The sequence below is a fragment of the Ambystoma mexicanum genome, chromosome 10 (assembly GCF_040938575.1).
Source record: "Ambystoma mexicanum isolate Mex_15411 chromosome 10, UKY_AmexF1_1, whole genome shotgun sequence".
Lineage (NCBI taxonomy): Eukaryota > Metazoa > Chordata > Amphibia > Caudata > Ambystomatidae > Ambystoma > Ambystoma mexicanum.
This window is the reverse complement of record NC_090932.1, coordinates 1,617,871,105-1,617,943,193: the sequence shown is the minus strand read 5'-3', so window position 1 is coordinate 1,617,943,193 and position 72,089 is coordinate 1,617,871,105.

Below are 72,089 nucleotides of genomic sequence, written 5' to 3'. Positions count from 1 at the left end.
TAGAACAGATGAGTATGTGGAGCAGATGAGTAAGTAGAGCCAACGAGTCTGGATAGCTGATGAATGCGGAAGTGCGGAGAGTGTGTCTATCGCCTGAGCGGACGATTGTACAGACCTGGCGAATGTACGGAGGGAATGAGTGTAGGAAGCGGATGAGGGTATGGACCGGATGAGGGTACTGACCGGAAGAGTGTAGGGAGTGGATGAGTGTAGGGAGTGGATGAGTGTAGGGAGTAGATGAGTGTAGGGAGTGGATGAGTGTAGGGAGTGGATGAGTGTAGGGAGTAGATGAGTGTAGGAAATGGATGAGTGTATGGTGCGGATGAGTGTATGAGCGGACGAGTGTTTGGAACGGACGGTGGAATGGAACACATGGGTGTATAGAACACATGGGTGTATAGAGCGCATGAGTGTGTGAGGCGCATGGGTGTATGGGGCGCATGGGTGTATGCAGAAGATGGGTGTATGCAGCAGATGGGTGTATGGAGAGGTTGAGTGTATGAAGCTGATGGGAGTATGGAGCGGATAGGCGTATGGAACGGATGAATATATGAAGTGGATGTATATTCAGAGTAAATGAAGGTATAGGACAGGTGACTAGAGATAAATATATAGAACAACATATTTCTGCTGGATGCATGAAAATCGCAAGTGATTTGAATGGATGAGTGCAGAGAGGATGAGTGTGTGGAACGGTTAAGTGCGTGAAGCGGATGAATGCATAGAGAGGATGAGTATGCAGAGAGGCTGAGTATGCAGAGGGGGTGAGTGCGTAGATGGGGTGAGTGCGTAGAGGGGTGAGTGCGTAGAGGGGGTGAGTGCGTAGAGGGGGTGAGTGCGTAGAGGGGGTGAGTGCGTAGAGGGGTGAGTGCGTAGAGTGGGTAAGTGCGTAAAACAGGTAAACGCATAGCACGTGTGAGGGCATAAAGCAGATGAGTTCTTGGAGCGAATGAGTGCCTGGAGCAATTGAGTGCCCAGATTCTAGAATGAATGAGTACGTTGAGCTACGTTGAGAATGGATAAGTGTCCACGGTACGGACTGGAACGCATTGAATTGCGCGACGTATATAGTATGGTTTAGAATGCAAAGAACGTTTGAAAGAGCGTATAACTCATCATATCACACCGCCACGCCTACTCTCTCCTTTACACCACCACTCAACTGGAACACAGAGATACTATGACACCATTCGGTATAACTGTTCTCATACCAACATCCGCCGCTCACTCCACATCACTGCTGGTCTCACACCCCGCAGCCAGGCGTTCTCCTCAGGCCTAACGCAGCCGCAGCCGTTCTGGATAAAACCTGCCTGAACTAACACATTCTCCTGATCTCTCAACCACCACACCTACCGCTAAGAAGCAGCTACTACACGGATATCGCACAAGCTGCACACATACCCGGTGCTCACATGCACCTTTTGTCTCTCTCTACCCCCTCTACTGATCTGAACTTCGGTTTCCCAGGGGCGTTCAACCTACCAGTGCCTTCCGACCATACCAATGGTATATAAGGCGCTATATAAATGCAAAATAACATAACATAACATATAATCCAAAACTATTGCATGAGCATACAGAGAAGGGGGAGAACGGATGTTAGTATGGACACACAGCTTGTGGATGTTGCTTGTTTATTATACCACCCATGCCATGCTCAATTCTATGACCATTCTTATCCACTAACTGCCCCTCCCTGCCAAAACACATCCTTCTGGAATCTCTCTGAGGTAGCTCAATCAAGCAGTAACATAAAACGATGTGATGTATAGTGCCCACCACTGTTATTTCTAAGTAGTCTTCTCAGAGATACTGGTTTGATTGCAGCTGTAATTGTGCTACTGACGAAATACAAACGTCTCAACCAAGTGTTATTTCAATGAGTTTACTTATGAGCAGTATGTGTTTTTCTGGCATCTGTTTCTTATACTGAAGTGCTTTTTTAAAACAGGAATTGGAAAGAAAATCCACATGTTTAGCTTGTCTACAGGTATTAGATAGTCATTTTCCATTCACTATCATATGCCCATGTACACCACTTTCCAGCTCTTGCCATGTTCCAGGTAATGCCATAATGGCAGTGTCTGGCAAATGCCCATGCCCTGCCTACACAAACTACACCACGGTTGGCTTTGCCAATGCTTGTTTTGAATGGGTTAACTGCACTTGAAGGTTCTGAGGTGAAGCACAGACGTATACTCCATGTTTGTCCAAGCCAGGCCTTTATCGCTGGCGTATGCATGGCCTTGCATGGCCTCTCTTTGCTGCAGCTCAGTGGGCGTGTCTGCGGTTGCAGGGGGCTTTGGTGCAATCCTGTTGACGGATGGCTTGCCACCGGAGCTGTTAACACAGCAATATCCTGGCACCACTTACAGACAACTCTGTAAATTTACTTTGCCGTGAGTAAACTCCGAGCACAGCAATAAAACGGAATAATGCCTTCTTCAGCACAAAGCCAGCAATCACTGTCGGCTTAGTTTACAAATGGCTAAGTCTGGGGTTAATTTTCAACTCTGGTGGGTGCCAGCCTCACGCAGGGCTGCTCAGACTGTGTTTCCCCTGCATCGCATCACGTACACCCCAACATAATGACAGTGCGTATCTCCATGCGCTGCTGAGTGTCTCAGCAGCAGTGTGACGGACGGTGAAGCAGTGGAAGCTGGGCACCGCGGTGCAAAGCAAGCCCTTGCAGAGAAAGCACTGCCTTCAGGAGCATGTCTTGGCAGAAAAGTGATGCATGACTTTGGCAGGGCCCCAGCAAGCCTCTCCAGAAGGTGAACTGCTTATTATGTAGAATTATCGGCGCTTTTAATGGACTCCAACTGCCATTCCCTCATTAACCACATTTCTCTTTTCTTCTTTTTTTTTTTTTTTTTTTTTTAACAACCAGTTTTCAAGAGGATTTGCGTTCTGGAAAAGATGATGTCGATTGTGGAAGCACGATAGAGGAGTGAGGCAGCTTCAAATCTCGGCTTCAGCTCTTCACCAAATTGTATGATCCTCGCCAAATTGGGGCCGCCTCTGAGGTGCATGCAAAAATAGGAAAGTGTTCATCTATGACGGATGAACATTTTCCTTAAAAGCACCAATATATGATGAAGGTGTGATGTGGCTGTCTGCCAGCAAAGCATGACTTTAGCATGTGCCTGATTTACTGCTTGACAACGGACTCAACAACCATGAGAAATGCAACCTAACCACATCACTTCATGAGCTACAACCATTTAAGAGACCTCATATGCTAAAGACCTTGGTCTCAAAAGAGATCTAATTTACCGTCCCATCAAAGGTGCTATAGAGAGCATTGTTGTGGGGCCCGGTGGTCCTGGGCCCCGGTGGTAGTGAGCCGTGATGTGCAGGCCCACTGCTTGGTGCACAGTGCTGGCGGCACGCATAAATGAGGCACTGACATCTGGAGTTGCAGTGGTGATTGCCGAGCAGCTGGCTTGCTTCTTCTTGCTGTTATATTTAACCCATCAGCTGTGATTTTTGGATACGGAGGCTTGAGCCTCATTACTCCATCTTCTTGGGTTGAGTGTGACATCGTGGGTTGGGTTTCTTCATGGTCTGTGGGGACTTGTCCCAGTAGGGCTGGTTTCACAGGGTCCTCTCCCCTCTGTCTGTCTTCTTCTTGCTGATAGATTATATCCATCACCTGTCGGTAATTATTGGATGCAGAGGGTTGAGTGTGTCGTCGTTGGTTTGGTTTCTTCATGGTCTGTGTTGGCTCATCACAGTAGGGCTGGTTTCACAGGGTCTTCTCCCCTCTTTCTGTCTTCTCCTTGCTGATAGAGACGTTTATCCATCATCTGTGATTATTGGATACACAGGCTTGAGCTTCATTACTCCATCCTCTCTGGTTGAGTATATAGTCATGGGTTAGGGTTCTTCTTGGTCTGTGTGGCCTTGGCACAGTAGTGTTGGTTTCACAGGCTCTTCGCAGTGATGGGTCGCAGGAAGCCGCTTAGCCTTTTTATTAGACCTGTGACACATCTCCCACGTGTCACAGACCACGTGTGCGCTGCTCGAGCCCAGCAGGGGCTTTGGGCATAACATCCCATGCCAAGGGTATAACATAACCAACAATACCAACACTTAACTTTATGCCATCAACAACATGTTACTGGATCAGCTTTAAACATACAGGATATGCAGGACAAGAATGTAGCCCAACTGTGGAACACCGGCATAGTGAACAACTATCAACTAATAAACAGCCCCCTTGGGCAAACTTTATTAGTACTTGAGGGTGGGGGTTGGAAGGAAAAGCCGCAGCTGGGTACACACTGGCACGCCTGCACTTTGGTCCTTGGGGTAGCTGGGGCCGGGCTGAGGGCAGCAGCAGGATTGCTGAGTCCGGATGAAGCTGCAGTGTCATGGGCCACATCTCTCATGCTCCTGCATTCCAGGGCACTTCTTGTGGGAAGGGGAGGGGACGTCTGTCACCTAGTTCAGGTCTCTCCTGACTACCCCAAGCGGGAGCCGACTACCTGTCAGCTGTGGGTCACAAGTGAAAGGGGGGGGGGCACCCGGCAGCACAAGCACCTTCCTCTGGGAAAGCCGCGGCCCGGTGTGGGCAACTGGTGGCTGTGGTTGGTGGGCTCCCCTGCTGCGGGCCCTTCTGCACTCCCCCGGTGGGAGCCCTTGTTCCATCGGAGCGGCACACCCATTTCTTTGGCGGCGGTCTTTGCCGCGCAGATAGCACCCTCCCAAAGGCGGGAGATTCAAACTGATGGGCAAGTACTGCACTTCCTCCCTCTCCCAACGGGGAACCATTTATTTCGCTGCAGCTACACTCTGCTTCCATTCCCCTAAGGCGGGAGCACGTTACTTTGCTGCAGCGGCGTATGCATAGCGTGGGCACCCCAGTGCCTCATCCTCCCCCCTCCTCCATGACCTGGGCCCATGGCCCCTCTCCTCCCCACCCCCACGCAAACCGGCATATGTCATACATTACATGTTATAAAAGAAACAACACAGACACCTTGTAAAGTTGGAAGAGTGAAATGCCTCAGCAGCTTTATTTTGCATAAAGTCTTGGAGTTATCTTACAGACGGTCCGTAATTCACCACCAAAGGTATTCTACTCTGTGTGCGGCTACCTAGGTATCCCTTGCCCTCCCCCCCTCTCCCTTACCGTCCTCGTCCGGTGGACGCCTCAGGTTGAGCCCGGCCCTTGCTATTCACCCCTCTCTACCCCTGGCCGTTTGTAGATTTCCCATGACCGACATTTTTTGCCCCTGGCCCCCCCTTTTGCTCTAGGTCTTTATTGGGAATCCACTGCCCCCCCTCCCCTGACACTTGCACCGTGTCCTGGTTTTGGGTCTAGGTAAAAACTGGCAGCCACGCGGTGCCTCGCTAGTGTTCAGGTTCCTATACCGGCACCACCACAAGTGCCCCAACGCTACACATCCCACAACCGTACATTTAAGGCCGACACCGCCCTCCGGTGCCGGCCCCCAACTTTCTGCCTGCCTATATGGTCATCGCTTTGCGATGCCCATCTAGTTTGAGTCTTTCTACTCTACTCTGTCCCCCCCTCCGTCCCCCAAGTGCCGCTTGTACCGGAAGCCCTATCCTATCTATGCCGCCCCCCAGGTCTCCCTTCCGTCTTGCCGAGCCCCTAAATCCTCCCAGTTCCCTCTTCCCCCCAGGCCTCCCTGTGGAGTCTGGCCCGGTGCCCCCCTGCCAGCGTGTACCCTCTCCCTTCTCCTTCCTTCCTTCCCTCGCTTGCTCCCCCACTCACCAGGTACCTCGTTTTCCGGGTCCCACCAGACCTCCCCTCCCTGCCGTTTCTGCCCCTCCCTATCCTAGCTCCATTTCCCCCCAGGGGCAGACTTCCCAGCCCTATTCTTCCATACCCCGTCTCCTGTCCCCCAGCTTTTGGTCCTTGCCCCCCCCCCCCCTTATTCCTTGGGGCTGGCTTCCTCCCCCCGGTTCCCTCTATTCCCTTGCCGCCCTATCTTGCATCCCCCACCTCCCTCCCCTCATGCCCCCCTCCTTCCGTGAAGACTTCCCCTTGCTGTTATTTTGTCAATGTTACCTGAGCCCCCCGTATTCTCCTCTTGCTCCCCCCCGACCGAGTTCCCTTGATGGTTTTGTTTGTGGGTTTGTTATTCGTTTCCCCCCCCCCCCCCGCAATTTTGGGCTTGGAATTGGCTCCCAAGTCCCCTGCATCCCTCCCCTTTTTCCCAGGGCCTCCCCCGAGCCTAGTACTCCTGGGGCGCCGTAAATCTAATCTTGTTGGCTGATCATTCCCCTATGGGTCTGCCAGTGGTTCGTTAAAGGGATCGCCATGTAACTCCGCAGGGCGACCTGGAAAACAAAAGACAAATTATTACAAACATTTCGTTTTTTTAAACGAAATCCGGAATCCACGAACAGGCGAGGCAGGAAACCGAGGGAGAATGTGCTGGTACTTGTAACCTGTCCCTTTATGGGGCCGGTCCCTCCCTCGGCATCCTTCCCCGCCCCCCACGTTTCGCGGGCTCTCGTCCGCTTCCGGGGGCGGGTTCTCGTGTTCCCTCCCCATCCCTGCCCCCCTTGACCCATATGAGGAGGTCGGCTGGGCAACCCCCACTAAGGGCGGCGCCCCCATGCCACCTTCGCTGGCGCGTTCCCCAGCCATAGCGTGGGCACCCCAGTGCCTCGTCCTCCCCCCTCCTCCATGACCTGGGCCCATGGCCCCTCTCTCCTCCACCCCCACGCAAACCGGCATATGTCATACATTACATGTTGAAAAAGAAACAACACAGACACCTTGTAAAGTTGGAAGAGTGAAATGCCTCAGCAGCTTTATTTTGCATAATGTCTTGGAGTTATCTTACAGACGATCCGTAATTCACCACCACAGGTATTCTACTCTGTGTGCGGCTACCTAGGTATCCCTTGCCCTCCCCCCCTCTCCCTTACCGTCCTCGTCCGGTGGACGCCTCAGGTTGAGCCCGGCCCTTGCTATTCACCCCTCTCTACCCCTGGCCGTTTGTAGATTTCCCATGACCGACATTTTTTGCCCCAGGCCCCCCCTTTTGCTCTAGGTCTTTGTTGGGAATCCCCTGCCCCCCCTTCCCCTGACACTTGCACCGTGTCCTGGTTTTGGGTCTAGGTAAAAACCGGCAGCCACGCGGTGCCTCGCTAGTGTTCAGGTTCCTATACCGGCACCAACACAAGTGCCCCAACGCTACACATCCCACATCCGTACATTTAAGGCCGACACCGTCCTCCGGTGCCGGCCCACAACTTTCTGCCTGCCTATATGGTCATCGCTTTGCGATGCCCGTCTAGTTTGAGTCCTTTCTACTCTACTCTGTCCCCCCCCAGTCCCCCAAGTGCCGCTTGTACCGGAAGCCCTATCCTATCTATGCCGCCCCCCAGGTCCCCCTTCCGTCTTGCCGAGCCCCTAAATCCTCCCATTTCCCTCTCCCCCCAGGCCTCCCTGTGGAGTCTGGCCCGGTGCCCCCTGCCAGCGTGTACCCTCTCCCTTCTCCTTCCTTCCTTCCCTCGCTTGCTCCTCGACTCACCAGGTACCCCGTTTTCCGGGTCCCGCCAGACCTCCCATCCCTGCATTTCTGCCCCTCCCTATCATAGCTCCATTTCCCCCCAGGGGCAGACTTCCCAGCCCTATTCTTCCATACCCCGTCTCCTGTCCCCCAGCTTTTGGTCCTTGCCCCCCCCTTATTCCTTGGGGCTGGCTTCCTCCCCCCTGTTCCCTCTATTCCCTTGCCGCCCTATCTTGGATCCCCCACCTCCCTCCCCTCATGCCCCCCTCCTTCCGTGAAGACTTCCCCTTGCTGTTATTTTGTCACTGTTACCTGAGCCCCCCGTATTCTCCTCTTGCTCCCCCCCGACCGACTTCCCTTGATGGTTTTGTTTGTGGGTTTGTTATTCGTTTACCCCCCCCCTGCAATTTTGGGCTTGGAATTGGCTCCCAAGTCCCCTGCATCCCTCCCCTTTTTCCCAGGGCCTCCCCCGAGCCTAGTACTCCTGGGGCGCCGTAAATCTAATCTTGTTGGCTGATCATTGCCCTATGGGTCTGCCAGTGCTTCGCTAAAGGGATTGACCTGTGACACCTCCAAGACTCTCTGCTGGCTGCCGGCGGCGGAGAGTTCCCCCCAGCCTGCACAGGGCACTCCACTCTTAGTATTCGTTTTGCTCTAGCATGCCAAAACCTCCCTTGGTGCTCCAACTGATCTGTGTATTCCGGGGGCCCAAGTTACTGTACCAAAACGCCGTCCATGCTCTGGCAGCTGCCCTGACCACGAAGGAGTGACCCCCGACCCATACCCTGGCGACTTTGGCTGGCATCGTGCCATATTTCCTGGATCAGCACTTTGTGCCTGCAGCAGCAGTACCTTTTGATACTTAACTTGTAGTTTTATTAGCTATTGAACCGCACTTCCACGTGCGATAGCGTTGCTTTGTGATAAGTAATTAATTTGTTGGTGTATTCGAACAGCGTGTGCCATACGGACACACCTTATCTGTGCCCTGACCCTTGCAACCCCAATTTGTGGTGCCCAGTTCTGTACCCTTTAATATTATACCTCACTTCGCCCCCCCGCTGCAACAGACAGAGAACCCCACTCCCCAGCACTCTCTGCTTGGGGTGAGGGGGCTCGAGACAAATGTGTGGTGCTCCGTGTGGTCTAGCTTCCGGCAATGATGTTTACCCCCTTTAAGTCCCCTTACCCCCTTCACTCGTGCACCAATCAGGATGATAAACACGTACCCTTTGAAGGCCCACATTATCCTTCTCGAAGAGCTTACATCTGTTCTAGCATAGATTCGGGAGACCTTTTATAATGGAATCCAGGAAGGTATGTGACCTGGAGTATTAATGCAGGGCTGTATGTAACAGCTACATGTAGCCCAGACTAGACACGGAACTCACGTTTGCTGTCTCACAGAATGCAGACATGTTTAAGCATGGATAGAGGAGACCGATTGGTAGGAAGGAGAAAGCTACACATACCCTAGCGTGGATAGTGGATGTAGGTTAGAAGCTACCATGCAGGTATCTGTATCCAGACAGTCTAAGATTGTAACTGTGACATGGTTTTCCAATAGTGTTGTCATTAGAGATCAAAAGATTAAAGTGCTTGTGGTGTGGAATAGATCAATGCTCATTAATATAGTGGAAGCAGCTCAATAACTAGTGAAACCATGAGTCAGGCTGTTTTGAATGTCATACCATGAGAGGGAGATCTTTCAGAAGGGCTGCTAATTTTTGAAAGGGTTAGGGACAGGCAATTTCGAGATGCCAGGCAATACAAGATTAAATTCGATGCTCAGCCTTACCACACTGGTTAAGGGGTGCATCTCGGATGTGTGCCCACTGTGTAATTTCTGCACTTGCTCACATTCATCCCCGTTCTTACCATGAACTAACTTAATCCAATTTAACAAACTGGCTTGGAAAGTACGCCACCTTACCCAACATGACCATTTTTTAAAACAAAATGTTATAGCAGGGTGTAACGGAATGAATCTGGCTACATTCTCTCCATCAGCACGCACGTATATAAGTACCAGCATACCAATCAGTGTGATTTAACAGAATGGATCCAGGTTGGTCTTAGGTGTTTTGAAACTTTACGTAATTACAAAGCACTGGCTTGTGAAATTGTCATTTACAGCGTGTATAAAACCCACTGAGACACTCAATTTGCCGAAATATTTCACATTTGGCTATTGGCCATGAAGAACATAGTTGCCACAGGAAGGAAAGAATGCTCCCGGAGTTGGGCTGCAGGCAACGCACAACTATATATACCGCAGTGAACGCCGAAAGCATTAAATGATTAATTGATCCGGGCAGAATGTACTTGCTAAAACTGAAACGCAGCTCTTTGTTCGGAGCGCTGTTAACCATAATATGATGCGTTGTTGTATAGGGCCTTAAAACCTAGGCGCTTTACAGAGCATGTGTTGCCTGCACTTCTCTTATCCCCTCTTCTACTCCTGGTGATGCATCCCTCCCGCCCCTGCCCCCACCTCGTTATGTTATTCACTGAAGATAAGGGGGCGGGGGGACAAGCCGAAATGCCCGTATTTATACGTGTATGCGTGAGCAGGTCTCATCGCACCTCCAGCGTCATAGCGCTAGCACCCGCATGACAGTCTTCTACCCTTATGTACGGGCGCGTGGCCCCGAGTTAGCAGGACCCTGTTTGCTACACCGTTTCCCGTATGACCCAGCCGCACTGTCTTCTGCAACCCCCCGTATGCTACGGATGATGCCACTTTTCTGATGCATCCCTAAAAGATCCTTGCACGCACACCATCCCCCCCTGCACCTCGCCCCTTGTTTGCGGCCGCCATTAGCCACGAGGCCAAGAATGGACTGGGTCAGCGCTCCCCCACCCTACTAATTGGGGTGCCCTGCAATGGCTACCTTCCTGAGGCCGCTGGGCACCACTCACTGAACTAGCCCATTGTCCCTAACTCCACCGGGCTGATGCAACACGCACCTATAACGAAACACGGCCGCCCAAACCTGTTGAAGTTACGCACCCCATACCCTGTATCTGATTCAAGCTTGGCCTCTTTTGCTGTGATTCCCCTTGCCCGCCCCCGAGTTTTCACCGGTGCACCTTCAACGGCCCATTCATGCTGCTTGCCAAGCCCCCTTCCCTTTACTCATCCATGCGGTGTGGATCCTTACAGAGGGGTGGCAATCCCGCAACTGGTGATCCCCGCATACCGGCACACCTCTGGTTGTACTCCCATCACCCACGAATACCCGAACACTCCTTGACCGACAGGAACCGCAGCCCCCCTTGCTGTAACACTGGAGCCTCCTCCCAATCTCCCGCCAGCAGAGCCCCCAGGATGAACGGCGGCGCAGATGTGAGGACAAAGGGGGCACATTGTGCTTCCCAAAATTGCCCGACCCTTCCAACCTCCTTACGCCCCGCACCCTTTGCCCGCCGCGACCCTGGGTAACCGTGGCCCCACTGCAACCCAAATGCCGTATTCGGTGTTCTCCCCGCAATCGTACCCTCTTCTGAACTCCGTTACCGTGACCCGACGCTATCAGCAAATGCCATGCCCACCAAATTCCCCACCCGTCCAGCCATACAATTCCAAACCACTAATACCCAGAAAACCCCCCGCGCACCTCTCCCTCTGATGATTTGACTACCACTATCAAGAACGCACCTCTACCGCACTCCGACCCCCACCCCCAGGCGAGGTAAGCAGCGAGAAGGTGGGAGTTAAACAAGGCCATATGGGCGCTACCCCACAAAGAACAGCCTTGTTCCTTCCCCCACACTTACCTCCGACCGCGCATTTCTTCCTGCCCTTTATGCTCCTTCCTCCTGGAACCCCGTATGAGGAGTGGGAGGAGGAGGTCGGCTGGGCAACCCCCACTAAGGGGCAGCGCCCGCCATGCCACCTTCGCTGGTGCGTTCGCCCGCCTAAATGCATTGCCATTCAATGCCCATGCAGGGCTGAGGTCCCGCCACAAGTATCACGCAACCTTTGGCCCAAACAGCTGCCCGACAAATTTCTGCCCATCCTGCCGATCCCCAAATGGCGAACCACTGCCGCCTGGGGACCGCCCCGGACACAAAGGAAAACCAGGCCGTCAACAAACCAGTGATCCCACCCCAACATGCCCGCCAGCGCTGTGTGTTGCCAGTGGGGCCCTTCCCCCAACAACAGACCCACGTGTTCAACCCACGCACCAACAGGCCAAACAACTGGCTGACAAATAGCGGCCCATCCCGCTGTTCCCAAAATCGCGAACCACCACACTGCGGAGCCCAATCAAAGGCCACTGCGAAACCTGCACGAGACACCCTGGCGAAATTCCCCAAGTGCCCCCGAAACTCTGGCCTCGATGCCCCACACGCTTCACCAGACGACATCAACCTGGACGGCCACCACCCCTGCAAATCACCATTGCAATAATCTCCCTCATCATCAACGTGGTCACCAGCCACGTGGTTGGCCATGCCGGCCAGACAACAGCACCCCCAGCTCGGCTACATCAATGTTGCCGTGGTGGCTCTGGCCTTGTGCGCCGCCTGCTCCCCCCCACAATCGCGGCCCGTGCATGTGTCACTTCGCCTTAAGGGACTCTGCATGCAAGATGCCTGCCCAACTAAGCGCACCGCGCAGCAGCTGCACCAGTTTGAAAAACCCAGCCCTCTCCACAGACAACACCCCAATTGCGCTGTGCGGGATTGAACCGTAACTAATGGGCCCAACAAACGTTTGTGGTAGAGGCAGAATGGTCCACCCAGCCCTCGCGCCAAGACACTGGTCCCCTTAAAAACGGGGCAACAACACTATCAGAATGGATTATACAATTCAACAAGATAAAACAACGGATAAAACAAACCTGTGGCAGCAGGATTGATGCCCCCCCTTTATGGCAAAACGAGATAACCCCCCCCCAAAAATGGCAGAATCGCTGCTGCGTGCGAACTGCCCGGGAAACAAAGGAACACGCCAAGCGCGCTTAAACCCCGACAAGCCTATCATTGACCTTTACACGTTTTTCAAAGCAAGCAAGTCATACCATCAAGTGTCCAACCCGCCTTTGTTATAAATCAACCCAGTGAGCGCGAACTGCCATGCCCCGAATGCTTTGCGGCCCGTGGCCCTTCGACCCTTACCCGCGCCCCAATGTTACCCGCCTGTGTCCGGCGCCTCAATGCCTCCCTGACCAAAATACCCCCCTCCCTTCCTATGCACGCCCTGCTTGTTTGCCTTGAAGTGGGGTTGACATCCCCACCGCATAATCTTGTTCCCATGTGCGTGCCATTCTATCTACCGTTAGGCGCGTTTGCCTGCCTTCTCCCCGCAACTCCGATCTAAATCTCCCCACGCCATTCACTGTATGTCCCATCGCCGCCACCCCGTCCTGGAGTCCCTGCACAACCCCGCACCCCCAAACACCTTTGGTCCCGCCTGCCCATGCTCCCATTGCCAACATCACGCAGCAGCCCAACTGGTGAGTATTACTGCCGTTCCTCCCCGTGGCATGGACCTGTGACGCATCTTCCTTCTTAGCGCTTTCCCCCGCGGCTGTTCCCTATGGACCTTGTGCCATTCCGCCCTTAACATTCGACCCAGCGCCAACATCTAACCGCCCGGCGACCCATAAAAGCCTGCCGCACTACCCCGCTCCCCCCGAACGTGACTCATGCAAACCCAGCCCGTACCTTTTACTGCCACTCTCCAAGGACCCGAACACTTCCAATTGGAATGGATACTCCTTCTGGAACAAGAGGCTTCAGTGACTCGAACTCTGGAAACTTCTCCGCCTCTCTGGAACGATCGCACCTGGATCTCGAAGCAATTCTGATCCTATCTCCCGTAAATCCGGAATCCACGAACAAACGAAATCCGGAATCCACGAACAGGCGAGGCAGGAAACCGAGGGAGAATGTGCTGGTACTTGTAACCCGTCCCATTATGGGGCCGGTCCCTCCCTCGGCTTCCTGCCCCGCCCCCCACGTTTCGCGGGCTCTCGTCCGCTTCCGGGGGCTGGTTCTCGTGTTCCCTCCCCATCCCTGCCCCCTTTGACCCGAATGAGGAGTGGGGGGAGGAGGTCGGCTGGGCAACCCCCACTAAGGGGCGGCGCCTGCCATGCCACCTTCGCTGGCGCGTTCGCCCGCCATTCCGCTCGGTCACACAGGTTCTGTGGGGCTCGATGGGGGTTCGGAAGTGATCAAGTGTTCATTGCTGCGTCGAGTTCACACAGAAGGCAGCCCCCTAAAGGTTTCTTGATGGCAGCACCCCCAGGTTGCCGGGTCATAAGAGCGGATTTCCCGCCAAGTCTTATCAGGGCTCCCCCAGGCAAGAGTGTTTGTCGGCAGGCAGAGGCGTTGCTAGGGGGAGGGGGGCTGAGGGGGTTTTTGGTTGTGGCCCGGATAGATGCTCGGGGGGGGGGTACAACCAAAAGGCTATATCTAGCCCCGAGTCCCACCAAACCCGACATTAGCTTAGCCCCTGATCTTCAGACCTAACATCACCCCTGTCAGCAGGGTCCAGAGCGTTCCATGACGCATTCCGCCAGGCTGGAGTATTGAGTGTTCCTTTCTTTCTTTTTCCTTTGAATGCCAGGGAGGCCATCAGACCTTTAGTGCACCAGGGAGGCCAGCAGGTCTGATACCTGTTGGGGGCTTTGGGGAGCCCGCGCCCCTTGTTTTGGTCCCCGTTCTGGCCATGTTCATGGCAGGGCTGTGGGGAGGCTGCACCCCTTGTTGTGGCCACCATTCTGGCCTTGTTCATGGAGGGCTGTGGGGAGGCTGCAACCTTGTTGTGGCCACCATTCTGGCCTTGTTCATGGCGGGGCTGTGGGGAGGCCGCACCCCTTGTTGTGGCCACCATTCTGGCCTTGTTCATGGTGGGGCTGTGGGGAGGCCGCACCCCTTGTTGTGACCAACATTCTGGCCTTGCTCATGGCGGGGCTGTGGGGAGGCCGCTCCCCTTGTTGTGGCCACCATTCTGGCCATGTCCATGGCGGGGCTGTGGGGAGGCCGCACACCTTGTTGTGGCCACCATTCTGGCCTTGTTCATGGCGGGGCTGTGGGGAGGCAGCACCCCTTGTTGTGGCCACCATTCTGGCCTTGTTCATGGCGGGCCTTTGAAGAGGCCGCACCCCTTGTTGTGGCCACCACTCTGGCCTTTGGTGCCCGGCCAGCCACAGCTTCACCAACACCGTTGACCAACTTTGGCACACTGCACATGTGGCAGGGATATGCTATGTCCCATCGTCTTAAGGACCAGCAGGGGGGCCGCATCCCATCCTGGAAACCATATGTTGTGGAGCCCGGTGGTCCTGAGCCCCGGTGGTAGTGGGCCATGATGCGCAGGCCCACTGCTTCGCAAGCAGTGCTGGCGTCGCACATAAATGAGGCACTGACACCGGGAGTTGCAGTGGTGATTAACTGGTGAGCGGGAAACCACTGGGCCCTTTTATTAGACCTGTGACACGTCTCCCGCGTGTCACAGACCACGTGTGTGCCGCCCGAGCCCAGGGCATAATAAGCATTAGGAGGGAATCGACCACATTGTCTCAACAATTTGTCAGGTGGTATATGAAACAGACATCATCTCCCTCCATGTACATTTGCCATACTATGTTCATGTCACTTTGCAGATCAGCTACAATTGCTAAAAGTGGATTTCTTCCCCAGATATCCAGTGCTTCACAATTCAGCAATATATGCTTTAAGTTTTCCCTAGATAAGTCTCCACATAATCTGCATTGGGCAGTGACCAGGCTAATGCACTTGCTGCTATAAAGAGCATTTCCGCAGAATGAATGTAATGCGTATATAAATTGCAGCTATGCGATTATAGGGATAAGCTGTTAGATCATTATTGCCTTCTGAGGCTAACAGTAAACAGGCTATATCATCTTCTGCAGAGGGTTTGGTGGCTAAGTTGATCAACGACTGTTCAACATCAAAAGCCAGCAGTTCCTTTTTGACAGTGAACAGTAGCCTCCCTCAGTAGGGATTAAAAGGAGACTTCCCCTTACTATTGATCCAAGTTTTATTTGATAGAATGGTAACCTTGTACATTCTAAGATGTCACTGTTAGTAAGCAAGAAAAAAGGCTTAGGCTATCTAGCCATCGGTGTGGGCAGCACACCCTTAGATCCTAGAGGGACTTATTCGCTCAATCAGCACAGTTCTCTGTAAATGCGGCTATATGCTCCGCCATATTTGGACCGAACCATTATTCCCCTGTGTGTGCAGCAAGCACCTCCTTACTCACGTGAGTAGAGTAATGAAATAGCGTGAGTGCAGTCTGCAATAATGCTATTGGGTGTACGAGTTTGCCCATGCTTTCCTGTCACCATAAGGCATCAATGGGAGAGGTTGAAGATCCCCTTCTCATCCATAACTGTTTTTCTGACAGAGCTCTCCCTTGAAGTAACATTATTTGTGTAGCTGCTACTGTGTTGTATCCTTCCTTTAAATTCATGTTGCACACACAAATGTGTGCGTTCAATGGTGTATCAAAGTTTGTGATTTCTGAAAAAAATATGCTGCACGCTTTGCTAATGTGTCTGCTTCTGCGTTGCCCTAGGAGACTGGGTCCTCCCCCATTGTGTGGGTGACCACTGGGAACTGAAGTGCCACTATCAGTCTACCCAATAGGGGCACGTGATGCACTGGTGTGTAGTCAGCATGTCGGAAGCCCCTCCTCAGGCATCATAACAGTCCAGAGTATACTGTAGACGTCACATATGATGAGTTGAATACACTCTGGTTTCCTGGCCCTTGCATGCTTCTAATGCCATTATGAGTGCTACTAATTCTGCAGCCTGTGCTGAAAAATGTGAAGACAATCCCGCGCTTACTATAATTTCTGCTGTACTGTTGGTTTCTAATGTCACCACTGCTGTCCCTGTATGTCTTTCCCCCATTGTCTGGTCTATTTTTGATGACCCATCAATATAAAGTACTTTCCCCCCCTCAAGAGGCTTCTCCCCCACCTTGGGAATGTCAACATACTGTTCCATATATGTAGTGCAGTCGTGTACATAGTCTCCTTCCTCCACTGGTTCTGCTACAAATATCGCTGGATTTACAATCCGAAATCTTGCTATCTTGATTGCTGGATTCAAGATAATCACCTCATATCCAGAGGCTCTTTGTGTAGTATATGTGCTCTTCGGCTTTTCGAGAATGGCGAAGAGAGTGTGCTCCACATTAAGCAGTACTGCACCACATATTGATATTTGATTACTTTTCTACCGCAAATGCAGCAACAGCCAAAGCTTGCTCACACGGGTAATGTCCCTTCGTTACTGGGTCTAAACGTCTGCTATAATAAGCTAAGGGTTTGTGTCCTAAGGTAATCTTCTGTGTGAGTACTGCAGTCATCACTACTTCATTGGAGTGTGAGAATAGGAAGAATTTGTCATGATAGTCTGAAATTCCTAACACTGGAGTCGTGTATATTGCATTCTTCAGCTCTTCAAAGGCATCAGTCATTTTGTGTGTCCATGACAGCTTACCATTCCCTTTCTGTGCTTCCTTGAGCCCGCTCAACAAAGGTCTTGTATATGTACTATTGTCAAATACCCATGCTCTGTAATAATTACAGAGGCCTAGAAACCGCTGCATCTCCCTTACTGTCTTAGGTGTCGGCATTCTGCGGATTGCCTCTGCCCTTCTGTAGTCACTGTTCATACTTTCATCCGTCCAGGGACATCAACTACCCTATGTATAGCACTTCATTTGGACAATGGTACAATTTTGATATGTCCACCTTGTTTCCTTCTCTGCTAGTTCTGTCAATAGACAAACTGAGTCATTTCGACACTGGCCTTCTGTCTTACTGCAAATCAAAATGTCATTTATGTACTGTATGACAGTGCTCTGTATCTGTAGGTTGCCCAGATCCATTTGAAAGACCCTTTTAAAGATAGATGGTGACTCACAGTACCCCTGAGATAATCTTGTGTGTTTCCACTTCCATTTTCTATTTAGAAAGGAAGTGAGGTCTTGTGACTCTTCATGGAGTGGTATAGAAAAGAAGGCCTTCTTCAAATCTATTACTGTGAAGTGTGTGGCTTCCATCAGGATGCTGCACAGAATCGTTGCAGGATTTGGAACTAATGGGAATTCTGCCTCTACTATCTGGTTCAGAGGGTGCAAACCCTGGATAAAACGGCAAGAACCACCTCGTCACCTTTTTCACAGGGTACACAGCCGTGTTGCACTGCAATTCTGATGGAATGCAGCAATTGTTTCATAAAGGCCCTCATCTGCTTCCCTTGATATGGGATACTGGCTTGCCCTTGGTAGGATAGCTCGTGGTTTGAGCTTTATTTAACTGCTCCAATTCCTTTTAAAAAACCCATTTCATAAGGACTAGTGCTCCACAAGACACTGGGTACCCGCCTTAGGTCTTTTTCGAGGAATGGTGGAGGCTGCTTCCACAATATTGCCATCCTCTGTGGCACTTCTCTATAATGTATTCCAACCCAATGTGTTATACTCATATCGAATACTACTTCGTTGTTTGATCGATCGTCTTGGATAAGTTCCTCATCTGTCATGTCAGTCAGTCTTTATCCTTCCCCTACTGCAATAACTGTCCTCCACGATCTCTCTGTGTCATCTGTCCCATGTACTATTATTGCCTCATCTCTCACTATGGCAGCCCCGAGTTCTATTGGGATCACCTTCCCATCCTTCTCGTCCAAGGGGATCTCTGGTCTAAATACGAATTTGTTGGGTATCCATAATAGTCTCCCCCGTATCCCTGGAAGCCTTGCGATAAATACTTCTGCCTCATATGAAAACAGTTTGAGGTCCACTGGCACCCCCTCAGTACCGTCCGCACACAATAAACTTGTATGAGTTCCCTCCCGGTCATGTAATGAATTCCTAGGGCTGAGAACACTATCCCTTTGTTGGTGAATGAAATGGTCATGTTCAGTCTACTCATGGTCATGTCGTGCTCTCCAACAGAAAGTGATAATTCGTCAGTTAAAGGAACCAAATCTGACTCCGCAGAGAATCCCTGCGCATTCATGGCAATGCCTGACATTGGGTACCTTCGCTCCCTGGTACAGTATCTAGTCGCCCCTGTATTTAACAGAAAGTAAAATGTCTTGTCACCAATGATCACCCCTATCCGTGGTTCCTCTGCCGGATTAGGTGTAATGGATAGGATCAAACACATCAGGTCGGTCTGTGGGTTGTCCTATTGTGGGTATAGTGACATCCCCACCCCTATGAACGGGCGCCGCCTATGATGGTCACTTCCCAGTTCCCGCACAGAAGTTTGCATCTGCATTGTGGAGTCTGTGTGTGTAGTTGCTATGGTGTTCTGCTGGGTTGGTGCTTGCTTCAGTGAGTGCAATTCATAGGCTGATATTGTTGTGGTTGCATGTCCTGGGCATGTAGCTGCTGTCGTGCATCGGCGTGTGTGTGCATGTCTTGCATGTGCATCGGTTGGGGTGCATATGTTTGCGCTGACACGTAGTCTTGAGTGTGTGGTCTGTCCTGCTCAGTCTGATGCATGGGTTGTTGTTGCATTCCCCCATTTGGTATATCGATCCCCTATCCCTACACACGCGGGCTATGTGTCCTGGCCATCTAGAGAACAAACATACTATAGGACCGCCCATTGCCCTTTGTGGTCCCCCTTGAAACCCTCCTGTGTTCTGGTGCACTAGCTGTCCGAACCCTCTTCCCTGAGACATCCCTCCTGGTCCACTTTTCCAGTGGTTTATGTCTCCTCATCCTGTAAAACCTCCCCCTGCCATCTGTGGCCTGTTCTCTCACTCTCATCGAAGGCACCTGTCCTGGACCTGTCCAGGGTCATCCAAACGCCAACGCCACAAACCCCTGCCAATGTTTCCAGCCACGTCGCTTTATTTTTAACCACCTGTGCTACGCAGCCACTGCCAACTGGCATCTACCCCCGCCGTACCCCTGGAATGCTGAACTATTGCCTACACCCACGCGCTGCAGTGTCGGCTGAAGAAGAGCATTACAACTCCTGGCATTATGGACGGGACCAACCAGAGGTTATCATGAAGATGCCGTACATGAGATCTTGCCCTTGGGTGAATTTCGACAGAGCTGCATCAATCATACCGCAGTTCCCACGCTTTATGCATTACCTCCGGCCAGCAGCCATGAACAAGTCATTCCTTGAGTACTAAACAGCGGGTCTCCCAGAGGCAGTTGAAAACACCACCTGCCACGATTTTTTATCTGGGACAAGTCATATCCCACAGGCACTGCTTTCAGCAGTCAACTCCAGAAACTACTGCAACCTATGTTCAAAATAAGAACAGTGCTCAGCACGGCCATACCACAGGAAGTCTGAGATTCCAATACTAAGAATACAACTCAAAAATACCACTGGTCATTAATTCAGGGAGACTAAGGACCCAGTTCTTGCCCCGAAGAAGGCTGTAACCTCTTGATGCCGCCAATCCCGGCCAGCCGAAACGTGCTACGGAGCTTTATTTAACCACACCAATCCCTTTTTGTTTTTTCTGTTTACTATACTGTGGTTAACCAATTCAGGAAGCTCTCTTTCGACTGCTTTGCAACACAGGCAAACACGTTGGCAGATTTGGCAAAGTTTTGTACAATCAGATATGATCAGAACTTGATCATATGCACACATTTTCATTTACCCTTCTATGTAACCATCTATAGGACTCAATCCTAACCTACGGGGGGAACTGTTGGTACATGCCAGGGATAGACAAAAATATCTAATTGTGTTTTGATTTATTTCTATATTGCTCTTACCACACTCACCAGTTTATGTAATTTCCCTAATGTGGATTTTGTCCAAAAATGTTTTTACTTTTAACATTTACTCTAATTATTTTTTTCTTTTTTACAAATCCACAAATGTTTGAAGTAATCTTCATGTTGAAAATAAATTCTCATAATTTTGAAGACATATCTTCATTTCCTTTATTCTCCCTCTCTCTTTATGACTCAACTTTTGAGCATTTCTATTGGTCTCCTCTAAATACTTATGATTAGCACGTCCAAATAACTTAGTGTATACATGTGGATTTTTCCTTTCCTATGTTTGATACTGTTTATTGTCCCCCATAAATCCACAATAGCAAATCGGGATATCCCTACTTTTCCGTGCACCATCTGTGGCCTGTTCTGCACAGAGAACCACTGTTCTGTGCTGAGAACCACTCTTCGCCGCTCGTTAACACTGTCCCTTCCATTGCATATTTGGATCATTATTTCTGCACTAACTTTGCTTCCTTATGCTTCTTCTCTTCCTGATTTTCTCTTGCATTCTCTTGTATTAGTCTGCAATAGTGCACTATAGTTAGTTGAATTTCTGACCATAGTTTAGCCTCCAACCCCACTGGGTTTGTGAGCTGTTTCTGCACTAGGTCTTGAGATAATATATGATAACATAACCCCGCTGTTTTGTCCCATGGATCCCTCGTCTCAAGGCACCATTTCTCTTGAACCTGTTGAATATATTGAAGCGGGTATTCGTTGTCACACATTTTACGTGCTATAATCATGCTTATGTCTAACGTATCTGGGTACTGTACTCTAATTGAACGTTGCACGATCATGTGCCATGTTCTGTGCTGTCACACCGGGATACCCTGCTCTTTTCCATATGTCGTCAGCTACCTCCCCAAGAATGGCTGAGAGAGCCTTTTCATGTCCCCTACTGCTAATGTTGTTCCTGCTGTCAGCATCTCTAACTCATAGATCCACTTGCCCGCTCCTGCCATCAACAAAGGGAGCTTGCATCTTAAATTGTCTTTGTCTATTAGTTGCCATAATATATATTGGAGTCGCCTACCTCCACTCTCCAATAGTGGTAATTATGTCAGACTCCCTTCTCCATCATGTCCTCCCAGAGCTTTAATGGCGGCGAACACCCTGGCCATCCCTGTGCTTCTCTGTTGCAGTCGGGCCCTAAGCCTATGTGCACACAGAGTGACATTGTCCACGTCTCGCTGTCCCTCCCTGGAATCCAGCAATTGTCCTTTGAGGTCTCCCCCTTCTCTGCCCAAGCCTTCCTCGTCTCCCCATGCTGTGCCTCGGTCTAGGCTTGCTCCTCTGGAGGGGCAAAAGTGTTTTCCCTCCTCATCATGCCCACTCCTCTGTGAGTCTTCGTCTGACCCCATGGTTCTTATGCTACTGTCGCTGTCTCCCTTACAATTATGTTGTCCCATGATTTCCCTTTAGTTCGGTCTGTAACCTCACGTTCCCACTCCACCAAGAGTTCAGCGCTTCTGTCTGTTTGTGAGGCAGCCGTCCTGCTCCTCCTGCTCCTATATCGCTCCCTTACACTTCTCCGTATACCCTCCCCATCGTCATCTTTTAAATGTGTCAGATCCGTCTTATTCCCCACTACCTTAGTAGAGTGCCTACTCTCGTCTCTGTTTCTTTCGTTTCTATGCTTTTCCTCTTGCTTGGGTTGGTTTTTTTTAACGATCCGCTCAACCTCTAACCTCCTTTTCTCTTTTTGTAACTGTACTTCTACCTTTTTCCTTGCTATGTCTTCTAGCTCCCTCTGTTTCCTTCACTCTTTCTCTTCCCTTTCTCACTCTTCTGCTTGTTCTCTTTCCTTTAGTTACATCTCCTGTTCCTTCCTTTCCTCCCTCTGTCTCCTATGTACTTCCTCCATTATCTCTGCCAATTCATTTGCTTCGTCCTCCTTGCCTTTACTAGGCGCTATTCCCTTATCCACGTCCCCTGTTTCACTTGCTGGCTTCCCATACAATTTGAGTAATATCTGTACACCTATCCATTTGGTTGGTGTTACTAACTCCTGGCCTATAGAAAGCCCTTACTTTCCTGTATCATTCTCCTGTAGTTTTGCTCGCATCTCCCTGCACTCCTTGCGTTCAATGCTATTGTCTTGTGCCGTCTTACTCGCTTGTGTCGCGCTATCAGGTGCGTCCTTGCTGCCATACACTGGTGGCGCAAAAGGGGGATTTGCGTATCCTGCCACTGGTCTTAATTCTTTAATGGGGTAGAATCCCTTGGTTTAGTTTAGTTTAATCATTTTGTATTGCGCACCAGACCCGAAGTTATGAGGGCGCATGAGCAGCATGGTTATTCAAAGCTTGGTTACAGGTTGCTTATACATTACATTGCAGTATTACAGTGTGACAATAGATGTGTACAGTTTTTCAAGAAGGCTATAATACAATAGAAATATTTATAAAATGTACAAATAAACATACATTACAGGATTGCAGCAGTGTGGTGTTAGAGGTTAGAAGTATTAGAGATCCTTGTTCTTTATCCACTGGATATAGTTACGTCTAAAGTATGTGTAGGTTTGGGGTGTCCTGAGGGATGGGGGTAGGGCGTTCCAGTGTTGGGGTGCTTTCACCTTGAAGCTGTTGCCGCCCATTTTGGCGCGTTTGAACCTGGGAACTATGAGCAGGTTTGCGTTGGAAGTTCTGGTAGGTCTGTTGGGGGTGTATTTGCATATTCTGTCTACCAGGTAGCGTGGGGCAGCGTTGTTCAGGCATTTGTGAGTTAGTGATGCTACTTTCAGCAGGATTTTGTCTGAAGTGTTGAGCCAGTTATGGGATTTCCTGATGCTGGAAATGTGTTCTCTTCTGGGAATGTTAAGCGCTGCTCTGAGAGCATTGTTTTGTAGCGTCTGAATTCTGTTGGTAATTTGCTTGCTGGCTCCTACGTAGAGGGCGTTACAGTAGTCCAGTTTAGATAATACTAAGGCTCTGGCTAGTGTAATGCAGCTCTGGGTGGATAAGAAGGGTTTGGCTGCTCTTATAAGCTTACATGTGTAGGCCCTGGAGGAAGCCATAGAGCTAACCTGTTTGTGGAAGGTTAGGGAGAAGTCGAGATATATTCCTAAAGTTTTCACTTCTTTAGCTACCTTGTTCGGGTTCCCGTCTATGATGAAGTTGGTGTAGTTGTGGTCTAGTTTGGTTAGATTTGAGGTGGAACCAAGGATGATGAGTCCAGTCTTGTCATCATTCAGGCATAGACTGTGCGAAGCCATCCATGCCTGAATGATGAGGTACACCTTGTTCACCAAGGCCAAATCCTGGTTGTAATCTGTGTATCATCGGCGTAATTGGTGTAGGTGATACCCAGGCCATCTAGATCGTCAAAAAGGGGCTTCGTAAACACGTTGTACAGAGTAGGGGAGACGCAGGAGCCCTGTGGGACTCCGCATGTGATGTGGATGGGGTCGACAGCGGCAGAGGTGGAGAAGACACGCATGGATCTGTTGCTGAGGAATGACTCGATCCAGCCGATGGCTTCTTGGGAGAAGTGGGCAGCTGAGTCTAAATGATTGCATAGGATTTTGTGGTCAACTAGATCAAACGCCGCGGAGAGGTCTAATAAGAGTAGTAGTGCAATTTTCCCGTTGTCTCTAAGGGAGTCTATTTGGGCTTTCAGATCAATGAGGGCGTTTCAGTCCCATGTTGGGGTATGAAGCCTGATTGTCGCATACCTAGGAGGTGGTTTATTTCAAGGTGTTTTTGGATTTGTTGGTATGCTGTTTTGTCTAGAATCTTGAGCAGGAATGGGACGGTGGTAATGGGTCTGTAGTTGGTCGGGATGGAAGGGTCAAGGGAAGGTTTTTTAAGGAGGGGGAAGACCCAAGACTCTTTGAGGTTGCTGGGGACTGTTCCTGAGGAGAATGATGCGTTGATGAGTCTGGTGATGAATGGCGAGAGGTCTCTTGCCGCACTTTAATGATTTGTGGGGGGCAGATGTTGCCCTTACAGTTGGATGGTTTAAGGCTGAGAATGATTTTTTCGACTTCGAGAGTAGAGACTTTGGAGAAGCTGAAGCGAGTGATGTTGGGTGTAGGGTATGTGAGTGGAGGGCTCTGGGGGGTGTTAGTGGGGTTAGTTGGAGTGGTGAGGGAGTCTTTCTTGTTTTTAATTTTGGTTTGAAGACCTGTGACTTTGTTGTTTAGTGCATTTTGGACACTAGTGCACCATTGTTTATTCTTCACACAGGTATCTGGTATTAACACCGGTGTTTCCAATTCTTTGATAATTGTGAACAGCTCTTTGGTACTGGAATTGGATTGTGCAATTCTCTGGTTATAGGATTCTTGTTTGGCCGCTATGATTTCTTTTTTTGTAATTGGCCGTTATTTTATTGAGCAGTAACTTATTGTGGTCTGTGGGAGACTGTCTCCAGACTTGTTCCAATTTGTGTTTTTCCAATCGAAGTGCTTTAAGGTGGCTGGAGAACCATTGGTTGAGGTGCTTTTTAGGTTTGCATTTTCTTAGTTTTAATGGCGCAATGGCATCTAAGGCTGTGCACATGGTATTGTTATAGCCTTCTACGAGGTCGTAGGGGTTGGAAGCAGGGAGTTGGTTGAGCGCCGGGAGGATAAGAGGGATCAGTTTTTCCACTGTAATGTTTTTCTTCCCTTTCGTGGGAATGGCTGCGGCTAGCGCCATGTTGGTTGTGGGGCTCGAGGCTTCGAGGGAGAAGGAGAGGAGATGATGGTCAGACCAGGATTGAGGAGAGTTATTGGTGATAAATGCGGCGCAGTTGTAGTCTGCAACCCAGTCAAGGGTTCTCCCTTTATTATGGGTGGGGCCAGATACTTTTTGTGTGAAGCCTAGTTCAGACAAAGTGCTATTGATGAGGGTGGCCTGGTGGTCTTTGGGGTCTTTGTAACCTAGGTTGAAATCTCCTAGGAGGAGGCATTGTGAGGAGTTTTTTAGGTTGTCGGTGAGGGTGGCACTGAGGTCCTCCTCGAAAGATTGCAGGGGTCCGGGTGGTCTGTAGAGTAGGTGAATGGATATCGTTTGGGAGTTAGCGTGGGCAGCTTCGCTGTAAGTGATTCGCATGAAGGGAGGTGTGTGGCGGAATCGAGTCTGATGTTAAGGTGGGTTTTGGCAATGATGGCCAGGCCTCCGCCTCTGGATTCCTTTCTATCCGCTCGGATGATGGTGTAGTCGTTGGGGATGGCTAGCGAAAGGGGTGGGCCTGCGGCTGCTTGGAGCCAGGACTCTGTTATGGCTAAAAAATCTAGATCCTCTGCTAGGATGAGGTCAGCGATGTCCGTGGCATGGGCAATTATGGAGCGTGCGTTAATGAGGGCACCTTTTATGGGGGGTGGCGGTGGTTATGGTAGGGGTAGGGGTGGTCGCAGTCTTATGCGCTTTGTTTTTGGTTGTCGTAGTATTAAGTGGATGGGTTTGAGTTTTTTTAACGTGAGGTTAGCGCAGGTACTAATGGTAGTTCGGTTGGTTAGTTTGGATTGGGTAGAGTCCCTGGCTCGGGGCTCATGTAGTTTGGGAAGTCTGGACTGTAGTCTGGTAGGCATGGAGGAGAGAATTGGGGAAGCATGATTGTGGTGCTCGGCTCTATGAGGAGGGGTGAGGTGATGCCTAGGCTGATCGTGCTGAAGGCAAAGCTAGGCGGGCATGCAGATGTGATAAAGTGGAGAATAATCCTCAACAGTATTGAGTAAATTCCTGGGAGGAACATTTTGTTGACTAGATTTGGAGGTCATATAATGGGTAAGATCCAGTGTGTAGGTAGATAGTAGCAGCTAGTGCAGCCTACCTAGATTCAAATTCTAGCAATAGGGTGAAATAGCAAATAGCAGCTAGTAAAACAGAGCAGAATGCGGCACAGCTAGGTTTGAATGTTGAGCACCTCAAGGTACAACAGTGCAAAAATGGAGTGCAGCTAGATTCAAGTGTCAGGTATCGCACAATAATCAGTGCAAAAATGCAGCACAGCTAGATTTGAATGTCAGGTACAACACAATAAACAGTGCAGAAATGCAGCACAGCTAGATTCGAATGTCAGGTACAACACAATAACAGTGCAACAATGCAACGCAGCTAGATTCAAGTGTCAGGTATCACACAATAAACAGTGCAGAAATGCAGCGCAGCTAGATTGGAATGCTAGGCATATCCAGTGCAAACACATCATGCTAAGTCCAGTTTTTAAGTTAGTAGGCTATGCAGTGCGATTACGGCCAGGGTAAATGTCAGTAATGCGAGTGCATCAGGAATACTGTTGTTTGGCTCATGGGTGAATCAGCACGTGGTAGCGTACAGTACCTTTGGTTTGTGTCGCTGGGAGTGGGGCCTTACTTTGGCAGGGGTTCTGGCGGAAGGCTAGGAAGGCCAGGACAGGCTTGGACAGGCACTGGCCTTGCTGTTGAGGGCCCTCCTGGAGGTGGGCCGGCTCACGCCTCCGGTCGCGGGTTGCTGGCCAAGAAGGGAGCCTCAGCCAATGGGGCGACGGTAGGCAGTCCAGCTTCAGGCTGTGGCTGCCGATCCGAAACAAGGAGCCGCCATCTTGGAGTGGGTCATGCCGCGTGTAGGCTGATGGTGGTGTTGTGCTTTCGGGCACATTTGCTTGTGCCCGAAAGGCCCTTGCTCTCTGTTGCTGTATCTGCGCTTATTGCTTGAGGAGAAGGAGGACGGGAGAGGAGCAGAGGGCTGTTAGCCCTCAGCGCCCCGTTGGCTCAGCATACGATGTCACTGAGCTCGATCCCCATCCTGAAACATCCTCCACAATTCCAATATGGCTAATGAGTTGCTTAATGTACTCCCCTTATATGCTGCCTGCAGATATGTCACAATTTGTTGCTGTACACATTTGGAAAAACTTCCATATTTGAGCCATGGCTTCGCCAACTTGCCTTCTGTGTCTCGAGTCAATTCAGCACTATACTTGCATATTTTGTCTTGATATAGCGGAAGGGACTGGCATAATTGTTGGAGAGGCGTATCTCTCATTATGGTCCCTTAAACCAATACTTTGTCAAATAGTTTCTTTACATCAACTCAAGGTTTTCGACACATCCAGTTTTAATTCATTACAAGATGACATATCTTTTTTTTTTTTCTCAGCCTCTCCGGATCAACACCATAAACACACCCATGCTCCGCGCATTGCCCCTTTGCGGCTTTCTGCCCTGAAGGGTTAACTTACAACTCCACTTGCGTGTCCCTCACGCTCTGCCCCACTGGCACAACAATAGTTCTCACCTAGATCAAAAAAACTGTCTACCGAATTTCCTTACGTTTCGCATATTCCAAATCCTATTACATCACCTCAACGGTGATGTCACCACTACCATGGAGGAAGAATTACTGCAACACAACAACAAGACGCAACATAACATACAGAGCTGTCTTCCTGCCTCTTCTAATAGGGTATCCCAACCAATATTGTGGTCCCTCTTCTGTAGCATCGCCTTACAGGATTACATCTCAGAGAGAAACCTAGGAAACCACCTTCCGTAATATAAGGTTGCCTTTTCTGCAAAAAAATATATCCAGGTAAACCATCCCATATTTATTTTTTCCAAAGTTTTCTTCTTCCGCAAGCTAAGCTGACTGCCAAAGCATACTGCCCAAACCAATGGCCCAACAAACAGGTATCCTTACACCATCCCTGAACAGATCTATTTTCCCCACATTTGTCGTATAGCTAAGTCTATAGTTATATTCCGTGATCTGCTGAGGTCTCTCGGGCACCACATCTGCCACAACCTGCCACCCTGCGGTCTGGTCTGATGGGTGTCCCACGGGAAGCGGGCTTACATTTTTCAAAGATGGTGCCTGTCCACCTCTTCATGTTTTTCAGCGTGAACGTCTGTTTACGCTGGTTACCACACAGCTCCTCGGGCATGCAGCGGGACGAGACGGTCTCTTGCCGAAAGAACCCAGCGACCTCCCCTGCTACTACTTTGTACAGTGTGGTTGGGCTCCTCTAGCAGCCATGCAGATAAAAGCAGACTAAAGCTCAGCCTATCAACAACTTCCAGCCACAAGAACGGCGGTCTCAGCCGTAGGACAAAGTTACTGCTTCCTCTGTTGCTGGGTCTGATGGCCTATAGCTGCTATAGCATCCCTTATGGTGTCTCCATGTCAGTAGCAGTGTAAGCATGTGCAAGCTATATAATCCTGTTGCATCTTGCGGTTTCAGCTTTGGTGAAAGATATAATATAGAGATTTGTATGTGTGCCAGTCCTCTGCCTAAGTGAGTCATGCGCATGTGCTTTGTGCCTATGTGCAATAAACTAGTGTAGGTCCATGTAGCTTCATGAATGGCTGGATATGTACTTGATGTATAAGTGAGGCTACATCGTGATGTCAGTTATGACTGATTTTGATGAATTTATAAAGTGCTTGAAATGGCCCAAACTGTGTAATGGCACAGATGGTTTTTACTAAGAGAATTGTGAGAATTGTATTCATAGACACATTCTGTACGGAAATGACACTCTGACCAGTCACTAGTTACTAGAATTTCATTTAAACAAGAATATTTTAAGAGCTTTTCGGAACTTAAGCAGGGAATCCATGATTCTAATTTCCTTGGGTAGACTGTTACATAGTTTAGGACCAAGGTCTGGGTGACTGAGATCCAATAATTTGAAATTAGGCGCTGGACAGTGGTTCCTTAGTATCCAATGAGTATCAATTTCCACATACGTTAGGTGTTTGCAACATTTGTTGATTTATTTTTCCTTCAGTAATTCACACCTTGGTTGTCACTCTTGTGACCAACATATTCTTTGCTACAACTTTACATGTGGTACAAACGATGTGATATACTTTTATTCCATTAGTGCCGACATGTGTTTCAACCTATGAGGTCTTTCTCAAGGCTGCATATTTGTGACATGAGTGAAAGGGTGCATGGTGAGTGATGGTAGAGGAACATTCATAGATATTACATTAAAGCCCATATTAGGTTGTCAGTATTTGACGGTGAGACCATAGTTGACATGTTCATAAACAGTGTTAATAGTCCTGTGACATTTGTCAGGTGTCACATATTCACATAGTAGCAATGCATTTTGTGTATATTAATTGGTCATACTGGTTAAATTACAATGATATTTTACAGTCAATTATAGTTATATTATGCAATTGTTATTGTTTAATGGCATTATTAGTCAAATCCAAGGAGGAATAATACTTTTTATTTTGGGGAGGTAAAAAGGAGAGAGAGAGAGAGAGAGAGAGAGAGAGAGAGAGAGAGGGAGAGAGAGAGAGAGAAAAATGCTCTTTAGTTGCCTTGTTTGTGGTCTAATTAAGATTTGCGTAAGCTTATGAAATTGGTTGAGTAAAGCTTACCAATTGTAGGGTTAGCATGTTCCCGGATGGTTGGAATAGAAATTCTTATGTTCAGCAATGGTAGAGGGTGGTACCTATGTGGAAAGAGATTGAGGTAATAAATAAATCTCCCATGTCGGTCCGAGTGCTAATAATTCCATGGTTAGCCTGGGTTTCTTAGTGCCTCCATTTGGTGTGGTTCACCAAATTTTAATGAAAAGTGGGGAAGGAGTCTGGTTATGCCACCCATCAGTGTTGGGGGTGCTAGCGAGTTTGTTGGCTAGAGAAGTACCATGCCAGCCTAATGCAGTGAATACTACGTATCCAGTGATCAGTACATACAAAATTAAGAGAGTCCTACATAGCGTTAATGGGGTTCCAAAGTGCGTTCACCTATTGCTCCTGTGCAGAGGATCTTGCATGCCAGACCGATGCAGTGAATACTATACAAAACCATTATTCAATATTTACAAAGTGTGGAAGTTCCTACATGGCGCTTTGTGAGGTCCCAAGCGCGTTACACATAATGGTCCTGTGCTGAGGCATGTGTGTTGGTCACTCCCGTTAGTACGTATCAGTTTTAGTAATTAGTTGTGTTGTTGTAAGCGCCTCTATGCCACCGAAATAAGCCCATATTGGTGCCCATAGTTGAGTGTAGCCTCAGTGATTATGGTATACGTGCCGCTTTGGGGTTCAAATTAACGCAAGTTACACAAAAACCCACATGGTTTTCAGGAGTGTGGTTTCCAATTTCTCGCTGGCCTATAAGCGCTTTAAACCTTGCCGTTTCATAAATGACATGGTGCCCCATTAATTTGGAGGTGCCGAAGTACCACTGCTTAAAGATCCCCCATGTTAGGTTAGATACTCCGAGTTCGGTGCCTGTTGCTAAGTTCTAAAGTAGATCCCCATATTAGTGCCCATTTCCTAGTGCATGTTGCCGTGAGCACGACGTAACTAGTTAAACATGGGTTGCGATGTGACACAAACTTCTGTAGTATACAGTTAAGTTAAGGTCTATATCAAAAAAGGATCACTAATTAGTGCACACATAGTGCTTGTAGATAAACGAAATATGGGGCCCAGAATTGTTGGGAGTCTTACCTCTTAATCTCGACTGAGTTTCCGTGGAGTCTCTTGGTCTCGCGGCGATCTGCTTCAGTGAGCGACAGCGCGAGACTGCAAGAGGGCTACCATTAAATTGCATGCAGTCCATCCATTGGTCCCGGCCAAGAAGCGTTCCGATTGGTCCATGGTCAGCTGTTCGGGATGGGCCAATGACGTGGCTCGATTGCTCCCCTCACTGCACTGGGTATTATTTGGGGCCCATTTGTGCAGTGAATTTAGAGTTTTGGCAAGGCCCCTTATGGTATATTTAAAAAGGGGAGAGAAGAAATGAATTCCATTGCGAATAATCATTTGTTTCTAACACGGCTCCTCCGGTAAACATGATGTGTGTCACCAAAATGGTGTTTAGGTATTCCGTTAGTCCCTAAAGTAGGGTATTCCATAGACCCATGATGAAAATGAAAACTCCGTTATTGAATTGCTCAGAATGTTATGTCTGTGGCCACACTAGATGGTGTGTCACCATCCTCAGTAATTGCTGCTCGTAAGGTGGTCCCTGAAGGATGGTTCAACATTGCTAATGGGGGCATATTTGACATATCATCTCTAATGGTGTAAACAGACAGCGAAGGCTTGGGGTCTACTTAAGGATGTTAATTTATGGGTTGAAGAACATCCATCATTCTAGTTAGACACTTCCAAATCACTATAGCCATCTTAGTGACCATCCACCCAGTCCACAGTATTAGTAACATATAAAAGAAACACATTTAGTTCATGTTCCGTGTTTAGACCAAGCATTACATTTCTATATTTACAAATTAGTTTAGCCTCTCTTTGGCGTAGTCTTAGTTCAGGGTCCCCTCCTTTGGGCTCCGGCTTGATGATTTCCAGACCCACAAATATGACGTCCTCCTTTCTCTTTAGTTGGTGTTGCTCCTACCACGCACACATTAGCGCAAGACCCACAGTACTAACAAGCTCTCAAACCACTTTAACTAGTTTAGGACCATACACAGAGAATCTTCTATCCCCTCTATACACAAATGTGGATGCGGGACAGAGGGCAGTGCTTGGTCACTTGAGCGTAGGCATCTGGGAGGTTGGTAATACCAAAGCTTGTGCTTAAGTTAATCAGGTGCCATGTTTTTCAAACATTGGCGTCTGGTTCTCCAATCAATCAACCTGATTGATCAAAGTTGATTCCATGTCATCCAAATCATCAATTGGGTATGGTCTGAATGGTTGTCGAAGGGAATACCGCTTTTCTCCCCTGTGATACACTGATAAACGTGGTGATGGGTTTAAAAGAGAGGCGTCATCTGGAGTTTCTCTGTCTTCGGGTAGAGAGTCATGCGGAAGGCATGAGGGTCAGATTTGACCCCTCGTCTTCAATATCCTACATGCATTTTCGAAGGAATTTATTTTTGTCTCCAGAAGTATGTATTTAAAGGGGGTAGAAAAGAGAAACCCCAGCTAGGAGCGAAGGCTAGATCTTTCAAGAAATGCAACCCACTGGAGAATCCTTGGTGCCCAAATGGCAGCCCCATATAACAACAAGGGTCTAATCTTGGCCTTATATGGTTGTGTCAGACTGATTAAAGACTGACCAACTGGTTTCGCTGCAAAGATCTTCCGGCATACAATGCTGATCTAGCCTTACCCTGCATGCGTTCTAGGTGGGCTTCCCATGTTAGGGCCGTGTAAGAGCAGTAACAAGAAATACGGGGGAGAGTGGAGGAGGTAAGTGCTGGTCAATGCGGAAGGGCCCACAGGCAATGCGAGTGACAATGGGAGGCCAGGTGGATCAGACAATCGAATGCACGTTGTAGCCACAGAGATGTTTGGTGAAGCAGAATCAAATCATCGGCATGTCCAAGCCAGGGGATCTTCACCATTCCCAGCCAGGGCGGTGCCGACTGGTCATTCGCTAAGGCAGATGGTAGATCGCTCAAAAATAGATTAAATAGCAGGGGTGCCGAACTGCACCCCTGTTTAAGGCCCACGTGTGTGGCAACAGGATCACTTAATGTACCGCGGTTATCAATTTTCACCCTTACAGAAGTATTCAAGTGGAGGGAGATCAGCATCCTTAATAGCCTTAGTGGGATACTGTAAGGAATTCTAGCTAGGCCCTGTGCATCTCTGATTTTCATTTGCTACGGCATTAGAAATTGGCTCAGCATTGTACTTTTTTACATGGTACACTTTGGCTAGGACAATGCTACCAAGCACACTACATTTTGGCCCTGACTACTCAGAGGCGCCAGGCTCCACACTCTATGTATCACAAAATAAGCAGACCACATGATAACAAACTACACATGGTTTTCACATTAATGCTCTCGGGTATTTTATCTTCTCTTTGCAACACAGAATAAAACAAACGTAGAGAACACATCAGTGCTGCATTTCATAGCACTTGCCAGAGATAGGAAAACAACATCTAAATGCAGCTTAGCAAAATGCAGTTTTCATAACCTTATACTGTGTTTATAATTATAGTACACTGGCATAGACTTTCTCAATTTCCTACCAAGGCAATAGATCCCCTTCCACGCACAACAAAACTGGCTTCTATTTTAGAAAACCTAGCAGAGCACACACATTTTATATGCAACCTTGAAATATAACTAATGCTTCAGCAGGCCTACACCTTCCACTTACGGACAAATGTTTGTCTGCGCATAGAAAAGAAAGATCTGTATAGGAGATGGGTTTTTCCACGCTTGTGCCTAATCTGGCATTTCACTAATTACAATAATATGATCTGTAATTAGGTATTTCCCTATATTTTGTCACTTCAGCTTATCAAGTTTTCAGCAACACTTGGTCTGCATAGTCGGCAGAGAAAGGTCTTCTATGAAACAGGCTGTCACTCTCCCCCTCTCCACTGCCAGCACTCGACAGTCTCCCTCCTTCCTTCACTCTCACCGGCTCAGATACCACTTTTCACACATCATGCAGCATACCACCACCAATCAGCCCCCTATCTCACAAGATCTTTCCTTTTTTTCTTTGTTCCTTCTTCTCCCATTACATTTTTCCCCCTGATACTCCTCCTTCCCTAGTTTATTAGCCTTCATCTGTTCACCTCCTCCTTCTTCTTTATCCCGTATGGATTATTTACTTATTTCAGCCCCTATTCTCGGATGCCAATCCCATGCCATCAGTCAATCATCGCCTGCCCCTTCTAGCCAATCCCCAGTATTTTTCCAAAACCCTTTCTGCTTAACATTTATACAGCACTCTTTCTTGAACATGGATGACTCTGCAATATTTCATGCTCTGTTGTTTCCTGAACGAACAAAGGGCTGTTCTTGCAACTGAATTCTTCTGTCTGATTGCACTCTGCCTCACGGTCATCACACTGCAGAACAGCTTTTAATTTGTGCATTTGTGCATGGACAACCATGCGATCCTGCTCAATCTCCTGTGCAGCAACCTTGGTATTATTGGTTGACCTGCTTTCTCAGTGACCAACCCTCTCAGGTCCAACTGGGGTCTTTCCTCTCTTCTATCCCTCTCTCTACTTGTGGTGTTCCCCAGGGGTCTAACCTCTCTCCCATGCTCTTCAACCACTACCTGGCACCTCTTTCCCACTGCATCACTACTTTTTGCTCCAATTTTAAATGTTATGCCGATGACATTCAGCTCTCTTTCAGACTCCCCTCAGCCACCTCTGCTTCTTCTCTCATATGAGACGGTCTGGCCGCAATTCAGGATTGGTGTGCCGCCAATGATCTCTGCTTACTGCCAGTAAGACTGAGATCCTTCTCATTGGGACACCAGCTCCCTCCTTTCCTCTCTCTCTCTCTGGACGCCCACTATGGGCCCTCTTCCTGCTCCTTCCTGTGAAGCTAAGAACCTTGGTGTCATCTTCAACTCCAACCTCTCCTTCTCTCCTCAGATCTCTGCTGTCTCTAAGAAGTAAAACTATCAGCTGCACCTCCTCAGAGGTTTTCTTTCTTTTCTCCTTTATCCCCCGGAAGCTAACGTTCTCCGGAGCTCTGGTCCTCTCTAGGCTGGACTATTGCAACAGCCTCTTTCGAAATCTTCCTGCCTCTACTCTTCGACCATTACAACTTATCCAGAACAGGACTGCAAGACTTGTCCTTGGCCTCAAGCCCAGGGATTGTATCTCTCCAGCTATGAAATGTCTTCACTGGCTCCCCGTGGCTGCAAGGATCAACTTTAAGACCCGCTGCATTCTCCGTAAGGCTTTCTGTGGCCTGGTACCGCTCTACCGCCTACTTTCTCTTCCAAAGCATCTTCCTTCTCGAGTTCTTCGCTCATCCACCTCCAACTCTCTGAGGGTCAGACGCTTCTCCCAGCAGAGCGTTGAGGTCAGATCTAGCTCCTCAGCTGGGGACTCCCTCTTGAACAGCCTCTCAAACTTGAGCAGAAGCACCTCCGGTTCAGGAAGCAACTTAAGACCTTCCTTTTCACGTCCACTTTCTCTCTTCCCCTCCCCTGCAGATGCTCCTGACTGCTCCACGCAATGGTCACCCTCTGAACTTGGGCCCAGGCTCCTGCATGCCCAGACGCCCTCGCACTGCCTCCCGGCTCCCCTGCACTTAAGGGTCTGTATCTGCAACCCAACAGTCCCTTCTCTCTGCACGTATGAGCCACCCGCTGACTGCACTTGTAAGTTAACTGCACTTCACCCTGCCCCTCCCCCGTGGCACTTCTCTACTTCCCTCTTCCCCACACTTGCACGATCTGAATGACACAAAGCCTAGTAACATCGTTATTTTGTCCTCCCTTCGTTGTTCCCCCTCCTTGTCTTGTCACGCCTAGAAACACTCGTGTACAGGCGCGTTATAAATGCCACAACATATCATATCATTTATTTCTCTAATTCAACGTTGCGGTGCAAGTTCATGCACCCCAGGCTGCAGCTCGGCTATGGCCTAAATCCCATTCTAATTACTAATTAGTTTCATTTGTAAAGGTTAGGTGTTAGTGTACTAGTACTTGTAATGTTAATTGTTATTAACCTACACTACACTGTGCTGAGCTAACTCCCAATCATGCCTCACATCAGCACTAAATCACACACCTAGCACGACACTAGCACCATTTTTGCATATTGCACACTACCCCTATTGAATTCAGTGGCACTGCTAAAATCAGTACACGGTTGAAATGTGTGCACTAATTATCCCTACAATACCCAAGCCAATGAGCTTAGTCCAACGTTTTTTACGAGCAACTGTGTGGAATTTAGCAGAATAATACACGTACACACTGTATACATTATATTTGTCTATGTGTCAAGAATACTGTACTACATTCGACACGGTCAGGACAGAAAGTTTGATAATATGCCTGCGCCTTTTTGGAAACCAGTTTGAAACTTTGAAATAATATCATTGGCATCTGGCAAGAGTACTCTGCCAAAAACCTTGGACGGCACATCCGACATTGCCAATAAGTGATACCTTTTAGGGTCATACTTAGGACCCTTCTTATGCACGAGCACTATAATACTCTTAGTCCATGTCAAGGGGAGTACTTGCCAACAGAGAGCTCCTTAAACAGTCTATGCAATAAGCTATCCCGCCCTGCAGCGTTAGGTTTAATTAGTTCATTGCTGAGGCCATCTGGGCCCGGGGCACGAGATGTTTTCAGGCACTTAATAATGGCACAAATGTCAGAATCCAACATATTATTGTCCCTACTTAGCAGCAGAAATGTTTATATTAATTGTCACGGCAGGAGGTTGACCTATGCTAGAAAATTGTCATAAGGCTTAGCACACCTGATTTCTGTGAACAAGGATAAGTGTCATTAAATTCCTACTCAGGGGGATTTTTACTCTGCTAAGGGAACACGGGAGAAATATGTGACTCTGGCATGGAAAGTCACTCTCTATAATGGAAACAGTCTAAGTCTCCACAATGTATGGACACTCCCGTCCCATGCACACCTATATGTACCGAAGGAAGCTTCGGTCAATATTTACTATAACTTATATGCTTAAATGGCGAACAGTTTTGATCAAAGATTATTTCAACAATTTTTCAAAGAATACAATTTAGTAATAATTCATTTGTGTGTATCACAGTGGTTTTACTAAATACAGACATTAGTGTTTTGAAAATGCATTATATTATGAGTACAAAACTAAATTCATTACAATTGTGATTACAATTCCATTTACAGTGATGGTAAACACAAAAGAAGGTTCTCAATAAAGTTTTCTAAATAAAAAAGGCTCGACCTATGCTAGCCCTCAGATATATATCCCAGTCAGACAGATATACTAATACTAGAAACCAGAAGAGTCGGTTGGGTGGATAAATGAACCAAATCCCAAAAGCTGTTATTGTTCCTACTTATAATGGCTGTGGTTAGTTTACTCCATCTCTGGAGTCTTAAAGTCTTCTGGTATTTACTAAGCCAAGAACGGTATTTGCGTTTACTTTTCTCTATCATACTGGCCATTTCCCCATTGACAGCACATCTCGGGGCAATGTTTCTCAGTTCTCTAAGCAGATCTTGTTTTGCCCTTGGAAGATTCGGGTTAAAGCACCTAGTGTAGTGATTAGCAGTAGCACGCCGCAGACGGACGAGCGCTAAAGGCGCGAATGCTACTAGTAACTCTAACGACCATCTCCAGGTAGTCCACCTGCACAAAATGAAGAGCTGGCACATGCTCAACCTGCTATTTTATTTACTTTATTGCTATTCAATAGAGTAAACTGGTCCGCAGTCCTTAATTTAGACGTGTTCCAGGTGTTTCGATTACCAGCAGAATTGACCTGGACACACTAACCATGTTCCAGTAGTAGAGTAGGTGTCGCGAGATTCAACGTGGCTAAGAGTGGAAGATGATCACTCTCGTCTTGATGGATTATGCACGGGTCGGCCTCAGTAGAGATCAGGATGGATGATATGAGTAGACAGTCTACAGTACTAGCGGAATTAGTGGTGAATCGAGTGTAATTACCAGGGAAGTCAGATCAACATCTTCCATTAAGCATGAAAACATCAAAATCATTAAGGGAATTAGCCCATGATTTTCCCTTGTTAGTGGGCGTTTGTTTCAGCTCTGCCAATGCGAAAGCCTCATGTTCATGCTGTTTCGGTGGGATTTTAGAGTTAAAATCTTCCATTTCTATAACGTAGCCCATTGGCCTAAAATTCAATACCAAGTTCGCAACTATGGTGTGGATGCTAATAGATCTGGCCATACCTGGGGGCACCGTAGATGTTGATAATAAGCTATTTTGAGAATCTTGAGTCAAGAGTAACCCAGGTTAAAATACCCACCAAGATATAGTCTGAGGACCTGATTCATGGAAATGTGCAGAGAATTTCTGCAAGTGCCGTGCATCAAAAAGGACACTGTGCGAACCGGCACCCAGAATGAAAAATGTGCGCCCTGCGTATTCATGGAATTGTTTACGCAAAGTAACCGTATTTGCAAGTCATGACCAGAATGCCCCTGACACGCCCACAAGCAAAGCATAAAATGCAAGATCAGCTTACTTTGCATGCACCCCCAAGCGCAAATACCCTTCAAACAGTTTGTGGGGTCCCCCACAAGCAGACCTGCATCTTGGGGACCCTCCGCAGGATGCCCGCTAACTGTTCCCACCATCCCGACAACCTGCATATGAAAGATCGTAACTCGGTTTAAACTCAGAAAATCTGCGTGTGAACTCCCGTAAAACATTCCTGCACCCCGCTACATTGCTTACAGGCACCCCAAAATTACATTGGAATCTCTGTTGATTACACGCACCCTGAAATGTGACATGCAACCCCACCCCGCACTGAAAATCCTACACGCAAGTCTGCCTTTGGGTGCGGATCGTATGAAGGACTTGCATAGCCATTTCCCGAAACGTTGCATGATTGAATCCTTGAATACGTCTCATGCTGCACAATTGGGGGCGTGCGAGGGACTGCCTGCAGGCCATCTCTGGGAACACCCACTTTGTCGCAAGTTTGTCCCGATTTTTGGTCTTGCGCCCCCTTCCCAGTCCTTTGCGAAATCCACGCCCACGCTCTGCATGGAGACACGTGCAAGGCCCCCAACGGCTTACACAGACGTGCCGTGCCTGCACAAACTCCACGCAAGTCCAGGAACAGTACAGCGCATTCGATTCCTTGAATCAATGAACATGGAATTGCGCGTACACTATTTTCTGCACAAATAATTCCATGAATTCTAAGGCAATCATTAGGGTTGTTTATCAAATCTGCTGGGGAGGAAACTGGCTAATCAGTCTGCCTCTCTTGCAGGTAGAGGTAATTTAGCATCACTTTGAAATGCAATTTCCTTTCTTCCATTCACATTAGTTTTTACTTGAATCGACTGATGATATTTGTCTCCTTCCAGACTTTAGTGCACCTCTCGCCCAGGTGCCTAGGAGGTGAGGGAGCAGGGATGTCATTTAGGGGTCGCCAGGGGTCGCCCTGGTGAACCCTGGAGTCTCCCTTGCTATCCCTAAAAGAAAGGTCAAAAACTTTTTTTTTTTTTTACAAATTGAAACTCCTGGGCTGTGGCAAATGCCATGTGGCTATTTGTTTCGAGAGTGGCTGGATTTCTTGTCAAAAACAGGAGGTTCCACAAGTGTAACACTTTGAGCAGTGACCCTAAATAAGAAAGAATAGGAATAACAAATAATTTGTCTTTCTGGAATTCTATACAATAATTTCTAGACTCATTAAAGGTTTATTTCAGGCACACTTCGGCGGTGAGTGACTGATTTAGTCTGTTCTTAAACAACTCAAATTCACAATGCAGACAAAATCCTCCAAAATGCATTTATAGTAGAATAAGCATCCATTTCGGACTATGTATTTTGATTTTCACAAGTTACAGCATGTTTTATTCTGCTGATACATATGGTGATCCATTCTTGTATAAATGATTATCACGTTACAGTACTATTGTAACTATATTTTTCACAGTGTACTTAGAAACAATGCTATGTGATGCCACTTCCTGTTTTGTCAAGGGGTAAACGGTTGTGTTCCATTGCATCCCGTGATGGCACTTCAGGGTGGAGTCAAATGACATCACTTCCTGTGATGTCATTAGAGGTCAAGGGTCATGTGATGTCACTTCCGCTGCCCCAGGCATTTTGATGAAATGACGTCCCTGTGAGGGAGCAGGAATAGTGTTATCCATGCCTGGGGACGCCTCAAGGCCCTCCCGATAAATGGTTCTGGTGAGCGTGGGAGCTGCCGTTAGGAGTCTTCCCATGTTGCGGCCTGCGACACAGGCCTCCCGACTAGAAGGCCTTAGCTTGATTGAGCGTTGATTGTTTCCCCCCAGCCTCCCAGGGGCAGAGGCGATGCTACATACATATCCAAGCCTACAGAAATCATCCTCGGCTGCCTGGATGAATTATTTAATTGAATCCCGATATAAGTGTACATAAATAGCCGCCAACACAGCCTTATCAGGGATTTCAACTAATTTGATGTCGTATGGAGTGATAACCCGTAACTGTGGGGCATAGCTACAAAAATCTAAAAAGGTGGAACGATTCAAGGTTAAAGTGTCAGATTTGTGGAATAGGGTTTGAACCCTGATAGTTCTGGCACTAGCCCCTACCCCCGAAGCTCTGATATTCAAACGATCGTGACGTCCATCAAGTGTCAGTGAATCGATCAGGCAGAGTTTATTAGTAGGAGTAACTAAATGCACGATAGCTTCAGGAGCAGTCACAGTGTTATTTGTGTTAAGTGTAAGGTTTGTTACATTATTAAATGTGCATTTATGAGAGTTCAAGTTAAATGGCCCATGTTTTTCAGAGGGAGGAGTCAGGTTTCGTAAAGTCTTTGAATATCTTCCAAGATCAAACCTTGTACTTGGGTCTGTATCTGTAACCTTAGAGTCCTCATTCCTGCACTTTTGGACACCTGCTGTCTGCACTTAGCCTTGCACCTGCCACTTGCTGGCCACACTTCTTGTTATTGTTTTGATCCCATGTATAGCACTGCCCCCTCCCCTTTCCCTTGGCACTTTTCCCCTCCCCTGCAGGTGCGCGATCTCAATGTCACCTGGCCTAGTAGGCTCGTTGTCCGTCCTCCCACTGTTCCCCTCGTCGTAGTTCATTAAAGGTTTATTACAGACACACTTCGGGGGTGAGTCACTGATTTAGTCTGTTCTTAAACACCTCAAATTCACAATGCAGACAAAAACTTCCAATAAGCATTTCGAATAGAATAAGAATCCATTTTGGACTATGTATTTTGCTTTTTGTAGGTTGCAGTTACACCCTGTTTTTTCTGCCGTTGTCTCTGTTACGTTCATCACAAGACATTCCATCTCGGTGTCCTCGGTCACATGACAAAACCCTTGTGCCTAAAAGCTTGTGTGCAGTGTAGAAATGTTTGACCATAGCACATCAAGTGGCCCTTGATTTCATTGTGCCACAATTAATGCTGTGTTGTAATGTGTCTATCTTTCCCATCTCCATGGCATGCTGTTCAGGATGTTTGTTTGCATGTATGAGGTAACGAGTGCCCAGAATATGGGATGCCATGTGAGTGCCCTGCTTGCCCTGGACTACTCTAAATTCTTTAATACACAGTTCCGAACCCTCCCAATGGTATGTATTGTGCCAAACTCTGAAGCCTGAAAAGTAAATCCACGCAGGTTTGACATGTGCCCAACTTTGCGCCAGACCTGCAGATGAACTGGCCTGCTGTTAAATCTCACTTAGCATATAATTGGAATCCACTGCAGATTGTAATTTGCTTTCTGACTTTAAGAACATTCAGACATGTAGTTGCTCATTTTACTATAGCCGGTAATATAGATATACCTCAGTGGGTTCAGCACACACGGCTGCGATGTGTGTGTGATCTGCAGGTTGCAGGTTCGAATCCCTGCAAGGCCAAATCAGCCTTTCACCCTTCTGAAGTTGATAAATGAGTGCCAACAAAGTTTAGGTGATATTGGCCCTCATTACACGGTAGGCGGTAACCATGGCGTTAGCGCCATGGTTGCTGCCGGTATTTTACTGTGTCTGCCTTGGTGGATGGCGTAATTACCACCCTACTCCAAGGTGAGCGGGGGCGGTAATTCACCATTCACCAAGGCACTTCCCCATTCCCATTTTTGCCCCCAAAGGGCATAATGGGAATGGGGAAGGCGCTAATTACGGTACCGCAAATTGCAGTACCGTAATTAGCACCAAGGTCCCTTTGCGGCACCCTACTTTAACGGCTGGTAAAACCAGCCGTTAAAGTCGGGTCCCGCAAAGGGAACTCGTAGTAAGGCGGTAAGGGTTTACCGGTACTGGTGCCCTTACCGGTACCGGTAAACCCTTACCGCCTACCGTGTAATGAGGCCCATTGTATGTATATTTGTTTTATATAAGGCACCTACGCGTAAGTACTATATAATAACACATCATTATCATTTAGTCTTGGAGGTCCGCTTGCATTCACAGTAATTTGGTAATATGGGCCTATAGATACTGATATTAACAATACATATGGGGATCCACTTTTGTATGAAATGTATATCACATTACAGTGATATCATACTCATATTTTTCGTAGTGTACATGGGAACAATCCTATGTCTTACCACTTACTGTTTTGTCAAGGGGTTAGATGTTGTGTTCCATTGCTTCCCGTGATGTCACTTTGGGGTGGGGTCAAATGAAATCACTTCCGGTGATGTCATCAAAGGTCAAGGGTCGTATGATGTCACTTCCATTACCCCTGGCATTTTGGTGAAATGACGTCCCTCGAGTCGCCTCAGTTGGATAAACATCTTTACTCTGGCTAGTTTGAGAAAAGGCTATCAAAGTTGTGTCAGAGCAGCAAACAACACATGCAGAGTTAACTTCCAGAGCGTTGATGATAGAGTCAATAAGTACTCTGCAGGCAATTTAATGACGGTACTTGCAAGCGTCTTACGACAGTGCCTTCGGACTCATGCAGTTCAGACTCACTTATAAGGAGTACTGGGAAGTAGTTAGTGATCTTAGCGGCCTCAGGAGGGTTGTCAGATGGAACCTTCATAATCTTAGGCAAAAAGCCCTTATGCTGGCCAAACACGTATGGACAGGGTGGACTTGTGGCATGAATTCCAGGATTAGATGAAGATTCACTTTCATGTGATCGCTCCCTAGATGCCATATCAGATAATAAGCTAAAGGTCGCTGGAATACCCAATGCCACCACCAGAGTGCAGTCAAGGGAATCTGCCGACCTGTCAGCCGGCCCGCCAGAGGACGGCACAATGCTTCATCGTCCCGAGCGCCCTTAAGTGCAGCTCAAAGGGCTATGATTGGCCAGACAGTCACTGCACAGGCTGATGGTTGTTGTAGTCCCAGACCAGCGATCTCAGCTCAGGATTAGCCATCAGCACAGCAAGTAAGTCAATTATTGTATACAATACAGGAGATTAGGTACCTGTTTTTTTGTTAGGTTATGTTACGTTAATATTTTCTAATGAGGGCAGCACAAACCTAGTGGTCTTATGATACCACTGCTGGTCTGAATAGTGCTGTATTGTGCCCCTGGTTAGGCAAACCTGACCGCTGTATGTGGATGAATTATTTGGGTTCTTCATGCATGCAGGAACCAGACTGGAGACAGGTATTTATAAAAGGAAGTTACTTTATTGAGTTACAGGGTAAGCTATAGGAAGTAGGTAGGAGCTCAAGGTATATACGTCTTCTCTATTCTCTCTCCAATCCTGTCTGTCCCAACTGACACTGCTGGAATCTTGGTGTAGTGTAGGATTCCAGGCTACTAGGCTACATTCTGATACCTGCATTTGTGCACTCAATGCAAGTCACATACTACACATCCCCTCTCTTTATAACAGACACACACACACCAACAAAAAGCGTTGAAACAGGAACTCACATCAGACCACAAAACAAACATTCAGCACCCTCACATTTACCAAACACTTCCTCAACTCTCTCGGCGTACATCTACATTCACGTAACTAACGTTCCCCGGCCATCAAAAATATCACCAATCAACCACATATCCAGGACTGCCACTCGTAGATCTCGTAGCTGCCACCTACGAGCACAGACCACATATTAAACCACATTCCATCACATTCCAAGCGTACACACCTTCTACCATGTCTGCCACGCACAGTCTCGGATCTGCTACACCCGCAGCACTAACACACACTCACACGCAACCAATCGAATACACAAACTAACATTCTCTAACATAGCAATATTCCATACAACGCCACCTCTCATTCTCACAACAAAGAACCTGCCAATTGCACCAAACCACTTATAATTTAACTACCCCAAGATACATATAAAAGTGAGCAAAGCAAGAAAAGATTCAAACAACACAAAGATCACACATAAGCAACGTAACTGCACAGACGCAGCACGCAAAAAGAACACTATGACAGGAAGTTGGCCAAACAACCCGTCACGTGTAAAGATCTTTCAAACTGGAGTGCATTCACAAAACATATGCGCAGAATTCAAATAATGTATCTCACTCTCAATTCATAGATATATGTTATTTTATCATACCAAATGCAACAACATGCGCTGCACCATTACAAATTACCACTTAGCCGGCACATAACCATAGCCCGGCTCATAACCATTGCCCATACATCATCACACAATTCTTCCATTACTTGGACTTCTCATTAATTCACCTGAAACTCAACATCAAGTCATACTGATTCACAGACTAGCATACTTAAAATTGACCGCGAGCGCGCTACCACCCTGTCAACATAACTTATGCTGTCTTCACAATGGCACCAATACATATGCATAAACATTTCACCATTACATTTTATACACTCATATTCACACACAAATATTCACTTTATAACTTCATCACACTCATCAGGGCATTCATCACACTCATCAGGGCTCACACCCATACATTTCATTCCCTCATGTATGAACATGCAGAGCCACAACACATCCAATATCTACATACTATCCAATAACATACAGCATCTAATTTCATCAAACAACCATCACATTCACCTATAAAACCATATATTTCTATATATATCAATACCATAATGCATTTCATTTCATTAAAACTCTGTTATATCTGCTTATACAGCCCTAAATATATAAATAATGTAATACATTTCATTTCATTCATCAAAACATCTAACAAATTTGCCTATAAATCAATATATATATATATATATACATATATATATATATATATATATATATATATATATATATATATATATATATGTATATATATATATAAATAAATATTCCTAAAAGTCCACAGGTGCGTTTCACCTTATAACCTGAAAATCCTCAAAAAGATTTTAATCTGCATAACCAAAAGAGCAAAACATAAAAACAGTATTATGTTATCACAAATACCTTTTTGCATGTTTTTTTAAACCACTTTAAAACCATTGTGTATTTACCTACCAACATTTCATTGCTAAACTGCAACTACCTTTTATTTTATTCTAATATAATGCCATACACAGAACCTCATGCATAACACTAAATTTCACATCCTTTATCCATTCACATTCCACATCTGTACCTTTCCAGACCATGCACCTTCCCAGCCACGCGCAAAATCCAACTAAAACTAATAATATATTAGCTATACTTAAATGAATTGCACTTCACATTAAACAGTGTTGCATTTACATAAATAAATGTCATTGCCCACAGTTCTTAAATTACCCGTCGTCTTCTTTGCTTAATAATAGTCATGAACAGTACCTTGTTTGACTGCAATATCCACAAAAAAACATTTATACTCCTTGACAAACAACCAAACACTTGCATTACTGCAGTGCGTTAATCCCTTCCTCCTCGGGAAATGCTTCATTCTTCTTTTTTTTATAACAATAAAATGTGTGCGCAATCACCACATGCTCTGCGCGCACAGTCAATAACGTATTGTTCCTTATAAACAAAGCGCCGTTGTGCAAAACACCATCCGGAAAAAAAAACTCAACGTTCCCCTAATTGAACTATATAATGGCGGCTTTGCCTGCAGTCTATTCATTACTTATAGCTAGCTTCTAAGATTGCTTGATCTACTTGTGTTCTGCATCTGAACAGTTTTTAAATGGCTTGCATTTTCTGCAGTGCTCCTTACACGTGCAATCTTCATTTCTGCATAAGAATGTTCACTTGATTCCCTTATTTCGTCATCAGTTTCTATAAGGTCTATACATCCTCTTCTTCAGCCTCTCTTCTCAGTACGTCACGCTCATCTCGTGTGATGTCATCAGCTTCTCTTTCTTTTGTCTTTGTATTACTTTGGGGATCTCTTCCAAGAGATTTTCATCTCTATGGGGATACATCAGTTATGGCTTTCTTGGTAGATACCTTTTCTCAAAGACTCTACGTGGAATAGGCACAACTACTGGTGTCAAGCATGGTGCAGTTTCAGCTTTCCAACATACAGGCAGAATGGGGGCGGGACTTCCTGCAGAGGCATGCAACTGCTCCTCTACACATCCAATAATCACTGAGATCTCATAAACAAACCTCGCTTGATCTGCCACACTGACGGCAATCAGAATGCGCAGGTGCGCAGCATTTTAGTCTGTGACCACCCTTATCTGTGCTGGAAACAGAATAATACAGAATCAGCATTTCATGGTTTCAAGGTCAGCCATAGAAGTCCATGATGGCAGTATTTGCGTTCTGGAATAGAAATAGATTACAGTTTAACAATAGCAGCCACGAGGAAGGTATATGGACTGCAGAATAGATGCAGTACGTATATCAGAAGCCGTGTGAAACAGCCACCGATATCCCAACACAGATGCCAAACTCATGATAAATATACCAGAACATGTTTTGTGCTGTAAGTTTAAAAGCCACAAGGAAGGTGCGTGTCCCCGTGGAGGATACACAATCTGGAGCCATGAGAAAGGTATACATGCTCCAGCACAAATAGAAGACAGAGATTAAAAGCTATGAGAAAAGCCCCATCGACCAATCATACATGCAGGTGGCCGATTATCAACCTCACAACAAATACAACTACTAAAATTGGACACAATAGATAGGAAGCAACAAGGAAATTAACAGCAAAGCGTGCCCCAAGGATATCACCAGAAGGGTGCACATATCTTAACATAGATGTTGACATAGCCGCTGAAATATTAACTCTCTGCGGTGCAATTTATGAATGGTCATTATTATATATTAGCTCAGGGTAAGTGCAGAATCAAATCTCGATGCTCAGAATGAGGGTTGAATCTCATGGTCAAAGCCTGTGTTCTGAGCAACCTCATATGTGTTTACACTCGGCCACCATCTTCCCTCCCTCTCCAAGTCACTTCCCCCGTCTGCTCACCATTACCCCATCCCCTCTCCACATACCTGTCAGTTGGGGCACTGCCACACCACTCCTCACTAGGCCCCGGGCCACCATAGAAATGGAAAAGGGGCTTTCATGGCGGCCACGTTGAGTGAGTATTTATTTGAAAGCCCGGGTCACACAGTCCCCACATTCAGTTCTTTCAAACAAATTGCTGTGAGCAGCTCAGGATGTAAACCTGGAGTGTTAAAAGCAGTACTCAATCGCCCCGGAAGCTTCACCCACTGGTAACTGCTCCTGATCCCAGCGTTAAGGACCTCGCTTCACTCAGACCCTCTAACCTGGGCCCCAGGCCATTACCGGCATGTGTTAATCGCTTAATGAAGTAGCACTGTAGTCAATTTAACCATGAGTGAGGCTTTTTAGAGTGTGTATCCTGAGAACTTAATCATTCTTAAGGACAGAACATTTTGAATTATTCCGGGTCTGAGCATGTTGCCAGGTTAGGTACTATGAGATGAAATTACTGTCCACGACCACACATTTTGGTGAAAGGAGCAAGCTGAGACTGGATTCCCGTCTCCAATTCCAGCACCTGACCACATTATTTCATGGTTTTCATTGCATTGCCAGGTGCAATGATATGTGAAGGTTTGACCTTTGAGAAATGAGATAATTAAGTATTAGTGCCCCCAGGGGGTTCAATTCCCAGGCTTTCGTTTCCAGGAAGGCTCAACCTAATGCGCTGAGCTAAGTGGGGATGTTAATGAGGGATTTGGGTTCCTAATGCTGGAGAATTTCCCCGCCCCGGGAACCCTACTGATTAGAATCAAAGAGCTTATTGAGAACAGAAGAATTATACACCCTTATATTTGACAAAGATTTTGTCGATATAAGGTTGGTATGCTTCATTCAACAAGGGAGGATATCTCAGTGGCAACGGTCTCGTGTTGGAAGCAAGACGACACGGAGCAACACAGGCTCGATCCCCGGGTCCAAGCGCTTAGAAACCTCTGGGTATTAAGCACGTTATAAATAACCTATCATAAGTACATAAAGCATACTTGGCTTGGTGCTTATTTTATTTTTGACTGCACTCATCCCAAAATTAAATGTTTGCAATCATGAATCATATATGCTCATTTGGAAGGCTCATGATTTGGATGTGAGGATAAAACGGCTGCCACATCTGGTACTCCAGTGGGGAAAGAAGGCCCAGGTCGGGACGAATTTTAGAAGAGAAGGGGCTGAGAGGTGATGGTGGCCTATGTACGTGCCAAGTACTCAGTGTATGGACATACTTAGAGCCGTATCTCTCCAGGACTGAAATCTCTGCACCGGCTCCCAGTGGCTGCGAGGATTAAGTTCAAAACCCTCTGTATTGTCCACAAGGCCTTCTGGGGCCTTGGGCCAAAATACCCTCAACTCTCTCTTCCTAAATATCTTCCATCTCGAGCTCTTCGCTCATCCGCCTCCAACTCCCTCAGGGTCAGTCGCTTCTCCAAGCAACGAGTTGGTGGTAGATCTCTCTCTTCGGCTGGAGCCACCCTCTGGAACAGCCTACCTGCCTCCCTGAAACTTGAGGAGAACCATCTTCAGTTCAGGAAGCACCTTAAAACCTTCCTCTTTGCTTCTGCTTTGCTTCTGCTTTCTCTCCCCCTCTCCCCTGCTGAAGTCCTGGCTGACACTATACTGCAATGGTTACCTGGCCACCCATCAGATCTCGGGCCCAAGCCCTGCCAGTTGCACGCCTGCACTGCCTCCCATGCAACCCCAGTACCTGGGGACATTTTTCTGCATCCCTACAGTCCCCCCACCAGCACTTTGTCTTCACTCCCCCTGCACCTGCATCCAGCTGGGCGCTCTTTAATTATAATGTTATTTATTATCTCATGTACTGCACTTTCCCCTCCTCCTCCACCCCCCCACATTTTCCTTTTCCTCCTTCCCTTGCACTTGTGCGATCTGAATGACAACTGGCCTAGTTGGATCGTTTTTTGTCCTCCCTCTGTTCCCCCTCCCTTGCCTCGTTGCGCCTTGAAACACTTGTGTATAGGCGCGTTATAAATTCCATATCATATCATATCAAAGAACCAGGGTAGCAGTCTCAAAGCAGCTAGAGTTGTATAGGATACATAGCAACAAAAAAGCAAAATAAGAGGTTAGAGTTAGGGTCCACTCAAAAGCTAGGAAATACCCTATATCAAATATTCTTCATCGCTATAGCGCTTTGAGTCCAGCCTTCAGGTGTGTGGTAACAGAATGTAATATTTGATTTGAATAATTGCTTCTTTTTTAAATAGTTAATTTGTTTTCTCGACCATAGCATTCATTTTTAAGGGTGACAACTTTGGGTAAATTCGGATAGATTTGCAATTTGCCAGACAAAGGCATTTGGTGCCAAAATCTGTCTGATGTATTTTGTTCTGCGTTATGTCAGGTTATCTACACGTTCTCATATAGTGCAATGTATGCCGCTGCAGGGGCATCGAGGCACTTCCTGAAAGCCAGACTAGAGACAGTGAAGCGATAATTACAGGCGGAATGGGTGCGTCTTGAGCTATTTATTTATTTATTCATTTTTGCATTTATTTCAGTGCACAAAACCCTCCAGCATCTAGGCGCTAGTTACAGGAAGTGCATAGTACATATACCTTCAACTCTCTCTTCCTAAATATCTTCCTTCTCGCGCTCTTTGCTCATCCATCTTCAACTCTCTCAGGGTCAGTCGCTTCTCCAAGCAACGAGTTGGTGGTAGATTTCTTTCTTTGGCTGGGGCCTCCCTCTGGAACAGCCTCCCTGCACCCCTGAAACTTGATGAGAACCATCTGCGGTTCTGGAAACACCTCAAAACCTTTCTCTTTGCTTCTGCTTTTTCTCCTCCTCTCCCCTGCTGATTTCCTGGCTCATACTGAAACTGCACTGGTTACCTGGCCACCCTCTGATCCCAGGCCCAGGTCCCTCCCCCACCAGTCGCACTCCTACTCTACCCTCCTGGCATCCCCGCACTTGGGGACTGTTTTCTGTATACATACAGTCCCACTGCCAGCACTTGACACCTGATGTCTGCACTTCCCTTTACCCTTGCACTTGCCACCTGCTGGCCGTACTTTACCATTGTACTATTGTTGTTTATTCTATCTTCCCATGTACTGCACTGTCCCCTCCTCTTTCCCCTCTGCACTTTTCTCTTTCCCCCTTCCCATGCACTTGTGTGATCAAAATGACACCTGGCCTAGTAGGATCGTTGTCTGTCTTCCCGCTGTTCTCCTCCCTTGCCTCGTCGCGCCTTGAAACACTTGTGTATAGGCGCGTTATAAATGCCATATCATATCATATAGCAAGTACATTACATTAATGTGTTCATTATAATTTGGGGCGCATTAGATGCCCCCGCACTATCTGAAACATGACCATCAGCTACTGGTCTATAAATAACCCGGTACTGGGGAGGAGCTATGTTTCCTTAATTGATTTTTTGCAGTAGAGCAATCCTTCGGTGGTCCTTCCCTCTCCCCCAGCAATGCCAGAGGATCTCAATGGAGCAAGCGGGTGACACCGCCTTCTATTCCTGACTACAGGAAGCCTCCAGTCAGCATGGCGCACTCGGCGCTGAATGACAAGATGCTTTGATGGCGCCCGAGAGGGAACAGGGGGAGCGAGGTGTTTACCTCATTAAACCGAGTCTACAGAGGACAGTTCATTTGCTCTCGAGTTGTGCGCGGGGCCCAGAGAATCATAAGCCTGTCTCAGCCTCACGGCGCCTGACAGCACTTCAAATGCAAACACGCCGCCTCTTGCTCAAGCAGCGCCACTGGGACGCCCTTTGAGGCTATGCAATGCACTGGGGTTCTGCAAGCCCAGTCCTCAAGAGCCAAATCCATTCCACGTTTTCAATACATGGACGCGAAATGCATCTGAAGGCAGTGAATGGAAAGGGCTGCTATTGACATGGGAAGGATCTCGAAAATCTGGTGTGGATGGTGTTCCCCAGGACTGGACTTGGAGATCCAGGCATACATCTTGGTAACCTGTTCTCCATTTCAGTAGGGGTTGTAGCTGTGCACTGCTTGCCACCTGGACCACTTCAGGTAGTGCTTAATTTGGAAAAAGAATAAGTGCCAGGGCCCAAATATTTTGGTGCACCTCTTAGACACATCAGGGAGGGCATCTTCATGCCACTCTTGCTATCCCCCACCCCCCAACAGTTGCTCTCAATAGAGTCAGGCTGGGAATCCTCGGTAGAAATTGTCGAGGGGTTGCCGGGCCTCACTCACGCCGCATACTATCATTCATTAATAACACGGGAGACGGAGCTTCGGTCCCAACGTGTATTCTTTATTACGATACAACTCCAACTGCCGGCGTCTTTCCGGCCCCTCCCTATCCCGCAACTTCACTTCTTTCCCCGAAAGAGTATCGCAACGACGGACTCCCACACAACTATGTGTGCGGAATACAACATTGCCCAAGGCTTCACAGCCTGACACCTCCCGCCTTTTCAACTCAGCAGTTCTCTGGTGTCTCTTACCCCATTTCTTCTATGAGTCTCTGTGGTTTCATGCGACTCCGCTGGGGTCATCTGGACTTCTCTGGGGTTGTGTGTCAGATGCGTCCTAGCGGGCCCCAATCGGGACCTTCATCCTCAGATGCTTCCTTGTCTCCGAGGTAGGGTTCATCTGCTTCTCGCCAGTCTCTTGTTTCTTCTTCCGATTCCCATCTCCCTCTGAGTGGTGTTGCCGTCCTTTTGAACTGTGAGACATTTCGAGTTATCGATGATTGTCCTTCTCGTTCAGCAGTGACCATGGTGCCCTTCCTTCGCGTTACTGTCAGTAACTCAGGGGCGAATGGGGCATCTTCTATCTGGCCTGTGGCCTGCTGCATCAGTACCTGGTCACCTGGTTCAATGTTTGACTCTTGTGCATTACGGCGTGCGTCCGCTGTTTGTTTCATCTTTGCTTTTTCTTCTTGGTCTTTTTCTCTGGCCTGAAGTTCTAGCAGTGTCATGGGCTATGGTGTCGGGTCCTCCGGTAGTCTTGTTTTCATAGGTCGCCTGAACATGATGTCAGCCGGGCAGACCCCCGTGGTGCTGTGAGGTGTTTGTCTGTATTCCCTGAGCAGTTGGTAGAGGGCTTGTTCGAATGGCTTGTTTAGTATGTTGGCGATTTGTAATGCTCTTTTGATGTTGGCCATGAACCTCTCCACAGTGCCATTTGCTTGGGGCCATCTTGGTGTAATCTTTCTATGATGAAAACCCATGTACTTGGCGAAGTTCTGGAAGTCTGTACTGGCAAAGGGCGGGCCGTTGTCCCATTTTATCACTCTGGGGATGCCGTATGCGGACAGCATGCGGTCCGGACTGGTATGATGCATGTGGCAGCCATGCTTTCTACTACTTGTCCTTCGGGGAATCGTGAGTGTTCGTCCACCAGCACTAGTACGTACGTGCCATTCCACATGGGTCCAAAGAGATCTTCCGCTAGTTCGTCCCAGACTTGATCTGGCAGCTTGGACATTTGCATCGGGCTTGGGTGTGGCGGGGGCGCCAGCTGTGCGCACGTTGTGCATCCACCTACCAGTGATTCCACTTTGGCATCAAGTTTTGGGAACCAGACCTTTTGTTTTAGGAGTCGTTTTGTTGCTGCCACTCCTCTGTGTCCTTCGTGGGCCAGTTGGATTATCCTTTCCCACAGTGATTTGGGTCTTATGACTTTGTAGTCTTTCAGTATGACGTGATCATCCACGAATGATAGTTCATCCCTCACGTGGTCGATCCATCGTATGTTGTCTTTCACCTTTTCTGGTTCTTGTTTTGCCTGTTGTTTCATATGCGCTTGTCTGTCTGTATACAGTGTTTGATGATTTGCAGTGCCAGGTCTTGCTCTGATGTGCTTATCACTTCTGTCCAAGCTATGGGAAATGGTTGCAGATGGTGTACCACATAGTTGATGTACGCGTCCGCTATGGAAGGTTGAGTCTGTGCTGGTCCTGATGGGTGTCTGGATAAGTAATCTGCCGGGTTGTCCTCCTTTCCCGGGCGATGCTTGATGTTGAACTTGTAGTCCTGTAGCCTCAAACCCCACCTTTTTTTTTTTAAATTTCTTTATTATTTTCTTAACAATAAGAATATACAAACATAGTGTCCTCCAAGCCAATGGAGGATTGGTAGTAACTTCCCTTTCCCTCCCTCCTCCCCCCCAGACCAAGTACACAATCACGCGCTGCAGTCTCTGCGCATCTGGGTTAGTTTGTGTTGTCTATGTCTCCATCGGTGGAGCTGCCTACCTCAGGGTGGAACAAGGATACCGTAAGGGCCACCCACTGTAATAGGTCGTCGGAGGTGTCGGTTTTCTGGTGTCTTTGTGCCAGTTCCCATGCTCCCGTCTCGGCTGTGGTCCATTTGCGTAGGTCCTCCCACCACGTTGCAACATTGGGTGCCTTGGGGCATTTCCAGGCCATGGCAATCCTTCTTTTTGCTAAGATTTACATGAGGTCTTTGAGTTTGTTCAGCGACCTATTCTTTTTGTTCCTGGGGTACCGCCCCAAGATGCAGGCTTTGGGGGATTGCAGGTCTAGCGTTATGTCCGCGTTGGCTGCTTTGGTTTGGATCTGTGACCAGAAGGTTTGGACTGCCGGGCATCCCCAGAACATGTGAGTCATTCCCACAAAGGGATCCAGGCATTTGGGACATGTTGCGGCGCTCGTGTCGTTGAATCTGGAGATGACGCGTGGGGTGAGGTAAGCCCTATGAATAATGTAAAATTGTATGAGCTGGAACCGTGAGTTCCAGGATACTTTTTTGTGGTAGTGTGTCACTGCATCCCACTCTTTTTCTTCGAACCTCTCGCCAAGTTCAAGTTCCCACTTATCTCTACTCTTGAGACTTTGTTGCGTAGCACAGTTCAGTAGGGTCTCGTAGAGCCTCGAGGTTTCGTGGCCTCCCTCCGCCGCACATAGTAGGTTCTCGATGGCCTCGTGGCCGGTGTCGAGGGTCTCCATCTCTGGCCATCGTTTTGTGAGTCTGTTCGCTACAGCCCTGTGTAGGAGGAATTGACCGGGCGGTATTCCCGTAGTTTCTTGCAGTTCGGTGAATCTGAGAATGCCCTGGTCGTCCACCAGGTCTCCCAGGGTGGCTATGCCAAGGGGTTCCCACACGTTTCTGATCACTTTCAGGTCTTCTGGTCTGTGTGACATCATTGCGGCTATTGGAATTTGTGGGGAGTAGGGGTCCGCCAGGTTGGCGATTCTGCAGGCCCTCTTCCAAGTACGGATGCCCAGGTGAATTAGGTATGAGTCTCGGTGACCCCGCTCCGACTCAGTCCAAAGTAAGTCTCTAAGCAGCCACGAGGAGTTCCTGGGCTGTAGTAGATGAGTATCCGTGGCGGCGTCGTCCGCCATCCACTGTACCACATGTTTCAGTTGGCCCGCCAGATAATAGAGCTCGAAGTTGGGGATTTTGAGGCCTCCTTTGTCATACGGTCTCTGTGTGGTTTCTAGGGCTACTCTGCATCGTCCCCCGTGCCATAGGAATTTTCGGCAGAGTTTGTTAAGTTCTTTGAAGAATTGTAGCGGGATGTAGAACGGGACATTGGTGAAGTAGTACAGAAGTCGAGGTAGCGCCACCATTTTGAGCAGCCCCGCTCTTCCGGCCACCGAAAGGGGCAGTTTGCTCCAGAAGTCGATTGATTTGGCTAGGCCCTCTTTAGCTCTTACTGTGTTTATTATGTGCTCTGTTCTGGGGTCGCGGTGGATATTGATGCCCAGGTATTTGAATGTGGTGGGTTCCCACCGAAGTGCTAATGGGGGGAGGTTTTCTTTCCTGGTATTACTTAGGGCTGCCAAGGGGTATAGGCAGGATTTATCATGGTTAATTAGGATCCCCGTGCATCTAGAAAATCCTTCTAGGGTTTCAAGTATGTATGGTAGTATGTGCTCGGGGTCTTTCAGGTAGAGGAGCATATCGTCCGCGTACATGGACACCAAGTGGGTCACTCCGTTTATTGTTATGCCCCGATCGCCGTATTCAAGCCTAAGGTATGCCGCCACAGGTTCGATGGCCAGGATGTAGAGTAAGGGGGATAGGGGGCACCCCTGCCGGGTTCCTCTGGAGAGGCACCATTTATCTGAGTAGGTGTTATTGGTTCGAACTCTGGCGGTGGGATGTGCGTAGGTGAGTTTGACCCAGTTTAGGAAGGTGGGCCCGATTCCCATCTTGGTCATGGTGGCATAGAGCCATTCCCACCTGACCGAGTCAAACGCTTTAGAGGCGTCGAGGGACACCACCGCACTTCTATCGGGTTTGTTGCCTGTGCTGTGTATGACGTGGTGTAGTTTCCGTAGGTTTTCAGTGATGGAACGTCCATGCACATACCCGGTTTGGTCTTTGTGTATCAGATGTGGGATGGCCGCCTGTAGTCTCTTAGCTAGCAATGCTGTTAGTATCTTATAGTCTACATTGAGCATGGACAAGGGCCTGTATGCACCGCAGTCCTGGCTATCTTTGTTGGGCTTCAGCAGGGGAATGATGACCGCTTCGTTCATGGTGTCGGGGAGGTGGCCCACTTCGTATGCCTCGTTGTATACCTGGGATAGCAAGGGGGCCAATATATCTTCGTAGTTCTTATAAAACTCCCCCGGGAGCCCATCAGGTCCTGGTGTTTTCCCCGAGGGTATTGATCTGATGGAGGCCATGACCTCTTCAGGCGTGATGGGGTCGTCTAGGGCCTCGGTTACGTGCTCGTCTAGGTGCGGTAGCCTGATACTGTCGAGGGCATCCTCTATGTCCGTATCCCTGGGGGGGTGGGGTCGGAATATAGGGCCTGATAGTACTTTTTGAACGCTAGGTTAATCTCGGCTTGCGTGTAGATATTCTGGCCTTCCTCGCCCCGGAGTAGGCAGATGGGTGTTTTGGGGATCTCACGTTTATATAGCCACGCTAGTGGTTTGCCGGGCTTGTCACCTAGAGCGTGATTTCTTTCGGTGTATTTCGCATGGCTTAGCTTTCCTAGTGTCTCCCAGTGTTTTAGACAAGCCTGTTTGAGTTCGATCGTATTATGCAAGTGGGAGGGGTCAGGGGATGGTGCAGATTCCAGGTCCCTCAACTCAGTTTCAGTGCGCTCGAGCAGGGATGTGATGTGCTTTTGGGCTCCTCCCGTGGCGGCTATCATTTCGCCCCTTATTACCACCTTGTATGCCTCCCACGCTGTGCTTATATGTTGGACACTGTCGATGTTTGTTTGCCAGTAGTCCGTTGTACCTTGTCGGATTTGTTTGTTCAAGGATTTGTCGAGGAGCGCTTCGCTTCTGAGCCTCCATGTCGGGACGGGGGGCCTGGGGGTCGCCAGGGACCATGTGGTGATCAGTGGTGAGTGATCAGAAAGCACCCTAGCCAAGTATTGTGTGTGTTCAAAGAAGGGCAGGTGTTCCTCGCTGACAAAGAGAGTGTCGATTCTAGTGTGCACGTTGTGCGGTGAGGAGTAAAAAGAGTAGGCTCTGGCGTCGGGGTGTTGTGTTCTCCACAGATCTTTCAGGGCGAATTGCTGTGTGAGGGCATTGAGTACTTTGGCTGGGGGGGGAGGGGTGGGAGTGTTTGCTATCTGCTCTTTCTATGCGCGGGTCTAGGGTGCAATTGTGGTCACCTCCCCATAGTATTAGGTCTTCCCTGTAAGGGCTCAGGCGAGCGTATAGTGAATGGAAAAAGACGGTGGCGTTGTGGTTGGGGGCGTAAGTGCAGATTAGACATAGGTCTTTTCCTTCTATGGTGCCTTGTATTAGGGCCATTCTGCCTTCGTTATCTGTTTTGGTGTGTGATAGGGTGATGGGGACAGATGGCGCAATCCAAATCAAGACTCCTCTTGCATATGTGGAGAACGTGGTGCCGACACAGGTTCCTCTCCAGGCTTTGGCCAGTGCGGCGAGTTTGGGTGCGTTAAGGTGTGTCTCTTGTAGGAGGGCGATACCAATTTTGTGGCGCTTCATGAAGGAAAGGATGCGGTGTTGCTTGACATAACTATTTAGACCCCTGACATTCCAGGACATTATTCTAATTCTGTCAGCCATGGTCTATACATTGTTGTGGGCTTGTGGGTGGTTTTGGGGTGGGATTGTGGGTGGCCTCGGCTAACTTTAAGGTGATCCTGCAGCGGATGGACTTGGTCTGTAACCCATGTAACCTTAACTGGGTACCTCTTCTGGGATACCCTTCCAAGTGAACAATAACTACCAACTTCCTTCTGGACCAGGCCCCGGTTTGATTGTTCGCTGAATTCCAACTGGGTCCCCTAAACTGGGTTCCCCTTCCCAACAAACTTAAACTGTCCTTTAACTTAACACGTCTAGCGAGGTTTCCCTCGTTCTGACTTTCCCGTTTCCGCACCATTTGACCGAAGGTCTTCAGGCGCCCTACGGGCGGGTTTAATGCACCCAAAATTCCAGGGGTCCTTCAGCAGGAACTCTCCGGTTGTTGCCTTGTGGGGAGTTAACGGACTCCCATGTCGCTCCTATGGGTATCGATGTTGCTGCGGTGAGGTGCATCTTGATTCTCATGTCGGTCTAGCTCCAGGGCTGGGCGGCCTGTGTCACCTGGGGCGTTGCTTCCGCGGCTTGTGCTCTCTGGGTTTAATGTCTGGGATCTGCTCCCTGTCCATCCATTCGCTGGCTTCCATTGTTGTATCGAACAGTAGCGCTTTGCTGTTGTGTAGCACTTTCAACCTGACCGGGTAGAGTAGCATATAGCGTAGGCCTGCGTTTTTCAATCGTGCCTTGGTGGTAATGAATTGGGCTCTCGCCATTTGGACTTGGAATGTGTAGTCCGGGTATATGGCCACTTTGGCTGAGTCTCGTTGTATGCGGCCACCCGCTCTCGAAAATGCGAGGATCGCCTCCCTATCTCTGTAATTGAGTACCTTGGCTATTATAGGCCTTGGTGGGGCTCCGGGGGGTGGTCGTTTGGTGAGGGAACGATGCGCCCGTTCGATGGTGAAGCCCTGTGACAGCTTACCGGCTCCAATTTCCTGTAGTAAGAGGTTTTCAATATAGTTCGTGGGGTCGCTCCCCTCAATACCCTCGGGAAGTCCGAGGAGTCTAACGTTGTTGCGGCGCGCCCGCCCTTCGGCTTCATCTGCCCTGTCTTCTAGGTTTTTTACCTTTTGCACCAAGGCGTCCATGTCATTGAGTATCTGGGTTTTCGCCTCCGTGTTTTCGCGGACCTGGGTCTCCAGTGCTTCGGTTCGATTAGCTATGGCACGGACATCCTGTCGTAGTAGGTTTAGGTCGATTGCTACGGCGTCGATTTTGGTCTCCATGGTCTTCTGTAGGGCCTTGATGGCTTCCAGTAGCTGTGAGTTTGCCGGTTCCTGGGTCTTTTCCTGTGGTGTTGTTGTGTTGGTGGTGCCGGTGTCCTGGTTGGCTGGGCCACAGGCCGCATAAGTTTCCATGGTTGTTTGCCGCTGTTTATTTTTGTTGCCTCTTGCTGACATTTCAATCGGCCAGGCAGGCCGCTGCGTGCTGTGGGGCCGGTGGAGCGTTTTGGCTGCGACACCCTTAGTCTATGGGTGCTGTGCCTCTTGGCTCGGTGGAGGGGGGGCGCGCCTGGTCTATCTCAGTGCCTCTGGGCTTGGCGTACGTGCCCCGGGTAGTAGCTGCGTTCGTGGGTCAGCGGCAAGCTGGGCTGAGGGCTGGCCACTGCCCGCAGGGGGCACTTCTCTCTGGTGCGTTTACCCCGGGGCAGGTTCTTTTGTTGGTGCCGCGCGGGCCCCAGTAGTCCTTGTGGATGTTGTAGTGCAGCGGGCTGGGGCGCCTATGTGGGGGGGGGGCGCTTATCCTCTTGTGAGGTGCTGGTGATGGCGGCTGGGATCCCCTTTCCACCCTCTCCTTACCCCGTTTGTTGGGCGGACCTCTCCGCGCCCGCTCCCGCTCTGGGTGTGGTGCTGGTTCGGTCCTTGGAGGCTCCGGTGACTCGTCTCGGGCCGCTCGGGGCCGGATTACCGTCTGGTCTCCCTCGCTCTTGCCAGCAGCCTCGGAGTGCGGGTCCTTCCTTCGTGGGCGGGCTCGATGGGGCCGCCCGCGCCTCTTTGTCCTCCCGGGGGTCTTGCGATGCGTCGCTGGCCGCTCTGCGTTGGGGCCCCGCCGGGACTCGGGGGGGGGGGGCACCGGAGCACAGGACGTCGCCGCGGAGGGTGCACTGCTTTCCTCTCGGGCGCCGCAGGCAACGCCAGTCCCGGTGCTTCCAGTTTGTGCGAGCCGTGTCTCCTGTGCGGCGTCCTCGGCTAGGTGGGCGCCATTTTCTGGTGCCGACGTATTCCGGCACTAATCGAATATCTTTGTGCCTGGTGGTCGTAGCGTCTCCAGACTTGGTGTGCAGGTGCTCTGGGTGCTCAGCCTCGGGCGTGGCGAATTGCAGCAGCAGTGGTGGGGTAAAACCGCAGTTCAGCAGCAGAATCAAGGGCACATCATGCGGAGCTGCAAGGAGAGAGTCCTGCTTACATGGAGGTTAGCCACGCCCCCCTCAAACCCCACCTTGCTATTCTCGGAGGCATCCTCAATTTGGAGTCGCCGTAGATGGTGAGCAGTGCCTGGTGGTCCGTGACAACTGTAAACTCCTTTCTGTATAAGAATAGGTGGAAATATTTGCAGGCCCACACCACTGCTAGGTTTTCTTTCTCAGCCTGGGAGTAGGCCTGTTCTGTGGAGGTTAGGCTTCTGCTGGCGTAGGCTACGATGAATACTTTAGCCTGGTCCTCAGGGTCCTTTTGGGATAGAATGGCCCCCAGCCCCACTGGGCTGGCATCGACAATGACCTCCGTGTCCCTTCGGGCGTCGAAGTATGCCATGTGTTCTGCCTTCGAGATGGAGTTTCTGATGGCTTCGAATGCCTGTTGGCACTCACTTGACCAGGTGAATGGCTGGTCCTTGTGTGTGAGCAGTCGTAGTGGGCTGCTCACCGTCGCAAAGTCCTTGAGGTATCGCAAGCAATAACTCGCAAGTCCTAGAAAAGAGCGTAGCTCTGAGGTGTTTGCGGGGGCCATGTTGAGTGCTGCGACCTTGTCTGGATCTGGCCTCATGCACTGGTCTGAAAATATGTGGCCAAAAAATCGTAGTGAGCCCATGCTGAACTCGCATTTGTCTTTGTTGAGCGTGAGGCCTGCCGCTTGCATGGCGGCACACATGCGGTGCACTGCTGTGTCATGTTCTTCTTTGGTTTTGCCGAATACCAGCACATCATCCGAGTAATTTAGACAGTTCGGTATGTGACTGATGACTTCGTGGATCTCTTCGTGAAAGATCTCTGCAGCCGACGATATTCTGAAACTGAGTCTTTTGTACTGAAACAAACCTAAATGTGTTACGAAAGTTGTGAAGTATCTGGATTCGGGACTTATTTCGATCTGGTGATACCTCTTTGTCAGTTCTAGCTTGGAAAAGACCTTTGCACCATGGAGGCGGTGGATCATGTCAGTGATCCTTGGTGCTTGGTGTCTCTCCCTTTCGATGGCAACGTTGGCTCCCCTCATGTCCACGCATAAGCTATGGAACCGTCAGGGGATTTCTTGTGGACTGGGACGATCGGTGACACCCAGTGTGTGGGATCTTGAACTGGCTCGATGACATTCATTTTTATCAATTTGTCCAGTTCCTCCTCTACCTGCTTCTGTATGTTAACTGGTATGCCCCTGTAGTGTTGCGCAACCGGGGGCACGTCCGGGTTGATGTAGAGGTGGGCATTCCTGTTTTTCAGCTTGCCCAGCCCTTTAAAAAGTTTCAGGAATGCTTCATGTATGGCCTTGGGTATAGTGAAGTATTTATGTGCCATGAACTGGTACCGGATATGGACGAGGCCCATGTCGACTGCTGTTTTAAAACTTAGGATGCATCCACTGTTTGCCTCCGTGTTCAGAATGTGTAGGGGTGTTTTCGCCGGATGAGACTTGTGTGCGCACCATGCTGTGATGGCGCCCTTACACAGCAGTGGTGTGGTTGCCCCGTATGGGTATATGTCTACCATGGCCTTGCGTATTTTTGGTTGGTGAGATAGTGAAATATATGCTTGTTCGCTGATAATTTTCACTGTAGCCCTGTGTCGATTAGGAACTCTATTGGAGTGTCATTTACCTGCAGTGTGAGGATCGGGCTATGTTGGGTGGCCGTTGCATTGTTGAGAGCCCACACGTACCCTTTTTTTCTATGGTCGTCCTCTGACGATATGATCTCACTGCTGGATGGCGAGCGCATTTCTATGCATCGGACGAATCGCCTTCTCTTGCTGCGCCTCCCCCCTTCCTGTGATCACCTGTGCTCCCTGGGATGTGCGTTTCTGCGGTCCTTCTCCTCTCTTCATGAGGGTTTGTGGTCCCATTCGGCCCTGTTGCTCGATGGGCTGTGGCGGGTCGTCGACCGCCGTTCTTGTTTTCTTTGCCTGCTAGCTCCGGCTGGGGGAGCGTTTTTGCACATTGCACGGAAGTGGTCCATGCCTTTGCAGGCAGCACATTGTTGTCCAATGGCAGGGTAGTCCCCCGTGTGTGGGTATTCATAGCCACACCTGTAGCATGTGGCCTCTGACCTCCTTCCTGCTTGATTATTGGATGAGTCTAGCCTGTTGAGGGTGTCCGCGGTGGTCGGGAGCTGTTGTATGTTTAGTTTTTCTAGGTTGTATAGTTGTGACTCGACAACAACTTCCTTTCTGGCTAGGGCCAAGATTTCTTCTAGGGATCTTTGTTGTTGAAGCAGTTGTTTTCTGAAGGCTTGGGTTTGGCAGCCAGCTATTACCTGTGATCTTAGGGCTTCCTCGTTTGAGTAGCAGTGAAATTCCAGTACTTTTGTTTGATGCGCAGGCGCATGACATAGTTGTCTAATGACACGCCTTTTTCTTGTCGAGTGGAGTGAAAGATATGGTGCTCATAATCGACATTGGTATATGGAGCAAAGTACTCTGACAGTTTGCGGTGTACCTCTTAGTATGTTGCAGTGTCCCAGTTGATCAGTTCACCAGCAATGTCTCGTACGGCTGGTCCTATAGCCATTGATAGAGTATCTTTGAGCCTGTCATCTTCCACAAGGCCTACTGCTCCCACGTAGAATTTAAAGTCTCAAAGCCATGTGGCCCACCTAGGTCCTATATTTGTGGTATCTCCATGTCGAAAGGGTTGGGAATGTACATCACCTCCGCGGTCCCTCCTGCCGCTGGTGTTTGAGCGGAGTTTCCGCCAGCGGCTCCCTCTGTGCCTGCTGCTGCTTCTGTAGGTGCCGATGATGAGGCGGTGGGAGCCGTTGATGAGGCGTGGTTTGTCATATTGAGGCTCAAGTGGCATGCCTCGTGGACTGTTTGAGGTATGCTCTTCTTCCTCCTGTGTGGGTAGGGTGTGGTAATCCTGGACGGTTTCAAATATTGACTGATTTCTTATAACTCTCCATACGTTTTCAAGCAGGCAGGACTAGTCTACTGCCTTGTAGCTTTTTGAAAAAAAAGCCTTCCGCTTTGGTAGGGTACTCATTTGTTGTCTTTGATGGGTTCTCGTGGTTGAGCCCTCAAGTTTCTTGTGTTTCCCCTCCTCCTGCCTCCTCTCCCGTGCTTCTCCTCGTGTGGTTGGGTTGGGGAGGGGCAGCGTAGGGTGGCAGTTTGCCACGGGCCGGTTCCCAACAAGGCCTACTACAGTTGCTCTCTTTCACCCGGCGGAGCTCTCTCTCCCTCTATCAGCTGTGCTGGGAGAGCTGCTGGTGCTCTCTCATGAGCTGCGGGTGGGGCTATGACCTGAGGTATGCAGCGCTGCCAGCTAACTGCGGTCTCGCACGGGGAACCAGTGCGGGTGAGGGGCGCCGACACACGCAGCACTGCCCGATGGCAGCCCTAGGCACGCGCGGTGTGCGTTTCCTCTCATCACCAATGTCGAGGGGTTGCCAGGCCTCACTCACGCCGCATACAAGCATTCATTAATAACACGGGAGACGGAGCTTCGGTCCCAACGTGTATTCTTTATTACGATACAACTCCAACTTCCGGCGTCCCCTCCGGCCCCTCCCTATCCCGCAACGTCACTTCCTTCCCCTAAACAGTCCGCAACGGCGGACTCCCACACAACAATGTGGACGGGCTACAACATAGCCCGAGGCTCCACAGCCTGACAGAAATGAAAGCAGTTTTGCTTTAAAGCTAATACTGCTTGCCGCTTGTATAGCCTATTGCTGTCACTTTGGGCCATACTGCCCCAACCAATGACACTCATCCTCCTAAGCCATCTTCAGATTTGGTTGTGCATGTAGAGCGGCGCTAGGAACCAAGAAGAGTCAGAGAGGGGGAAGAGGGTGGGTTTGCATGCGAATCCATGCAAGACCCCATGCTGGAGAACATGTAAGTAACATGTTCCTTCTCCAGATTGGGGTCTTGTATGGATTCACATGCTCGTGAATACGATTACACAGCAGTACATATACACAACCAAGATTTAGTCGCTGCGATGGCTCGGGTGGAATGGGATCAAGGCTGTATTGGTAGTGGTCTGTTGGCCAGATGATGGTAACGCATAATACAGCCAGAGAGCCACCTGGTGATGGAAGCCTTAGACAGGTCCTTTCCATGTCCCAAAGGTCCATAATTGACAAAAAGCAGAAAAGTCTTTTGAAAGCGTTTTGTGCATGCAAGATAGAATATCAAGGCATGCACAACGTCCAGCGACTGCAAAGATCTTTCAGCATGTTAAGAAGGGTTTGCAAAGAAAACTGGTAGAACCAAAGGTTTGTTTAGATGAAAGTCCGACAGGACTATTGGCATGAAGGAGGGATGGGTACGCAGAACGACCTTAGCCGAATGGAGTGGCAAATATAGAGGCCTACAGGAGAGTGCCTGCATTTCCCCAACCCGCTTGGTGATTATTTATTTATTTTTTACATTTGTAAAGTGCACTAACAGGCCGGGGGCATCGAGGCGCTGTTGCAAGAAAGTGTCTTAGTTACAAGGAAGAAAGGCTTTGCTCATGGTTACAGAGAGTGTAAAGCCTAACAGGGTGAGCCAAAATTGGTACATAGGTAGTTGTGAGTTACATATGTCATACATTAGTAGCGCACGTTACAAAGCTATGTGTCATACAATAGTAATCTGGGTTACAAATCATGAAGAGAAGTAGGTACTGGAAAAGCTGCAATGCCAGTCGGGCCCCATTTAAACAAACAAAAGAGTTTTATAACTTTCCTAAAGGCTATGTGCGAGTCAATGCATCTATGGTGCAGTGGTATGGAGTTCCAGTTGGAGGCGGTCATGACAGGGAAGCTGGAGCCTCCTACGTGAGTCCTCAAGGACTTGGGAATGGTCCTTCTGTTGGTGTAAGCGGTACTGGTGGGTCTGTCTGTGGAAGGTTTGGCAATTCTCTGAGATAGATAGAGGGGGCAGTGTTGTGGATACATTTATGATTGATGGCGAGGGTTTTGAAATGATGCGTTCCTTGATGGGGAGCCAGTGGACTAGTTTGCTGGTTGCTGAAATGTTGTCCCTTTTGGATATGTCGGTGGCGGCCCTGAGGGCATTGTTTTGGATAGTCTGGAGTTTTCTGAGGTCTTTAGCTGAGGTGCCCGCTAGGAGGGCATTGCAATATTTGAGCCAAGACCCGATTATTGCTCTTGCTATGGTGAGGCAGTTCTGGTCTGATAGAAAAGGTCTAGCTGCATTGAGCAATTTAGAGTGGTAGGCTACAGCAGACGCTATGACGTTAACCTGTCTGATCATCATGAGGTTGGAGTCTAGGTAGACCTCCAAGGTTTTGATCGCCTGGGAGACAGTGATTTGGGTGTTGTTGATTGTGAAAGAGCTGTACTGATTGGCAAGTTTTTTTAGGGTTGCTTTTTTAGGGTTGCAGGTAATCCACTGAGTAGTAGCTCTGTTTTTTCTTCATTAAGGCATAGCCAGTTTTCTGCCATTCAGGTTTGGATTGTGGAGTAAATGGAGTTTAGGGTTTCCATATCAGACTCGTCGCCGGTGAGGGGGATGAGGACCTGCGTGTCATCAGCATAGTTCGTATATGTGATGCCGAGCGCGCCCCGGAAGTTGAATAGTGGCCTCATGAATAGGTTGTAAAGGGTGGGTGAGAATCAAGAGCTCTCTGGGACTCCACATTTGATACGTTTTGGGTTGGCACAATCTTGGTCCGAAAAGACTTTCATAACTCTTTCTTGGAGAAAGGAGGTAATCACCAGGAAGGCAGTCTTCCACAACAGAAACATCAAGGAAGTCCACTGCATAAGAACTCCACATCCCATCTGTAAACACACAGTACATTGTCCCCCAACATTGTTATGCACACAAGCCTGGTTATCCCTATACAGTTCTTGTAGCACATCTAAAATTACAGGCATCCTATAGACCTGAGCACGGCCCACACTTCACTCTATCTACTTTATCAAATGCTGTGCTCAGCTCCATAAATGCAAGATATACCCCTTTCCCCCTACAAAAAACTGAGTTGGAAACAACAAAATGATGTGTCCCGCAGAACCCTCCCAAAGATTTTAAAGGAGGTATCTAGCAGTGAGATAGGTCTGTAGGACACAGGGCTCGCTGGGTCCCTAGCAAAACAGAGCCCCCATCAGTTTCAAGAGTACCACATTTAGTTCCAACGTAGGGGCAGGAGCCTTCACTGGAGGGAATGTTCTGAAGAGACCCTTGAGGAACTCCTTAACGAGCCTCTGCAACCACAGGAAAAGCTTGCCTCGAACCTGGGCATACCGGGATATGGCAGCCAGGTGTACCTTGATAGATGCATGGCCAAGGCAGGACTTGGCAAGCGAGAGCCGGTAAGGAAGAAGCTGCAGTGCCGTAACACACAGCAGAGAAATCTGTCACTGGCACCACACTGTAAAGTGCTTCCACTTGCGTTTATAGCAGGCTAGGCCCTGGCCAAAATATTTTTGCATTCTAAAGGCAACGAGTAGTGTCCCAACTCGAGGGCTGTAAGAGCCAGGCCGTGAGGCTTAGAGATGCTGGGTCGTGGTGCAGGATTGACCCTCCGTCTGGGAGAGCATGTCTGAAAGAAGAGGGCATTTGATGGCTGGGACCACCGACAGATTGAGAAGGTCCGCGTAGCAGATCTGCCTGGGCCATGTGGGTGCAATAAAGATCATCTTGCAGTGGCAATGTCTGAGTGTGTTGATCACTCGTAGCAACAGAGGGATTGGCGGGAATGCGTACAAGAAGTGGCCCTCTCAAGGGAATAAGAAACCTCCCCCAGACTCCTTGACTGAGTATTGCTGCTGGCAAACATCTGACACTCGGCGTTGGCCGCTGTTGCAAAGAGGTCAATTTGATGGAGACCCCACTCCTTGCAGAGCCGAGACACATGTGCTTGCTGGTGCTCCCATTCATGGCAGGACTGCAGCTCCCTGTTGTGAGAGTCTACAGTGGTGTTCTGAATGTCTGTCAGGTGAAATGGGACCAGAAACATCAGTTGAGCAATGGGCCTGTGCCATGAATTCTGCACCTTCTGAGAGAGAAAGGGGGTGTGCACTCCGCCTGCTTCCTGATTCAAAACATTGTGGTGTTGTTGTCCGTGAAGACCCGCACCACCTTCCCTTGGAGCTGAGGCTGAAAAGACTTCATCCAGGAATTCTTGAAAAGGTCTGATCTGTAGCCAGCACAGATGAACCAGATGGATGCAGGATGACATCAGCCACAGCAGGGGCTTAATGGACCGGACGGTTGCAACATAAGCTGTCGATAGCCACTGGATCTTTCCCAAGATGGCCTTCACTCTCTCTTCCCAAGGAGCTGCTAGGCACGAGAGTGTGTTGAGGCAGGATCCCAGGAATAGTGCGTTCTGAGATGGAAGCAGGATTTCTGATAACTTATCGAGAATCGCAGAGAAGTTAGTGTCTGGATGGTCTCTGTGGTGTGCCGGATAGCCAACGTGTGAGAGTGGGATCTGATCAGCCAATAGGCAAAGATAAACATAGATTCCCATGCGCCGCAGGTGCGCTGCCACCGGAGCCAAACACTCGGTGAACACTCTTGGGCTGACTTAGGCCAAACGGAAGGGCTTTGAACTGGTAATGTCTTCCCTGAATGATGAAACGCAGGAACCTCTGGTGTTTGCGATGAATGGGGATGTGGAAGTAAGTATTCCCTAAGTCAAGGGTTGCCAGGAAATCTCCTTCCTCCATTTGGCCGAGCAAATGCTGCAACGTGACAATCCTGAATTTCTAGGAGTTTGTTGAGGCATTGCAAGTCTAGAATGGGTCTCCACTCTCCAGACATCTTTCGCACTAGAAAGTGTCTGGAATACACTCCGGAGCCCCAAAGGCATTGAGGGACCGGCTCTATTGCACCTTTGTTTAGTATGGCTTGAACCTCCTTTAGCAACTGCGGTACGAGCTGTTCTTGTCTAGGGACGGGTGGAATGTATGGGCAATTTTCCTGGAATTCCAGAGAGTGGCTCTGTTGAAGGATATTAAGCACCCATTTGTCTCTGGAGATGTTCTGCCATTGGTCGACAAATTGTGATAACCGGCCTCCCACTGGGGTGCAGTAGGGAGTGTGCGGGCCATGGACTGCGACAGACGTGCTTTGGTGGCTATGTTCTGAATTCTGGAGTGTGCCAATGCTTGTTGCCACTTCTGTAGGCCTGAGAACGTCCCATATTTGCCTCCTGTGTGGTTGAACAGAAGGGATGGGAATAGGATGAGGTGAACCCTCTGGAGAACCTTGACACCTTCCCTTTAGACAAGGGACGTCCTCGTCTGCTGAAGAGTACCCAATGAACGTGCCATCTCTGTGTCGGTTTTTATGGCTGTAGGGTGCTCTCAATTGCCTTCTCAAACGGCATAACCACCATCTAACCTTTGTTTGCATATCTGTGTGAAAGTTAGTGGCTTTGAGCCAACCTTGGCTGCGGAGGGCCACTCCATTTCCAAGCTACCGAAAAACGTAGTCAGCAGCGTCCAGAGCGGAAGTAATTGCATAGTCAGAGGCTACCTCTCCTTCATGGAACAAAGCCAGTGCCTCAGCCTTCATGTCTTCTGGGAGGAAGTTGAGGATGGGTCCCAACTTATACCAAAGCTTTCTGTCATACCTTGAGAGAATGGGTAGGGCGGTGGCGGCTTTGATGGTAGACGCCGCCATCTTGATGCTACTTGTCCCAGTCCCATCCAGCTTCTTACCCTCCTGACCTGGAGGAACCATAGAAGAGGATGAGAGGTTAGACAACCTCTTTCTAATCCGCAGCAGAAACCACTGAATCCGGTGATGTTTGCGGCTGTGTCTGGGTACCAGTGCTTTTTCTCCAACAATCCTCATGACCAACAGGCCATCCTCCCAAATGTCATCCAGAAGGAGAACTGACAAAATAGTCCCATTGGAGGACTCTCGCTGCTCGAAAGGGAAACCTTCCTTTTTCTTCTACTCAGTGATGAGCTTGAACAGCTTTGCTGCCAGTGTGATCCTGGAATGGAACAAACCAATCTCATCCGGCTGAGAATCTCTGAAGCGTACCTCGACATCAGGAAGCTCCCCATCTGCGGAAACGTAGCAATCAAACTCTTCAGTGTCCTGTATATCCTGGGTGTTGACAGTGTTAATATCAGTGTCTGTCTGCGCTGCCTCATTAACCACAGGAGGAGGTGCAACCTGTAACTATAATCCAAAATAATGCTCTCCCTGCTGCATTGGACCTGACGAAATACGACCATATTTCAGAGCAAGAAGATCTGCCCAATGGATCCCCATCCATGAGAGAATCGCGTTCAAATCTTCACCATTGCTCACCGATATCTGACAATAACGCGCCCTCGTACATCACCCGGAAGATCAAGAAACACACCTATCAGCCCCCTCCGATCCACCTCAACATAGCGATATTTAAGAGAACAAGAGCTGGCAGCGCCAGCTTCCCAATTTGCTCTGCTGCACTCTGGAGCAATGTCCCCCTCACCCTGTGAAAAGAACCATCATCCCACCAATTCTGAAAAAAACCTGAAAACTGACTTCTTCAACTAAACATTTATGATCTGATTCTTGTATCCCACATGACAACATCTGCTTCTATTTCATTCAGTCAATATGTTTATTCCGATCAATTAATCCATCAAACACATAAAAAAATATACAGAAACACATTGCATAACAAAATTACCACAACTTCTTGCTGATAAAATACGGTGTCCATAGTTAATAAGCATTTTTTTTTAAAAACACATTTCCAAAATGCAGATAATTCATAAAGTCCAATACATATTCAATCAGTTTGAGCACATACGGTATGGACCATGTGCTATAAACATTCATAAAAATTACAAATAGGTGGGGAGAGCGACTGGATACAACCATTTCACAACAGCCAATACTTGATTCAATGGGTTAAAAGTACACACAAGCATTATCCTAAGTTATTGTTAGTCTAATTGGTGGTATTGGCTCAAGAACCGCTTTCTTTGAAACATGGCTCATTTCAGAAAGGATAATAATGCTCACGCTGTCAATACAGAGTCTGCAGCCAAGAGAAACAGCACAGCTAGCCTATAGGAACGAATATTAGCTGACCTAAGGACCGGCAGTAGAGTTGACCGTCTAATAGTGTAATATGCTGGGCAGAAAAATAAGAGATGGTTCATGCCTTCTCTGTCTGCCCCACATGCTGGTCATCCTGAGAAATCCAGGTACCCAATCCAATTTGCTGTTGTTACCTTCAGCTGCAATCAAACCTGCCACGCGTGGGCATCCAGCGATCTCCTCTTTTGGAACCCTGGAGGAGATAGGGCTGAATTTCCTTCACCCTGCTGCTCACCGCGTGTGCCCTATCTATGTTAGTGGCAAACTCCATGAAATCCCTTTTCTCCTTTATTGCCTGACCCAAGATGATTGTAAAGGAGCTCATCTGGCCCTTAGTCAGCAGATTGTCAGGAGGGGAAAGAAACCGGATGTTACTATGGGACAAAACTTCATCAATGTAGACCATCCACAAGATATTTCTCCAACTCTCCCTGGACATCAATGACCTAATAATGAAGTGACAAACCTTAGCATGTTCATTCGCCCAAAGGCGAAGCCAGAACATTGTCGGTGCCAGAGCCCATTGGTCCTCCCAGTAACCCATTCCCAGTTCCCTGTGAATTGAGATACACGGAGCGGATCCTGGTAGTCCCAGTAACCTCTTTAACCTGAATCTCCTGAGCTTTTTGGAAACCCCATAATGGAGCTCCATAAGAGGCCGCAGCATTTGTCTGTGCTGTGTTGCCTTTAGATGCTACATCCAGTGGTTGGTCCTGACAGCGGGACAGGTAGCGAAAATCTACCCCAATTGTTGGCTTATCTTCGCCGATTGTTTTTTCTTATCTGGGCATTACCCGTGACTGTTTCTGAGAATCATACCCCCAGATAATCAAATTCCTTGACTCTGGGGATTTTTTCCCAATTGCAAAGCTTTGGTTGCATCTTCAGTGGCCTCTTTCGACCAACACACCCCATTAATGCCAATGTCAAGGTGTTTATGTTGAGCCCCAGCCTATTCCTAAAGGTCTCATAGGCGGAAGACAGGATCTGAAGGGCATTGGGAGTCCTGGCTATTAGCACAGTAACGTCAGTGTAAGCCAGGACTGGAAAAAGCCTGCCCCCCCCCCAGATAAGGATAATCTGCCCTCATATCCACCAGTGCCTTTAAGAGCCCATTGATGTAAAGGGTAAAACGGATTCGGGCTAAAACACAGCCCTGGCGAACTTCACAACCCACCTTGAAACACACAGTATATTGTCCCCCAACACTGTCATGCACACAAGCCTGGTTATCCCTATATATTTCTTCTAGCACATCTAAAATTACGGGCATACCATGGACCTGAGCACGGCTCACAGCTTCGCTCTATCTACTTTATCAAATGCTGTGCTCATGTCCAGAAATTCAAGATATACCCTCTTCCCCCTACAAAAAACGGAGTTGGAAACAACTAAATGATGCGTCCAGCAGAACCCTCCCAAAGATTTTAAAGGAGGTATCTAGCAGTGAGATAGGTCTGTAGGACACGGGGCTCACCGGGTCCTCCTTCTTTAAAATGGGGAAGATAATGGCCAATTTCCACGAGGGCGGGAAAGAACCTGTGACCATACAAGCATTAAACACTATGGCCAAGAAAGGGGCCCAAAGATCTAGATGATCCTGATACAGATCCGAAGGGATCGCATCAGGGCCCAGGGCTCGATTACGGGCCTGTTGGGTAATACCTGAGATGCATCCTCTTGGCTAAACTGTAATGGGACACAGCTTCTCCCAAGCCTTTCCGCTTGTGCTCCTCCTCCAAACCGATTGCCAAAATACCCCACCCATGCAGCCCCCTCCACATGCGTACCACTAGACCTCTCCATAGCATTAGAGGCAGTGCCCCCTTTCACAAATTCCCAGAAAGCTTTTTGGTCATTACACCTTAATGCATCCAAGAAGCCCTCGCAAGCTTCTGTTTCCAGCTCAGAACCTGATATCTACTTTCTGTAACAGCGCCTAGATGCTTACGGGCTAATGTGCACCCCTAGAAATGCTTAAAATAAAATTTAAAAAAATTAAAATTGCAGAGGCATAGCCTGGGTTGGATGAGAAGGCATCAACCTGGCTCTGAAGGGTCTTGGGGGCTCTTTGATGGAACAGGTATGGGTGCAGCTATTAGACGCTGCTGGATTTCTGGCACCAGCGTATGCAGAGCCATCAAAATATCCATTGATATGTCCCTTGGTGCTGAAGGAGCGTCTGCTGGTCCCTGAAGTGAAGGGCTAAGAGGCAGAAATGGCAGGCAAGATGGTTGAGCCCCTTGCCTGGGCGCTGCTAAAATATGATCAGACTCCCCCAGGCCACCCTCCTGGTTAGAGTAAAAAGCCTCCGGTAAGTCTTCCTCAGAAGGACTAGAGGACTGAGTTTATGCAACTGGGGATGACCCCTTTGGAGGCCCCAAAGGAGAGAGGGTGAAGAGAGGCGCAGCCTTGGTGGGTCTATGGAGAACATCGAGAGCTGAAGGCATCTCTCTCTCCAAATCCAAGCCCCTAGGCAAGCATGCTATCACCGGGACCTGTGGAGATGGTACAGGTGTCATCGTGGATGGGGCCATTGTCAGAATCGCTGATGGTGGCCTAGGCGGCAAGGCCACTCTGGGGTGGCAATCACCTTTGTGGGGGCAGTGACTGTTGTGGACAAGCCCATTGACAGGATTGAAGTCATCAATGGAAGACAAGTCTTCATGGACGCAGTCACGTCCATGGGGTAGT